At 38.3% G+C, this 53,160-nt stretch overlaps 1 protein-coding gene across 1 annotated transcript; it reads left to right on the forward strand.

The window, feature by feature from the left end:
• Positions 1 to 17,872: 17,872 nt before the first annotated feature.
• STK17B (serine/threonine kinase 17b) lies at positions 17,873 to 32,729 on the forward strand. The gene is made up of 7 exons (XM_006878927.1): positions 17,873 to 17,991; positions 23,848 to 24,060; positions 25,799 to 25,943; positions 27,614 to 27,740; positions 29,387 to 29,435; positions 30,038 to 30,217; positions 32,205 to 32,729. The coding sequence occupies exons 1-7, from the start codon at positions 17,873 to 17,875 to the stop codon at positions 32,485 to 32,487; spliced, it is 1,116 nt and encodes a 371-aa protein (XP_006878989.1). The 3' UTR covers positions 32,488 to 32,729.
• Positions 32,730 to 53,160: the final 20,431 nt, after the last annotated feature.

Genomic DNA, 53,160 nt, shown 5'->3' on the forward strand with positions numbered 1-53,160 from the left:
TATTCAAAATGGGTGACCCTGGAGGACTTTATGCTGAGTGAAATATCTAAGTCACAAAAGGACAAATACTATATGGTGCGACTGTTGTAGAATGAGGCTGACATCGGTAAGACTGAGAAAAACTGGATAAATTATGTCTACTGTATTGAAGCCGATGAGGGAGAGAATAGTTTAAAAGTAATATATTTTAGGGCATTATGATTATCATAAGAGTCCGGAATGAGTGTTGCAGAGTGGAGTGTATTTGGGGTGGGAGTGGGGGTATGTATGGGGGGGTTGTGTACCAACGAAGGAGTTTTTCTTTTGCTTTTCAAGGAGAGGAGTGAAGGGGGGGGGCGCGGGGAGAAAAGTGCAACAATGAATGAGTGGAATTCCAAAATCTCTGTAGATCTTCACTGAAATTAATTAAAAAAGTAAATTATATTAAAAAATTACTAGTTTTAGGCAAAAGCAGTTCGAGTTCTTAACTGTGTACAGTAAAACATCTTTCATTGATGGAATCTGAAAATGAGTATATTTAAAAAGTGTTGAAAAGCTCATAGAAAGGGGATGTAGATTGGAGAATCAGGATCAGGTCAAGACACCCCAGAGCAATGTCTAAGGCCATGTCTGAATTATTCCATTAAAGACAACACGACTGCCCAAATACGGAATTCTGTTCTGCTGCTCTTGCTGTTCAAACTGCTGGCCTCAGATGTGAGAAGTGCCACTGAAATGCCACTTCCAGGAAATGATCACCTTTCTCCTCCAACATTTGTCTCAGAGAATGGCTTATGGCTCCAGCCTTGCTGGCTTCAGATCCAAAGGCTCAAGTGAGGATATGTGGAAATTGTCCTCGCCCTAGCTGCCAGGGAGTCTGGAAACATAAATATATGGCACTTCTACCTGCTATAAACTCAAAAGGTAAAGAATAATCATTGGAGGTAGAAGCTTTAGCATTGTCCAAAGATGGAATGACATGTGGACTATCCCAATACTCAGAGCATGAACAGGACACTATAATTTGTGCAGCAATTTTTAATTATTTTGGCTCTTGTATTTATTTATAATCCATTCTGCTAAAACTAGTAGCAGATTAGTTAATAAAAGAGGAGTCCTGGTGGCCTAGTGGTAAGGAATTGTGTTTTCAACCCAAAGGCATTTTGTTTGAATCTTTCAGCTGCTCTGCTGGAGCAAGATAGGCAATCAATTCTCGTGTGAAAACCTACTGGAGGGTGAGCTATGGGTCCTAACTAAAAGGATATATAACAAAAACAGCAACACTTACTAAAAGGTGGAAGTCAACAATGTCCCAAATGTTTGATCTACTGTATTACTCCATGATTTCTGATGTCACTAGTTCCTTCTCTGTTCAGTTCCCCTACTCCTCTATGTCCCTTGGGTTGTGTGGTTCACAGGAAGGTCTTACAGAAACACAAACTTGTCTGGGAAATCACTCACACCAACTGTGAGTGATGCAGGCAAGTTGTGCAGAGATTGGAGAGCTATGGGCCAGGATCCTGTAGACTGTCAGTGGCAGTGCAGCTGGATACTGTCTCCCATGAGAGCTAGCATCCCAAAAGATTGGTAGTATGGAGTTTCCATGAGCTTATATAGACCTTTTGTAGGATAGGGTTTATATTCCTAGTCCTATTGCAATAAATACTTCATCACAAAATAAAAAGATAATCAGTGGCTAGGAAAACCATTTTGAATAAAGCTTTGACACCACAGTTCTCAAACTTTCTTCACTGATAAATAAAGGCCTAAAAGAGTTTGTTGGTTTTCTCTATCAATATTTATAGTGTTAAAAATTAAATCTGAAAAAAAAGAAAAAAATTAAATCTGAGAAATTGAGATTTCTAGGTCACAGTAATTCTATTTTCAGCTTAATAAGGAAGTACCAAATTGCTATCCACAATAGTTATACCATTTTACATTCCTATTAGCAGTAGGGATCTCTTCTACTCTTGACAATATTTATTGTTTACTGTTCTTTTTTGTTTTTTTACTTTGAAAATTTGTTTGTATGTAATTGTTCATATATATTATGTTCTCACATGTACTTGGTGTTTGATACAATCATCCATATACATTTTATTTTTATCATTAATGACCATTGCTCTATGCCTTTCACCATCCTGTGTTTTCAGGCCCCCATTGAACCTTTCCCATTACTTCAGCCCCTACACCCACTAACCTCTGCTATCCAGTGATTTCACTTCCCCTTTTTTTGCCACTTATCTACTTTTCCTTGTGAACAGTTAGACATATCTTACTGAGTTATACTCCTATTTTTTTGCAGTATGACTTTATGCAATATTTGGCCTTATCGGATGAAGAAATTTCACTCAACAAAATATTTTCTAGTCTGTTTCAAGCTATATAGTATTTTACAAAATTGCTGTTCCTGAGTGCTGCATAGTATTCCATTGTGTGCATGTATCACAATTTCTCAATCCATTCATTTATTGATAAGCATTTGGGCTGCTTCCATTTTCTTCTTGACAGAATGCTTCTATATTCTTGCTACTGTGAATAATGCTGCTAAGAACATATTGTTGTTATTGTTAAGTGCCATTGAGTTGAGTCCAACTCATAGTCATACTATGAACAACAGATTTGAACCCTGTTCTGTCTTGTGCCATCATCACAATCTTTGACACACTTGAATCCCTTGCTGCAGTCATTGTATCAATCCACCTGGTTGAGAGTCTTCTCTTTTTCACCATGCCTCCACCTTCCCAAGCATGATCTCCCTCTCCAGTGCCTCTCTTAGAAACATGACCCAAGTATCTGAGATGAAATTTTATTAATCTTTGTCTCCCAGGAATACTCTCACTGCATCTTCTCCATGACACATCTGGTTGTTCTTTTGGCAGTTCATGGACTATTCACAACTCTTTTCCAACACCACAGTTCAAAGGCATCAATTCTTATTCAATGAATCCCTATTCATTGTCCAGCTCTCAGCTGCAAAATAAATAAATGAAAAGACTACGGTGTGAATAGGCATACCTTAATCCTCAAACTTACAGCATTGTTTTTCAATAATTTGGAATGGTCTTTGACTGCAGACTTTCCCAGTACATCCCCTGATCTCATGACTGCTGATCCCAAGTGTATTGATTGTGAATCCAAGTAAGATGAAGTCATTGATAGTTTCAATCTTTTTTCCATGTATAATGATGTTGCTTATTGGTTCAGTGGTGAGGATTTTTGATTTCTTGTTGAGATGCAATCCATATTCAAGGCTGAATCTTTGATCTTCTGCAGCAAGTGAGTCACATCCTCTCATTGTGTCATCTGCATAATAAAGGTATTGACAAGTCTTCTTCCAAACATGATAATGCCTTCTTCTTCATAAAGTCCAGCTTCTAGAATTATTTTCTCACTGTACAGATTGAATAGGTGTAGAGAAAGGATACAATCCTGAGGCATACCTTTCCTAGCTTTATACCATGTAGTATTCCCTTATTCTGTTGACAAAACAGCCACTTGGTCTAAGTATAGATTTCACATAAGCACAATCAAATCTTCTAGGATTTCCATTCTTCTCAACGCTAGCCTCAGTTTGTCATAATCTACATAACTATTAAAAAGCCTTTGCATGTGGGGGAGGGGTGGGCAGGGAGGAAAGTGTGCAACAATGAATGAATGAAAATCCAAAGTCTGTAAACTTTCATTAAAATTAAAAAAAAAAAATGCCTTTGCTTAGCCAATAAAGCACAAATATAAATTTTTCTGATATTCTTTGTTTGCAAATGAAAAAAGCAGCATAATGATTTTTTTTAAACCTCAAGATCTCAAAGTGAGTAAACTATAGGATTGCTCTCTCATTGTGTACAGCCTCCAGAGAATTTCTAAACAGCTCCTGTACTTATTTCCTTTTCTGTAAAGACAAGGGTATGAGACTACACCAATAATTCAAAGATAAGACTAACAAGTCAAAATGTTGATGCATGGTTTGAATATTACAAATGTTAAGAAGACTGTGATAATCAGTAACATTATGATCTCCCCCATTATCAAGACTTTCATGTTTTGAAAAAAATCTCAACTAGAGTAGTTTAGCCTTGCTGTCACCTTAAACAAGTTGAAACAAAGATCTTTCATAAGGCCAGAGTTGATAGGGGTTAAAAGTTAGCTCACCTTATCTAGCTTTGTTACTGTACAGCCTGTTGTCAGAAGACTCACTAGATGAAGATTTCTGGGAGTTTTATTGTTTCTTACCTGCCATGTTCTGGGCGTGTGACATAAAGTCATGCTTCATGGTATATGCAGTTAGTTGATCAAGGAAGTTTCTTAGGAAAATGAAGGAGGGGATGTTTGTTAGAATAAACATTTATGTTCTCAAGTTAAATAAATGATCAAATAAATACATGTAAAAGAAAATAAGTAACTCATTGTCACTGAGTTGGAACTGACTCATCATAGCTGACCACTAGGGTAGGTTTTCAGAGGCTACAAATCAGGTGAGAGGAGATTGTCATCATTCTCACATGTAGTAGCTGGTGGAGTCCAAGAATGTGTTCTTGGGATTGCAGTGCAGCTTCTTACCACTAGGCCACCAAAGCTCCCTAAAGCGAATCAAAGCCTATATTTATTTATTCGGGAGTTCTGGTGGCCTAAAGGCAAGAAGCTGTACTGCAATCCTGAAGACACACAGTTAAACCATAGCAGTCCAGATTTCATCACTTGTCACTCTCAAAACTTTGACTTAAATTGGGATGACTCCACCTGGTGGGATTCTGCACAGAAAGTAGTCACCTTTCTCTCCATCTTTTTTTTTTACCAAATATGTATATGTACATGTATATGTATATAAAACTTTCTCTGTATACGTGTGTGTGTCTGTGTTATTCAAATGAACCCTTTTAGTATCAATTACAGTCAAGGTATTTTTCAATTACTGCCTAGACCTGTAAAAGTTGAATAATGAATAAAAAGCCCAAGGAAGAATAGATGACTTCAAATTGTGGTTTTGGCAAAGAGTTCTGAAGATACCAAGGATTGTCAAAAAGGACAAGCCAAATCTTTCTTAGAAGTGTGATGGAAAAAAAAAAAAAAGAAGTGTGATGAATTTCTTCGAGATAAACAAGGTAAGACTTAATCTCACATACCTGAAGCACATTATCAGGAGGACTAGCTCTTGGAAGGACACATATTGCTTGCAAAGGTGAAGACTCAGGTGATATGTAAAAACAACAACAACAACAACATCACTCAATGTTTGAAGGAACAACATAAGGATTTACTAGGCAAGTCTGTAGGGAGTCGGCCTTTTAATCCGAAAGTGGCACCACCCTGGCAGTTCAAATCCACTGGTGTCTGCAAGGGAGAGAGAACAATCTCCTCCGATGAGACTGTGGGTAAGCTATAAGTGGGTTCCAACTAGATAGCGATTAATTTCAATTGTTGTGTCAGAATGTATGTTACAAGCATTTATCAGTCAATTAGTAGCGTGGTGAGGAAGACAAATGAGTCTGTCTGTTTTCAGGATTCTGAAGGCCACTGGAAAATACTAATAGCTTGTACAAAGATCTCACTCTTGTATGGTCCTATGCTTTGTATCTATTATTTCTTTCTGAGACATTATTATCCCTATTTCATAGATGAGAAATTGAGGATCACCTAAAGAACATACAACTAGGAAGAGGCAGGACTGGAACTTGAATGCAGGTCTTTCTGACTCCACACAGATAATCACACACACTTCTCCCTGCTCTCTTCTCCCTTCATACCCTCCTAGGCTTATGCCCAGTGTGTTTGTAGTTGATGGAGAGCTGTTCTTGTACAAGTATTTCTTCAGTTTCTACCAAATGAAACTTTAAGTTTTTGATTTGCAAATAGAAAGAACTCTCTGAAGCACAACCTTAAACAAATTATGGTAGACAGCTGGGAGAAGACAGCTGTAGACAGAAAAAATGTGGCCGGATGCTATGGGGGCAGAATGACTGGAAGTGTAGTCAAGTGGCTCTAAACCAAAGCAACATGACAGACTGAGGTAAGAGGGACAAACAAACCACTTCACCCCAAAGCTCCCTGTAGTGGAAGGAGGGGCCTGAAATAATCTAGGAAGCACTGCCTTGCATCATGTATGCAAATTCAAAAGGATTGACTGAAATGAGCAAAGGTATACCATCCTCTTGCTCTTGGAGTTTTTCTTAAGTGTTCCTGTAATGTAATTAGGTGAAAGACTGAGAGATTAAGACTCTGAAAACTTTCATTCTTGCTCAAAACTGCCAGCTTCTAATTGGGTCATCTTCTGCAAGTCCCTTATGATATCTTCCACCCCCCCCCTTTTCTAAAAGCAGGGAATTGGGCTACAGAGCTTTGACACTAGAATTTATTTGTCACAATTTCATGGTTTCCAGATCCACATTGGACAATCTGAAGCTTAGAAGCAATTAGGAAGCACATTACTAGAACTTTAGACCTTGTGTTGTCCGCTGCACAAACCACCAGTCGCATGTGGTAACCGAACACTTGGAATATGTGAATGTGTCTGAATATTAAATTTTATTTCAATCTAATGACATAAAAACTTAAATTTAAAAATAATAATAGTCAAATACTGAAAAGAGTAATAAGCTTAAAATGATTTAGGTATGTGAAATTGCTTTCTTCAACAGAATTTTACGTAATGTAGTATCATGTGTCCTGTCTCCATACCTTTTCAACCTGTATGCAGAGCAGATTATCCGAGAGGCGGGGCTCTATGAGGAGAGGCGTGGCGTTAGGATTGGTGGACAATCTATCAACAATCTGCGTTATGCAGATGACACAACCTTGCTCGCTGAAACTGAGGAGGACCTCATGCACTTACTGCAGAGGGTCAAGGACTGCAGCCTTCAATATGGACTGAGGCTCAATGTCAAGAAGACAAAAATTCTCACCACTGGACCAATCGGTAGCATCCGAATGGATGGCGAAGAGATTGAGAGTGTCCACAGCTTCAGTTTGCTCGGCTCCACGGTCAACACTCTTGGCACCAGTAGCCAGGAAATAAAAAAACGTATTGGGATGGGAAAGTCTGCTGTTAGGGACCTCTCTAAAGTACTCAAGAGCAACGGTGTCTCTCAGGAGACTAAGGTGCACCTGATACAGGCCTTGGCTTTTGCAATTACTTGTTATGCATCAGAGAGTTGGACAATGACTAGGGAGGATAGAAGGAGAATTGATGCCTTTGAGCTGTGGTGCTGGAGAAGAGTATTGAATGTACCATGGACTGCCAAGAAAACAAACAGATTCATCGTAGAGAGGATTAAACCAGGCTGCTCCTTGGAGGCAAGGATTCTGGGGCTTCGCCTGACATACTTTGGACATGTTGTAAGGAGAGACAGGTCTTTAGAGAGGGACATCATGCTGGGTAGAGTGGAGGGACAGCGCAGGAGGGGAAGACCCTCTAAGAGGTGGATTGACTGGGGTACTCGGGATGGGTTTGTCAGAGGCAATGAGATTGGCACAGGATAGAGCACGGTTTAGGGCTGTTGTACATAGGGTCGCTATGAGTCACAAACAACTCGATGGCACATAACAACAAACAACAACAGTATCAAGTGTCAAGTATTTCCAGTTAAATTTAGCATTCAAGTTGAGATAGGCAATTGACAATAAGGGGATGGATTTTGCAAAACAAAATAGATATGAATGATTGGAAAACCAATGTGCTTTGTAAACTGTCACTCAAAACACAAAAATAATAAAAAATAAAGAATGCCATTAAAATTCATTTAATCTGTTTAATGTTTTTTAAAATGAATGATTGTTAGGTGCTGCTGAATTGGCTGACTTATGACGACCCTGTGTAACAGAACTAAACACTGCCTGGCCCTGTGCTATTCTTACAATCTCTGCTGCGCTCACTGCTGTAGCCATTGTGTCAATTCACATCCTGAAAGGATTTTTTTTCAATTTTCTCTTTCCGTTTGACTCTTTATTTCTGGGCATCATCTTCTCCAGAGACAGGCCTCCCTCTTGATAACATGTGCAAAGTATGTGAATAAATTAAAAGAGTAGGCCATATAAAATTATGTATGCAGTTTGCATTATTTTTGAGCGACTGTGAATTTATTTGCTCTAGAAAAATGGTGACTTGGTTAGCACTGTGTGCTAATTACAATACTATTGTTGTTGTGTATCATCACGTCAAGTCGGAACTGACTTATAGCTGACCCTCCCGTGGGTTTTCAGAGATAGAAATTCCAAAGGAGGAGATTGTCCATCCTTCTCCTACAGAGCAGCTGGTGGATTTGAACCTTGTGTCTTTGGGATTGTGGTGCAGTTTCTTATCACTGGGTCACCAGAGCTCCCCTAATCATCACATTGTTGTGTGCCATCTGTCAGAACTGGTCTATAGCTGACCATCAGGCAGGTTTTCAGAGACAGTTAATAGCACGAGAGGAGATTGCCCATCCTTCTCCTGTGGAGCAGCTGGTGACCTCAAACCACATGCCTTCGGGATTGCAGCACAGCTTCTTGCCACTAGGCCACCAAAGCTCCCTGAATATGCGTCTTCAAAGCATGAGTGCTTCAGAGAAAAGAGATGTGTCACCTTGTCAAAACGATATCTCTACTTGTGAGTCATTCTTGTTATCAGAAAAGATTTTGCACATTACCTTTGCCCATGAAGTCTGCTCTAAGAAAGCCAGGAATTATAAGGTCTCCTAGATTTTATTTTCCAAAATGAAGAGGTGCTACAAGTATAATGGATAAATGTGCTATGCATTGTACCTCCAAAGAGAGGACATGAAGTGGCAAGCCTGAGTGCCCCTGTTGGTGAGCGGTTGAGTCAAATCCCTTCAGAGGCCATTGTATTTAGGCTGGCTACAAATTACTAATTTATTCCATTGTGGGTAGTGTTGTAGTGCTTGTTTCCACATAGATTAAATAGTAAGATCCTCACATGAAAAAGAACTAGATTTTCTTCAGAAGCAGATGTGTCAAGGACCCTTGCACTTGAAAGTTCCTTCTCGGCATCTTAGAGTGATTCTAGTCTATCTAGCCTGAAGACTTCATTCAAAGATGAATTTTTTTTTAAAAAAAGAAAGATAAGTTATTTACTTTTTTAAATATTATTTTATTTTATTATTTTTTTGTGTGTATACCATCGTACTGAGGTAACCTGGGTTTGCTGTTATGCTGAGCCTTGTGCCTTTTGGGTATTAAATGCCATAACGGTTACCCAAAGTGGACAGTGTTTGGCGGAGCTCCCAGTTTAAGACAGGTTTGGAACAGGAGTGGCAGCCACGTCCTAAACCACATGTCTATGGAAATTATATGAACTTGGAGAAATGAAGATACTTACAGAAAAACTTCAGGTCTTTTGTTCACAGGATCGCTATGAGTTGTCATAGACTCTACAGTAATCAACAACAACAATAACTGCAGATCATAGAAGAGATTAGGCTGGGAGTAAAAAGGGGTGGCTGTTGTTATGTGCCATCGAATTGTTTGCGACTCATAGCGATCCTATGTACAAGAGCCCTAAAAAGGGGTAGCCAGCAAAAATTTCTGATTTGTAGAGAAAGCAACGCTATGAATGTCAGTTTGAAGACTAAAGTATGCCTGATTCAGCTCATGGACTTTTCACTCACTCTTACTTTTGTCGGGTCAGAACCGACTCATAGCTGATTTTCCATTGTGTTTCTAAGACTGTAAATAACACAGACGATTGCCTGTTTTTCTTTTGGAGTGTTGGCGAATTTGAGGTGTCAGAGCTTTGGGGTTAGAAGCACAGCTCTGGACTAGGCCGTCTCAGCTCCTTAAAACGAAAAGTAGCTAGGTGGAAACAATCTTTTTTACGGAGTGAATATACCAGGATTAGTAACAATGGGCTTTCTTAAATATGATATTTGAAACGTATTTTGAGGAAAAAAAATCATATGTAAGGGCAAAAAGGATGGCTTGATGGGAGTTTGGTTTTGTGTTAGAGAACCAAGAAACATTTTAAAAAGTTGATTGAATATGTTAAACATGTTCGAAAACACAGGATAATACCACTTTCCGTATATCTTTCCAATATTTAAAAATAATTATTGTAAATGTACTCTGCAGCCAATCGTAGATTATGAAACCTGTATGTCTTGTACAGAATGTTTAACTTTTCCATTCAATTCACGGAACAACAGATTCCCCAGTGGCTTGCTAGGATGGATATTCATCTTCATTTTACCGGACTCTTTCTCCACTGTCCGCCCACTCTGTCCGGAATACCCTCTCTTGGTTCTCGCGTTAGTAGTGGACTCCATTCAGTCCTAAGCGTTGATACCAAGTGGAATGTTTTCTAAGTCAGGTCCCAGGGAAGATGGCTGGAAGAAAGCAAATCTTTGGTAGGTACAAAAGTTTGCTAATGAGTTAGCAGCTGCTGAGAAAAACTTGTTTCCTCCTTCCTCTCCCCAGACTCTGGATATTCACACCTTGCGGCCCGAAAAATCGGAAGGCAGGTGTGGGTGCTCAAGCTCCAGCCCTGCGCGTAGCGTGCAGTACTCTCTCCACTCCGCCGCCGCAGAGTCCCCGGGGCGCCCCACCTGCTCGGCGGCTGAACCCTGGCTGCCGGCGCAGCGCTACCACGTTCCCGGGAGCTGAGGCTCCGCCCAGAAGCACGCTTCCCCGCCCCGCGCCCCGCCCGGCCCTCACGTGACGGCCTAGAACTTCTATTGCTTATGATTGGCTCTCCGGGACCTACTTAACAGCTCTTCACGCCGCCTTTGCAGTTTTCAAACCCCAACTGTGAACTAGGTCCGCATCGCTGCTGCCACCGCGGGGGAGCCAATTTACAGGGGACCGGGTCCCAACTCGTGGGTGCTGTCTGAGAAAGTAAAAGCGAGTTTTATCACTCTGGGAACCGCCCGGCGCCTCACACGGCCGGAGCTGGAGCATCGTCCAGGGGCAGCCACCGGCGTGGAGCGAGCCTGAATCCCCCTTGAAGGGGCAAATCCAGGAGAACCTGCCGCAACCGGAGGGGTGAGTGTACTTTTGGCATGTCTGCGGCCAGGCTGGGCTCGGCGGGTGGGCTTGGGGCTGCGAACTCGTGAACCAGCTGTTTTGACCCTCGATACAGGGATCCCAAAGGTAAGGAGTTGTAGAGGAGAATCCGAGCGAGGCGGGTAAGGTTGGAACCTCCAGGCGTCTGCTGCCGATCCCCTCTCTGACTTCTAGCCGCGGGTCTTGCCTGCTGGGTTCCCTGGGATCCTCCCCACCCTTCTTGTCTGGGAGCGCCGGAGCGCCTGTGTTCGAGCGTGTGCACGCCGTCCGGCTTCGCTGCAGCCGCGCTCCGCGGAGGCCCCTTGGCGGCCGACTCGCTCACAGACTTTCCACGTCGCCTACAGCTCACAGCTGTGGTGTCGCCCTAGTAGGCGCGCACATCTGGACTCAGGACGTGTCCTGCACACGCTTCCTCTCGCGTGGACAAAGTTTGCGCATCTTGCCTGTTTTTAGTTACTGCTAGGAGTAGTTTTTGTTTAATGCATGTATGGAGAACTCGACGGATTGGCAATCTTCCAGCGATTTTCAGAGATCAGATGTTAATTGGATGCATGACCTAACCTAAAACAGAACAGCTACCTACCTGGTGACTATGATTTTGACATTTACCTAATCTCTAAGTTTTATGTTAGGGAAAACTTTTTTAATTGTCCCGCGGGATAAGTTAAAACAAAGATTCAAAGAGACTTAATGGTAGCTGGGAAATGGGGTCACTTCTTCCTGTTTTCTTCTATGAAGGAACTTGAAACATGCTCCGACATAAATTTACAAATGAAAACTACATTTAGAAACTTGAATGTATTCCAATCAGAAGGCAACGATAATAAATGCATTAAGCTTATGTGCCACATTTGCTGATTGTTTTGCCTACGTAATGTTTATGTTTGTGGTATTAATGATATGCTGAACCTTGCAGTGATGTTTGAAAAGATGTGGTCCCCCAAAATTCGCTAATGTTTGTAAGCATGTGCACTAAAACGAGATTGTCCATAGAATGATCTAGGCAAGTGGCAGTAGATGCATTTATTTATAAATGCAAAGGCCTTGTGTGGCCAGGAGCACAACTTGATTAAAGGAAAGGATGCCAATCTCAGTGATTTTTTTATACTTTTACAGTGAACTGTCTAGAAGTAATTTTCAACAAGTTCTAAAATGTTTGCTTTAAATAGTAAACTGCAAACTCAGAACTGTGTCCTTTTGAATCTGGTCCACTGAAGCAGTGCCTAAGCTTCTAAACTCTCTGAGCAGATGTTCAAGACTTTTGCAAACTTTAAAAAATATTTTAACAGTTGGAACTGTTATTATTTGGTGCATTAATTTTGGGTTACGTATTTTGGATTATTTTGTTTGCTAGGGTCTGGATCTAGACTTGCATTATTTAAAGGCCTTTTGTGTGTGTGTGTGTGGACAGAATAGTTGCAGTTTCTTCTAAGATAATTGGATAGTGAATTACAGCTTGGTTATGGTCGAGTTAGCTTTTAGAAAAATGAAAAGGACTAATTGAACTAAGTGACTTCTCAGATATGTTACAGATCAGAAGATATACAAGCATTTATGGCAGATTTTTTTTTAATGGCAGATATTTTATGGGGTTTTAAGTGGAAACTTAAGCATATTTCAAAGCTTTATGTTGGAGGTATGTCATAATTATAAAGGAGAATTAGGATTCCTTTATCGGAATTTATCTTACAATGTTAAGGAATTAATTTAAAACTCAGGAAATCCTAACACTCACGATATCATTAAATTGTCTTGAAATTGCATACATATTTAAATATATGTTTCCTGTATGTGAAATTGGGGAGTTCTGCTGGCTTAGCATGTCAGAGATCATAAGGGTGGTGTGTAACAGGGCAAGGTTCATAGATTAGCAGTGAGTAGTAGCACTCAGTGGCACCTAGCAACAACAACAGTAAGCTTGCCTGATGGTTAAGGAGTTGTGTTAAAGCAGGTGGTTCAAATCCACCAGCTGCTTCAAGAAAGATGGGCAGTCTCCTCCTATGTGATTTATAGCCTCCGAACACTCCCTGAGGGTCATCAGCTATAAGCTGGTTGACTCTGGAGCAGTGAATGGACGTAGCTCTAAAACATTTGCCGCTTTTAACATGAGGGGTCTAGTGGCATAGTCCATAAACAGTTAGTTGTGCTACTGACCCAAAAATGGCCCCTCTGTGGCAATTTAAATCTCTCGGTGTCTCCATGGGAGAAAGTTGAGCAGTCTCCTTTCTTATGATTTATAGCCTCGGAAAAACCAGTGGAGGGTCAGCTATGAGTTGCCCGACTGACTCTACAGCAATGAGAGGAGAACAACTTGAATGTATTCCAGTCAGAACGCAGCGATAATAAATGCATTAGGCTTCTGTGCCACATTTGCTGATTGTTTTGCCTACGTAATGTTTATGTCAGTGGTATTAGTGATATGCTGAACCTTGCAGTGATGTTTGATAAGGTGTGAGCCCCTGAAATTTGCAAATGTTTGAAAGCATGCGCACTAAGAAGAGATTGTCTACAGAATGAACTAGGCAAGTGGCAGCAGATGCATTTATTTATAAATGCAAAGGCCTTGTGTGGCCAGGAGCACAACTTGATTAAAGGAAAGGATGATAATCTCAATGATACATGATTTTTCTAAATGTATTGTCATTTATTTTCATAGCAAATGTTTTTAATGCTTTTTTCATTTAAAATATCTATTTCTCTTTTTTCCTAAGTAAATTTAGCTTTGAATTTCAGTGCTATCTTAAAAATGTACAATAGTCAGGTTCTTTTAATATTTACATTTAATGTATTTTACTTCATACTTGGTCCTTCATAACTTCTCCAACAGAAAGCATGACTTGAAGCACTTAAAAACATAATTGTAATAGTGATATAGTAGTTTCCTCTTTACTCCTTAAAGGATCAAATTCCATTATGAATTGTAATTGTATTTAAAAATACAGTGCTTCAGCAATGCTCTTAAGAAAACAGTAATTTATTTTACAACAGAAAACTAATTTTCCACCTGATGAATGACAAGCTCTCTGGGTTTCTTGGCCTGCTATATTTCTGTTTTCAATGTCTTCCTATACTGGTTCACAATTATAGAGTTTGATTCTTGTTCTGAAGGTTATAGAGGACACTTGGTTTACTGCCTTAGCACAGACTCAAATCTGTGGTGGTTGCTTGGGACTTCAGCACTTGGATAGTAAAAATATTAAACTAGTTGGATGAGAGGGACCAACTCAAAGACATTTGATTCCAATAGACCAGCCGCTCAAAGGGAGAAAAATGAGTAGTATCTTTGTCTTCATTGAAACATTTAAACTCATCATTATCATCCTCTCCTTCCTGTACCAAAACCTTGCTTCAAATCAATGAGCCTTCCTTCCTTTTTTTTTTTTTATGGATGCTAGATAAATAAACCTCCAGTTCCTCTGTGTTTTTGTTTTTTTTTTTAAAGGATAGAGTAGTGAATGTTTGTTGTTTTTGAGTATTGTTGAATTGCTTTTCGATTCATAGCAGCCTCATAGAACAGAATAGAACATAAGAGGTTTTTAGAACATTAACCTTTATGGGAGCAGATCCTAGCTCTTTCTCATTCTGTGGCTCTGGGTGAGCCAGTGCTTAGCCAATGTGCTACCAGAGCTCCTATATACAGAATGAAGGAATTGTTTCCCTATAATAGTGTAGTTTTGCTTTCTGTTGCTTTTGAATTTACTCATTAAGATATAGGGTAATCTGTCCTTGTTAGGATAGGTTAATGCAGTTCTTGAAACATCAGTGTTACAGGTAAGCTAGGTGTTTAAAAATTGGTGGCCACCTAGTCTGGAAAGACAAATAAATACAAAAGATTTTTTGGCATTATAGTACAGTTCATGAGTATGATTTGCACATATTTCTGTTCTTTGTGATTACAGAAATAAAAAAATAAAACTCTTAATAAGATTTTTAAAAATTCCTTATATTGTTTAGGCAGAAACTGGCTGCAGTTTGATGCTCAATACTTTACCTGATGCATCGCTCAGATTCTGTCAGCCTCTTGAAGTCAGAACCCAAAGTAAAAACCAAACCCAGTGCTTATAAGTGAGTCTTCCATTAGTTTTCCAAGGCTGCAAATATTTACGGGAAGAAATGGTCCGTTTTTCTCCTCCAGTTTGTCTGGTGGATTTGAACCATCAACCTTTAACTTACTATCACTGTTGGTTATAATTCCATTAATAAAACATTCATTATGCTGGGAGCTGGGGCACAAAATTAACAATTGTAGATTATGTTAACTATAAGACATAATTGCCATTTCAAATATTACAGGTTGAGAGGTCTCCTATTTGAAGCCTAAGGGGAAGATTTTAAACCAATCTGTATTTTAGAAAAAGCTGCTGAGGAAGATAGCATTCTGCATCAAGATATGAAAGATGCCTGAGAAGAGTTGACTGTTTAAGGAAAAGTAGAACGAATGTTCCAAGCAGAGACTAGACAAAGATAGGAAAGCAAAAACCTATGTGTCAGTGCCATCACTTAAGGCTGGTGTCGCCCAGCGCAAGCATTTGCTCCTCCTTTCCCTGGGTGGAGCCAGCCCAGCCCGCCCCTGTGGGTCTGCAGCTCTCCACCCCCAACTCCAGGTCTCCTCGCAGTTCCTCCCCACTCCTACTGGCCAAAGTGGAAGCCCAGCCCAAGGCCTGGCATCAGGCCTTGACTGGCAGATGGGAGCGGTGGGGCAGTGATGAATTATGTCCTTAACGAACTATATAATGGGTAAGACTAACCCTAGTGATAGTGTTACTTTGAAGGCCCTTCCTTCTGTGGCTCCAGCCAGTCACAAACTGTGTCAGCCTTTTTGACTGTGTCAACCCCAGCACACATCCCAACCCCTCAGTCCCCAGGGGATGGCTCTGATGAATGTGGCAGCAAGAGAAGCCGATGTGTACTGACTGTGCCGTGAGTTTCATGCTAAGGACTTCAGCTATAGGTGCTCAGACAGTTGCTGGTTTTGAGTGGCCTCCCACTAATAGCGACCTTCTACGGGGGTGTTTCCAAGGCTGTAAATCTAATCCGAGAGAGACTGCCACTCTTTCTCCAGCAGAGCTGCAGGTAGATTGACCCGCCGGTGCTTGTAGGTCCTGGGAACCAGTGAAGAAATCACACACACTAGACATTATCTTTACTCTTATCTTGCCTATTCTGCTTTTAGAAAACGTTCATATTTGATAATTTTGAAATGAATATTTTTTTAGATCGAGCTTATTAGAGGGATCTAGGGACTGTTTGTCTTTGACATGATTTTGATCAATTGGATCACATTTGCTTTCTCCCTTCAAGTAAGGCAAGTCTCAGATCAAACCTAACTACACGCTCTCTTCTTTAATTTCCTGATGTGCATCCAAACTCTTTATGTAACTATTGTCATGAAAAAAAAAACACTTTTGAAGTAAGTTAGGGACATCATTATTCTTCATAGTATTGTGTGATTAAAATTTAATTGTCCTATACCTTCTATTGCCCACTCACTGTTCCAGATGTTTACTGTGTTTGTAATTGTATAAACCACCCCCTTACACACATAAATTTGCCTACTGGATTAACGTTTTAAAAACCAGTATAACCTGATGAAGTGTTGTAAAAGGGCTTTCAAATGGAACAAGACAGATTGGTAACTTAGTTACGAGCATATGAGTTATGGCGCTGTTGCTAGGTGCTGTCTAGCCATTTTGACTCATAATAACCCCATGTGACTTAGTAGAATCGCCCCATAGAGCTTTCTTTGCTGGAAGCTCATCTCCAGGTCTTGTTCTGGCGGGAATGTCTGGATAGGCAGAACTGCTGACTTTTTGACTAGCAGCCCAAACACTTACTACCTAAATATGCCACCAAGGTTCCTTACGAGTTATAGGAAAAGACAAGACAAAGTCCAGAGACTCTTTGTTGGAGTTGGAAAGACTATTGGTGGGGGAGACTAGGGGGATTGAAGGAGAGACGGATGATTGATTTAAAGTTTAATCCTTGGATGCTCTTCTCCAAGGTTGAACTGTTCCATCCTAATAACACCACCACGAGAAACAATCTCCTCGTACACACTTGTGTACTTCTTTCATGACAGAGTTTTTTGATCTTCTTGCAGTGCATATTACACTCAAGTATTCTTCACCACTGTAAGTCAGATTCATCAACTTTCCCTCTTTCTTATTCTTTATTCAGCTTTTGCATCCATTAGTGACATCTAAGTGGCATCTTTGCATTTTAAAACTTTAGAAAAGACTTTCACTTTTGTTTGGTCAGGTTACACTGAACTTAAAATCAGAGATTTGTGATTTCCTACGTTAAAGGTAAAACTTCAGATGATGAATTTTAAAATGAAATTGTATGATTGCTTGTATTATATAATTTCCGCATAACTAGCTTTTGAAGAATTGGGGAAGTTTTAGGGAGTCCTGAGGGTTCAGTCCACAGCGAGTTGCACTGCTCACCCACAGTCCGAGTGTCCCTGCTGGTTCGTGCCCACCAGTGACTCTGGGGGAAGATGGCCAGTCCCTTCCAGTGGGATTACCGCCTTGGAAACCTGGCGAGTGTGGGTGTGCCACAATGAGTTGGAACTGACTGGACAGCAGTGAATTTGAGTGATAAGAGTTTTGCAGAATTTTTATTCTGAAATGAAGTCAGGATGGCTACAGAGGGGTGATACTGGTTTGTGGGCATGCTTTTTGCCATTTTGCTAGTGAGTAGGATGGGTTTTCTCTTTCATGATGGGACGAAGAGGAGGAGCATTGTATCTTAGAGCTATATTTGGAGTTGTTTAATCTTAATGCATATCCTGTGTGAGATACCATCATTTTCTGAATTGTATTTAAGTTATATTTTCTGTCTTCTTTTCCCCCCAGAAGGTGGAATTGAGTGACTAAAGAAGGATATCTGAGAGCTACCGAATATGTTGAAGAAAAGAAGCAGTTCCTGTGCTGAAGGCTTACTCACGCCAACTGCTCAGATTCCACTGAAATTGGAAGATGTCAACAACTTTTATACACTTACATCTAAAGAGCTAGGAAGGTAAAGGCGCGTTATGCTTTATTTATATAGGCCTTAGATTTAGATGTTGAGTTTCTGTTTTTATAGTTTGTGTTGTTGAACTTTAGGTCATTTTTAAAGGGTGTTTGGAAAGAAAAGCCGTGTCCTCTGTTGTTAGTAGATAGCACCTAGTCTTAACGGGTGGTACAGTCCATAGGGAATTGTGCAGCTAACACAAAGTGGAGAGAGATGGGCCATCTCCTCCCGTCCGATTAACTGCCTCTCGAAAACCTGCTGGGAGGTTGGCTTTGAGTTGGTTCAGACTTAACTGCAATAAGCTGAATGAATCTCAACTCACCTGAAAAATCAAAGTTGTGCAAGTTTAGTGAGTTTATAGCATATATCCCACCTACCTTCTGAACCGCCGATGTGAAGTGATTTTATGAGGTTGTGCACGGGAGAGGGCCGCAGCATGCATGGGGGAGAGACTGCTAAGCCATTACCTAACTGGGTGACTTTGGTTAAATTATGGTATTGCTGTGTGAGGATTTAATTCATGATATTTTTAAAACTGAATTTTAATATAGTGCTGAGTAAGTTTTTATTAAGTAACAGTGTTTTAAAGGTCTTAGTGCACTGTGCTAGATTGATAAAAGGAAACCGGCAGCTTCTTTCTTAAATTAAGCAAAAATTTTATAGTATCATTTTCTATGTTAAATTCTGTATAAATACTAATCTGTTTTGGCTTAACCAAGATGTCACTTGCTTAAGATTAGGGACATATCTTAGTCTGATCTGTCTTACCAGTCTAAGAATTAAATATAAAAGATTACATAATTCCTGATGTATTTATTTATTTACTTTTTATGTATAAAACAGTCCGTTTTTACTATTATTTTAAAAGTGCAATTTAAAAGTAGACAGATAATGATTGTTTGCACAGTATGGACATGTGATACATGTCACTGAATCAGTTTTTTGTGATAGATATTTTTACCACGAAATAATTTTTTTTTTATTAATTCTAATGAAAGTTTACAGAGACTTAGAGTTTTCATTCAGTCATTGTTGCACTTTTCTCCCTGTCACACATGGAGGGATTGCTAGAAGAACAAATGATACATGTTGGGAAAAATGCAGCCAGTGTTCTCCTTGGAGACAGACAACAAAGCTTTGTCACACACACTTTGGAGATGTTGCTAGGAGAGGCTATTCCTTGGAAAGGGACACCATACTTGGGAAGGTGGAAGGGTCAGTAAAAAAAGAGGAAGACCCTCAATGAGATGGATTGGCACAGTGAGTGCAGCAAGGTGCTCAAGTGTGCCAATGATGATGTAGATGAGACAGGATTAATATGTTGTTTCTAGGTCCCATGAGTTATATTTGACTCATTGGTGCCTTACAACAACATATCCCACGTTGAAGTCATGAAATCTTTGCATCGGAATAACTTCAGTGGTCAACGATCTTGTAATTATTAAGGCAGTGAAACAGTCTTTGCTGTAATTTATTTGACATTCTTTATGCTTCAGTGATGGGGAACTTACAGCTAGTGTATCTGTTCCATTTTGTGGACATCTCATGGGTATAGAAGCTTCTGGTTTTTTTCTATTAACACCTACCCAGTTGACATGGTTAGTTCTCTTTTTGTAGCTCTAGCACATCCATCCATCCATGTGAAACTCTTATGATATTTAATGTTGCTTAACATTACCAGTTTGCTTCATTACGTATTAGATGGTCTGCCTTCCAGACCTCTTTGATCTATCTAGTCTCCTGAACCACTTTGTCTTTTTCATTTGCCCTTCTTAAATTGAGACCTTGGAATTGGACACAATTATTTTCAACATATTACCATTTCAGCAAGCCTATTTCCTCTGCTAAGGTAACCTAAGGTTCATTAACAATTGGTTTTTGTTTGGGTTTAGTTTGTGTTTTGTTTTCTTTCTTTTCCAGCAACCATGTCAAATTTGTGTCATGCTTCATTCAGTGTCAAGGCTTCATATAGTTTATTAGTAGATACAAGCCAAGCTGAAAGTCAATTTACCTGCCATTGTTCTGGGTCTAAAGTTGTATGATCTACTGGCAGCTACTCATAACTGACCCTCCAGTGGGTTTTCAGAGGCAGTAAATCACACAGGAGGAGATTGCCCATATTTTTCCCACAGAGCAGCTGGTGGATTAGAGCTACATGCCTTTAGGTTGGCAGCAGAGTTCCTTGCAAACTAAACTACAGTGGTCTAGTTGGCTGTGTGATTTTATATGGAATCTTTGGGTAGTAAGAATTGAGTGCAGACTGTGTGTGCTGTACTGCTAACAGAAAGGTTAGTGGTTTGATTACAGTCAGACTTAGGGGACGAAAATAATCCTGGTGATCTTAAAAATGAACCTTTGAAAACTCTCCAGAGCACTGTTCTGCTCAGTCACACACACTTTGGTTCAAAGAATCAGAGTTGACTCAACAGGAACCAGTTAACTGAGTAGGAAGGTATAGGTTTGTTTTATTCTCTGTGAGCATTTTGAAGAAATTGAACTTTGAAAGGATAGTATTAAAAGTTTTAAATTGTTTCATAGATGAGATGCCATTATAAGGAACCACCATAAATTTGAATCAAGTGTACTTTTTTTAAACATTTTAAGAAAAACAAAACAGAGGGTTATGCTGGTATGTGATTAAAACAAATTTAGATTTTTAATATCTCATCTATTAATATTTTCATGAAAGAAGACTAGCATTTTTTTTTCTTTTAAGTGCTTTGGATTAATGAATCACATGATAAATGTTGATGCATTTAATGAGTAAGCTTTGATAAATTAGAATTCATGCTCTTTTCATCTGTTAAGAGGATACTTAAATACCCTCCAAGACTATGACTAATTTTAATATCCTATAATTGTTTGAAATAGAAATTAGGACTATAATCTTGTATCTCCTGAGTCTTGCACATTTTGAAGTGTATAGGCATATAATTCTAGCATGTGGTCAACTACAAAGTTATCTTTCTAAATCAGCTTTTTAAATTATTAATTTTAAGACAGTGTTGAATTTTTTAACAGCAAACTAAATGAAAATATTCAAAAGTTAGAAGTTCATTTTTTACTGTTCTCAAACAGCTCACATTGTTCCTGTTTTTTTAGTATGTTGGGTAAGTTTTATCCACCCATCCCCCAAATGAGGCGAGGTTTCATGGGACTTCTTGTGGTTAGAAGGGTGAGGCAGATTCAGAAATAAACGTCAGCTTCCTTTGTGGGCTACCCTGCCCCCTCCTTTAACATTTTATTGTGCATTCTAGAATGCAGAACAGTAACTCCTAGAGCTTTTCATGGCTGGGAAAGCCAGCCAACCTTTTTAGGGCATGAATTAAGGATTACTGTAAAGGGTTTTACATCTCCTTGAATTTTTCTGTTCAGTTTGGCACAGGAACATCTGTGTTAGAGATTATGTATTTTTGATAGTTCTAAACCACAACTAGCATTTTAAGATAGAAAAAAAAAAACCCACAAAAGTTCTGTATTTTCCTAAGTCTTCTGATAATGATATTAAAAATACTTAAAATAAATGTGAAAGAGTGGGTAGAAGGATTGTGGAACAAAAACACTCCTTAAAGATCTCTCATTTAATGCCGTTTGTTAGAACCAGAGACCTTGAGCCTTACAATAACAAAGTTCTTGGACAGGCTTAGAAATCTGAAAATCCTGTAAAATGAGTATGTACATCTTCCTATTTAATGACATGTTCATTTTTCTGAGGCATGGTTATCAGTAACTTTTATTCATTTTTTCAAAATAGTCTAATAGGAAAGATCTTTATGTATTTAGCTGTTCAGATTTAGGGACATGGCAGAGATGAAATATAAAAATTTGCCATTAAAAATGATAATTTTAAGTATCTTTTAAAAAATTTGTTTACGGTCTTGAAGAGCCTGTTGAAGAGACCGGAAACTCAACAACCTCATCGCCCTCAAGTGGGGACTGGCTCATAGCTGGCATGCTACTGGCTTTTTGGAAGCTGTCCATTGCATGAGAGAAGATTGCCCATCTTTGTCCCACAGGGCCACTAGTGGATTCGAACATCTAGAGAGACCCCTGCCTTTGGGTTAGCAGCACAGCTCCCTACAGTTTACACCATCAGAGCTCCCAGTGAAGAGACTTCTAGACATTGTTGTTGTTTTGTTGTTATGTGCCGTCCAGTCGTTTGCGACTCATAGCGACCCTATGTACAACAGCCCTAAACCCTGCTCTATCCTGTGCCAATCTCATTGCCTCTGACACACCCATCCCAATTACCCCAGTCACTGAATCAATCCACCTCATAGAGGGTCTTCCCCTCCTGTGCTGTCCCTCCACTTTGCCCAGCATGATGTCCCTCTCCAAAGACCTGTCTCTCCTTACAACATGTCCAAAGTATGTCAGGCGAAGCCCCAGAATCCTTTCCTCCAAGGAGCAGCCTGGTTTAACCCTCTCTAGGATGAATCTGTTAGTTTTCTTGGCAGTCCTTGGAACATTCAGTACTCTTCTCCAGTACCACGGCTCAAAGGCGTCAATTCTCCTTCTATCCTTCCCTAGTCATTGTCCAACTCTCTGATGCATAACAAGTGATTGCAAAAACCACTTTTAGACATAAGTATTCTTAAAGTAGTAAACATAACCTTAGTGGGTGTGTTTACACATAACTGTTTTGATAAGCATTTATTTTCGTAGTTGATCATGAATTGTCTTTGACATACTTTTGATATCATGGGCTTCATAGATGCCTGAGCCATACTGAGAGGTATACTCACAAAATATGACTATAGAATTGAGATAGAAAGTTTCAAAGCATGCAAAAATGTTATTGAAAGCTAAAAGGGATTGCACCCCGATGTTCATTGCTGCTTTGTTCACAATAGTAAAGAGTTGGAAACAACACAAGTGCCCATCAACAAATGAATGGATAGAGAAGCTGTGGTATATTCACATGATGGAATATTAGCAGCACTGAAAAACAACTCATAAAATATTATATAAAATGAGTGACCATGGAGGACATTATGCTGAGTGAAATATCTCAGTCACAAAAAGATAAACACTGCATAATGCCACTGTTATAGAACAGGACTGATACGGGGGTTTGGAGGAAACTAAAAAAAAGGGGATAAATAATGTATATTGAAACAGACAAGGGAGAGAACTGCATAAAAGGAATATATTATTAGGTATTATTGGCATGACAAGAGTACAGAATAAGAGCTGCATAGTAAAGTGGTCTGGCAGCAGGTGGGGGTGCGGGGAGACTGAATAACAATGAAAGAACTTTTTTCCCAAAGAAAAAAGTGAACCTGGGGGAGGAGGGACAGGGAGGAAAATGTGCAATAATGAATAAATGGAAATCCAAGTTCTTTATAAACTTACATTAAAATCATAAAAGAAAGTTAAAGTGGTGATGCTAATAAAAATTAAATAGGTCAAATACCCATTTATACACTCTTATGTGTGTTATGTCTTTGAGGAAGGCTATTGTGACTAGGAAGTGGAAGTGTCATCTAAAGAAAAGTGTAATTTTTGGTAATAGGCCTGAGTTTAAATCTTTGGTTTAGCCAAGTTAGGTACCTATCCTCTATTCACTTGTAAAATGAAGAGAATAGTTATTTTATGTATAGGATTGCTTTGATTTTCAAATGCAATAGTTTATAGGAAAAGTTATGCTCTTGACATGCAAATAGATCCCCTCCTCCAATGGTAATAGCATTTAACCAATGAAAAATAAGTGAAAATCTGTGTCTTCAACCTTATTGTAGTTTGCCATTAATAGTTTTATGTGACCAGAGTATAGTTTTTGTAGAAACAGAATATAATACTTGATTCCATTGTTTCCTGCAGAAAAGTTTAAATTGATTTTCCTTATTTTTATCTCTCCAGAGGAAAATTTGCTGTGGTCAGACAGTGCATATCAAAATCTACTGGCCAAGAATATGCTGCGAAATTTCTAAAAAAGAGGAGAAGAGGAAAGGATTGTCGAGCAGAGATTTTACATGAGATTGCTGTACTTGAACTGATGAAGTCCTGTCCCCGAGTGATTAATCTTCATGAAGTCTACGAAAATACACATGAAATAATTTTGATATTGGAATAGTAAGTATACACTTTATAGTAAATATAAGTGGCTTTTTGGTACCTACTTTAATCATAGGAGAAGCTGGTGTTTGAATCATCAAAAAGAAGAATTATAAAGTTACGATAAGAATGTATTCAGATTCCTATTGATATAATATTAAAAAGACACCAGTTATCCTAATCTGTTGTCACAAGGCTGGATATATAGCTTCACGTACAAACAGAATTGTACCGTCAGAATTGAGCCGTCGACTCTCTTGTGATTTACAGTCTTTGAAAACCTCAGGAGAGTCAGCTATGAGTCCATTTAGACTACATGGCACAGAACAGCATAGTTTAGAGTCATTATTATCAATTTAAAAGTAACCAAATTTCCATGCTCGTTGTCTTTGACATTGTACTGTGAGACAAATTCAGAAGATAACTATTAGGAATAGAGTTGAGAGTTGAGGAAGGGGAGGACTTGGAAGTGAAGTGTATGTGATCAAAGCTTTCACTGTGCTCCTTTCCGGTGATAGGACAGAACTTTCTCTGGAATCCAAGTGTCAAGGAGCAAATCTTCTGTGTCCTGTAATGGGCACAGGGTAGATGACTAAGAATTGCATCTGTGAATTATCAGCCATTGTGACTTTCCATTGAGATTCAGGTTTGAGACACCATCGAGTAGTCTTTCTTCTTGTGGGTCCTAGTACAGATGGCATGCAGTCACCGGAACTGCTGAATCTGTCTCAGTCATTCTGAAGAGTAAGTGCTGTATCTACCACTCCTTTGATCAACACATTAATTGACTATCTAATATCTGCTAGAACATTGCTCTTAAGATTGGAGATGCAGCAGTGAATTACAGGGTTTTTGGAGTGAATTGAGTTTTTAATTTTTGCCACAAATATGCTTTATTCACATTCCCAGCCTTATCTTGTGATAAGTCACTATTTAGATTTTGTTTTCCATTTAAATTACTGAGCAATTTTATCTTAGTTCATCAGATTTAACCCCTCCTCTCAAAAACCCCACCCACAATACAAAACAAAAAACTCTTCAGTCATTATCCCCATTCCCTAGAGAAAGAGTGACTAACTGACCCCAAGAAATATTGCTAGTAAATAACACAGCTGGGATTTAGACTTAGATTATTTGTTTCAAATAGAAGAATTTTTCCCCCCTTTTTACTGTGCTTTAGCATTCTTTAGGTTTTCTGTTCTTTTTAAAGTCTTTTTTAAGAGTTGGGTTCTAACCTCAGGTATTTCCTATAAATAGAATATATTGAGAGTCAAAAGATACAGACTCTCATTATGTAGATTCATAGTCTGACATCATCACTCTCAATCCCACCCTGTTTATTCTGTGACTGTGCAAAGTACTTGTGTTTCTTATCAGCAGTGATAACTTTCTACCTCACATAGTTGATAATAAGATCAAAGTAGGGGCTATTCATAGTTGAATGTGTGTGTAAGAAGGCATAGAACTGAACTCATGGTATTGATTATTTATTATTTTTAATATAATGTTACTATAGATGAAAATATTACTGAATTTTAATATTTTCTTTGTTAATTATTAATTTGTTAGTATACAGAATTGAAAATAACTTTGTCATTTATTTTCCCCTTTAATAATCCCCCCCCACCTCCCTTAAGTATATATACTGATTAAAGTTTAGATGACTAAGTCTTTCACTTGACAGGTATACAGTATTTAAATGTTGTCACTTTTAGGTTACTGATCTTTCAACTTTCTGCTTTCATTTTGCTTCCAGTGCCGCAGGTGGGGAAATCTTCAACCTGTGTTTACCTGAGCTGGCAGAAATGATCTCTGAACATGATATTATCAGACTCATTAAGCAGATACTTGAAGGAATTTATCATCTGCATCAGCATAACATTGTGCACCTTGATTTAAAGGTAATGTAACAGACAGTTTTAAATAGCGTGACATCTGTGTTTGTCCTCTGTTCTCCGTGTGCACTCTTGCAGGCTGGCATTGATCAGAACAACGGTCTGCTCATGAACACCGGCACTTCACTGAGTGCACTCTTCGCTTACCTGTCAGCTACATGGCTTTCGTTTTCTATTCGCAGAGAAATAACTGCATGTATAAGCTGTTCAGATTAACCATTGAGCTTTTAAAAAGCATCCTTTCTATATGTTCTAATCATATAGTCATTCTGTTTTATCTTTTTATTATAGTCACATCCTGTACATTCTTATAAAACTGTCTACCTCTGAAATACTCACCATCTCCATTTCTGAAGATAATCCCCTGCTAGTCTTCAGTTTCATGATATTAATGCATCTTTTTCTTATTACTCCTTCTATTTACCTCCTTCACAGCCTCTTCAGGAAACTTTTTTTTTAAACTTTTTACTTTTTATTTTTTTAAATTTTTTTTTGTGTGTGAGTGTACCGTCAAATCAGATCTGACTGGTACAGGAGGAGATTGTCCCTCCTTCCCCGGCAGAGCATCTGGTGGATTCGAACCATGCGCCTCTGGGATTGTAGTTGCAGCTCCTTGCCACTAGGCCACCAGAGCTCCCCTAGGAAACTTCTTTTGTACAGTTTCCTTGCATGAGCCTCTGGCTTCCACTAATGTTTCATTATGATGACTTTCAAATGTCTACCTACATCCTAGACATTTCTCTTGAATTTTAGATTCTTTTTTCCAGTGAAAGCTAGAGAGTTAGATGTTCTGTAAAAGCTGTAAAATTTATCTTAAAAATTTGACTTAGCACATTGTTTTCCTCTTTTTTTTTAAAGGTGGGGGGGAAAGCCCCATTCTTTCTTCTGTGTAATATAGGAAGGAAGGGTATTTCCTATCAAGCATTACTGCAGTTTTTCTTACTGATAAAATATTGGTAAAGCAGCACCATGATAATAAATACCTGGATAATAATAAACCAAAAGCTAAATTCACTGTCATCAACTAAAACCACTCTCCCACTAGGACAAGTTTCTGGGGTTGTAACTCAGGAGGAGTTTGCTGGTATTTCTCCCTCAGAGCCACTGATTCAAGCCACCAGAAAGATTGGGCCTTTGGATCAGCAGCACAGCTCCCCGGGGTGCACCACAAGAACTCCCTATTGGATGCATAGTTCTTCCTAAACAACAGTTTGATGAATGTTTGAATGGCTCGGTGTACTATATAAGGAGACCTGCTGGTGTATTGAATTACGGGTTACACTTCTAACCTAAAGCGTAATGGTATGATTCCACCAGCTGCTATTCGGGAGAAAGGCTGTAAAGTTACAGCCTCAGAAACCCAGTGGTGCATCACTAGGAATTGAGTTGGAAAAGACTGGATGGCAGTGAATTTGGAGAGTTAGTTATTGAAATAATTCCACTTACATTTTTGCTAATCTGAGATTTGTTGTTGTGTACCATTGAGCTAGAACTGATGCTTAGTCCAGGAGGTTTCCAGAGGCAGTTAATCATACAGGAGGAGATTGCCTCCTTCTCCTGCAGAGCAGCTGGTTGACTTGAACCAGCCTTTGAGACTGCAGTGAAGTTTCTTAGCCCTAGGCCACCTTGCACTCTTTTATTGTGTGTTACATATCTTTTTATTGTGTTTTATTTAGCCACAGAATATACTGTTGAGCAGCATATACCCTCTTGGAGACATCAAAATTGTGGATTTTGGAATGTCTCGTAAAATAGGGAATTCACGTGAACTTCGAGAAATCATGGGTACGCCAGAATACTTAGGTGAGCATTTTCTTTTACTTTATACAACTTTTTTTTTAGAATTTATTAAGTAAATGATGTCTTTATAAAATGATACTTTAGACCATGTCATTGCAGGGTATATTTCATTCAGAAATTTGAATGTGTTGAAACTTGGTTTTGATAACTTAAAATAGAATTATTTGACTCTAAGGTTTTGAGACTTTTTAGCATCTCACAGTCTGTTGAATAGGTTCAGATGTTTAATCTTTGTGTGCAAAGGCTTTATGGATAAAGAGAAAAAAAAAATGGGTGAAAGGGAGAAGGGACATTGGAAAAGAGACAAAAATTAGAAAGAGAAAGTGAGAGAATCCAGTGTGAACCCTGAAGTCTGGCTGTTTGACAGGCCCACTTCTCTTTTTGTATACATCCCAGATCCAAATCAATATAGATACTTGGCATGTATTAGGAACTGCTTGCTGTCTGTGAGTCCTGCTTTAAAATGTGAGGATTTGTCCAGGGCTATGACAGGATTGCTTTAAAGAAGGGTGCTAGAAATAACTGATGATTAAATATTGTAGAAATAGTGTACTGAGTTAGTCAGGTATAAACTATTTTTAGTTGTATGAAGCAGCAGACAAATTTAAGGTCTTTTAATTAATAGTAGTAATCTTTTTACGTTTTTCTTGATTGTCAGGTGCTATCATTGTATTCACAGTGAAAAGATACAATTAAATAGTACAGATGTCATCCAACTAGACAGTTTCTTAAAAATTAAAAACTAACTTTCAACTGCCAATAGAAGCTATATCGAATAAGTTATTATAGATAACATTTCAGGAAAGTATGTGAAAAGTATAATGGGAGGCTGATTAACTGAACTCTTTGCTGGCACACCAGAACTGACTGATAGGTGGGTTTCTAAGGCGCAGATTGCACGAGCAGAGCTTGCCCGTCTTTCTGCAGCAGAGCTGCTGATGGATTTGAACCACCCAGAGAAGCAGCATAGCTCCCTACAGGCTACACCTCCACTTAGACAGAAAGTTATTATTCAGTCACAAATCTTAGTGCAGTCTACTAATTGCAAATGTTTGATAGCAATGTATTTCTTAGGAGATTAGGCTTTTCCTAGGTTAAGGGAGATATTTCTTTCTCTTGAAAGTCTATAAAGCATTTACAAGAAGTATAATGTTCTCAAAATGTCATTATAAATGGATATAATCCTATTGACATGGGGAAAAAAGACTCTAATAAAATAATCTAATTCGTAAAACATTTAGACTTTTAAAAATATTCTAACTGCTAACATTATATGCCTCCATAATTGTTTTTCCTGAGATTAATTTTAATGGATTTACTTTTTTAATGTAACTGCATATATACCTGTTACTCTAGAAATATTAGGGATGCTTTTGAACCATCCAGTCATATAATTTGTGTAACACTTTTTGCTTATAGGTGCTATAAGGTTGCTCTGACTCATAAAGGCCCTATAGACAACATAATAAAACACCCTGCAGTCCTACTTAATATGCTTAAATTTCAATCACAGGATAATTAATACTCTGGAAGTTTCTACTGACCTTATACTGCTATATTTTTCAAAATTGAATCTAGTTCTAATTTAATATAGTTTTCATGTTTTTTAATGTATCAGTATTGAGTTTGAATTTTATTTTCTTTTTCAGCTCCAGAAATCCTAAATTATGATCCCATTACCACCTCAGTGGATATGTGGTAAGATTTTGTTAGTTACCTTAATGCCTTGACTCAAAATTGAGTAATAAGTATCCTTTTTGTTTGTTTTGTAAGGTTTAGAAAAATTTATAAACAATATCCAGAAGTGATGAAATCCCATAATATTTAATTGTACACATGTAAAATGCATCCATAACCCAAGCAGCACCTTTCCAAATGTTCAAGAGAATATTACATGGTTTCAAAGAAAGATGTGTATCAGGATTATTTCCTGGCATTGTATTTATTTAGTCATATCCTGAGCAAATGAGTCAAGAATTGGAACAATATAAATGTTCCTCTTTTAGCCCCTTTGTGTCCTGACAGCTGGTGTAACGTTGCAGGCAAGCTGCAATGATAACTATTTAATACATTACATTTTTATGTAATTATGTTACACTCATGCATTCCTCTTGTTGTTTACTTATCCTGGAGGTACACTTTGAGGTAACACAGTTATTTTAATTTTAATAATATAGGGACTGTTAACATTTATATCTGTATTTGTAGAACTCTCAAAGCTAGGAATGTGTTGATTAACTTTTATATGAGTATTTTAAGATCAAAAAAATCTTTACCTCTTTATCTCAATTCTTTTTCAGGACTATTGGTGTGATAGCTTATATGTTGTTGACACATACATCCCCATTTGTGGGAGAAACTAATCAAGAAACATACCTCAATATTTCTCAAGTTAATATAGATTACTCAGAAGAAACATTTGCATCGGTTTCACAGCTGGCAACAGACTTTGTCCAGAGCCTTTTAGTTAAAAATCCACAGTAAGTACAATGTTAATGTAATATTATGAAAATAATCTGTTGGAAAGATGAATTCCAAAATTAAATTACTACGTTTTAGGTAGGATGGGAGAAATTATATGAAAGGCCATTAAATAGTAAATATATATTTATGTAAAACTTTAAATAAAATAGAAAAATAATAGGATATTTTTGACCTGAAAATTCATATTCTTTCTGTCGTATCTGTGTCAGCCTTATCACATGTGGCAGGTGATGATAATACTTTATTGTGAATAGTTGTAGTTAAATATCTATAGTTATATAGTAAAACTCTCACTCATTGGCGTTCAGTCAGAATCGACTCAAGCAGGCCCTCCAGGAAGTTTCCCAGGCTGTGAAGTACGCAGATTGCCTTTCTTTGTCCTGCAGAGCCGTTGGTTGATTCGACCTGGCAGAGGCACCATCTTTGAGTCTGCAGTGCAGTTCCCTGGGAACTGCACCAGATGATAGATTGTCAGATTGAAGTTCAGGTGCTCTTTGACTGTATACTAAAGAAGGGACATGAAGTCATTGTGTCGGATTCTTTCTCACTCATGCCTTCAAGGCAAGGACAGAAAGACAGCCTGCCTTTTCCCTAGGATCAGCCTTGTTTCTTTAATATGGCCAGGCTACATATAAAGTACAAGCTATAAAACAGTCTCTTCTATTTGACTTCCTAGTTTTGTTGTCAGGATCTCTGTCTCTTCTGCTTTTGAAATATTTTCTAATACAAACTTATGACTTTCATAAAGGAGTCCCACAACAGTTAAGTACTTGACTACTAGCCAAAAAGATAGCAGTTCAGAAAACAGAGCTGGCCATGTGCTTCCAAAAGGTCACAGTCTTATACACCCTTCAGAGCATGTAAGGGCTTGCCCTGAGGCAGAATCAACTTGATGATAATTAGCAACAGCAGCCCCAATGAATATTTTCTCAATGGTCATTGCAGTATTATTTAGGCTGTCAAAATTCTGGGAACCCCATAAATTATATATGAAAGAGTGCTAATACAGCTATTAGTTAATGTGTTCATTCTCTTTGTATTGATGTAGAAGGATACTTGAGCCATGCTATAGAGTGTGCTTTCATGGAATATTGTTAAATACTGTTAAGTTGGAACTGACTCCTAGCTGACCCTCCAGTGGATTTACAGAAGAAGTGAATTACATGGGAGGAGATTGTCCATCTTTCTTCTGTGTAGTAGCTGGTGGACTTGAACTCTTTGCCTTTGGGGTGGCAGTATAATTCCTTACCACTAAGCTACCAGAGCTTCCTTGTGAGGAATATGTAAGGTTTATAAGTCTTGTGAATGTGTGTATATGCATGTATACACATAACATGTAAATTTCTAGATGTGGAACTGGAGAATGAGAGTAGAGAAATTAACTTTACTTTTTACCTTCTTGGGAAATAACACGGTGGTTAAAAAACACAAACTCTGAAGTCAAGGTTCCATTGACCAACACCCTTTACAAGTTATGTCGAGTAAACCCTAATTCCTTGTTCTTACTCTTTTAACTGTAAGGTGAGAATACTAACACCTATTTTCTAGGTTTCTTGTGATTATTAGATGATATATTCAAGCATATATAACAGCATTATCAGTAAGCATGTAAAAACTGTTAGCTAGTATTAGAGTTGCCTTTAGTACTAGTAAAGGAATGTTGGTGACACAGTGGTTAAAGAGCTCTGCTGGTAACCAGAAGGTCAGGGCTTCAAACCCATCCACTGCTTCATGGTAGAAAATCTGCTAATGTAACTACTTCAGCCTTGAAATAAGACAATTACATAAGATTAGACAGTTTCACTCTGCCATATAGAGCCATTGGGAGTCAGACTTGATGATAGTGGGTTTGGTTTTTCATTTTTCAGTGCTATTAGGATTTATTTGTGATACATGTGCTATTTTAATATTAAATGAAAAATATACATCTTTCGTCATGTGATTTTCCATTGTCTCTTGATTTCTTTGTTTCTTCTCCCACAGGAAAAGACCAACAGCAGAAATCTGCCTTTCTCATTCTTGGCTGCAGCAATCGGACTTTGGAGACTTGTTTCACCCTGAGGAAACTTCCAGTACCTCTCAAGTTCAAGATCAGATGTTAAGGTCTTTTGAAGACAAAAGTTCTAAACCTTCTTGTAATGGAACCTGTGCTGATCACGAAGACAAGGAGAATATTCCAGAGGATAGCAGCATGGTCTCTAAAAGGTTTCGATTTGATGACTCGTTGCCTAATCCTCACGAACTGGTTTCGGATTTGCTCTGTTAGCACTTTCCCCTTTGATTTATTTAGACTGAATTTGGAATTTTAAATCCACTCCAGTGTGTGATTATGGTTTGTAGTTTCATTTCATATATGGTATGTTTATACTGTAAATGCATTTTTGCATAGAAGAATTTAAGGAAGTGCTTTTATGCTAAATTACATGTTCTAAGCATAATTTCATTTCCTATCTAGATATATTAACTCTGTAGAGAAAAAAAAGTATTTAAATATGTGACAGAAATGTACTTACGAGTTTACATGTTCATGCAATAAATTTGATATGTATGAAAAATGCCAGAAAAAGAAAGTTATATGGATTATGTCGTATTATGGTTGATATAAAAAAATAATGAAGACTTTAAGAGTTTCTTGTTTTGCTTTTGTTTTCCCCGATGGTGAGTCCTATACCATATTTCTTTTGACAGAATTTATTGAGGGAAACAGTGTCAAGTTTAAATTAGAAAGTTCTAGATGATCAGGATATAATTTAGAGTTGAAATAGTTTTTAATCTCAACTATTTTGAAACAATGTTGAATTTCCATTAATGAGGCCTGCTATATGAGGAAGCCCTGTAACTGAAGAAAGTGCTAGAAACTTGAAGGATAGCATGTTTTCTTTTTTAAACCCAAGTATATTTTGCCCTTTCTCAGCATAGTTTGTATTTAATAAGGCCTGGAAAATGGTGAATTGACAGTCTAAGTGTAAAGATCGTTCATCTTCAATAATTTTTCCTAGAGATGGAAAAATACATAAAACTCAAAGTGATCTAATTTTAGTGGACCATGAATGGTTATTAATGGAATATTAAAATTATAACTATTATCAGCTAATAGGCAGCTTACCAATTTATTTATGTTTTCTAAGTTTTACAGCCAATTTGTTTATGTTTTCTAAGTTTTACAAGTCATTTAAAGTTCTGAAAGTGTACGTGAAAGTATCATAGCACTGGTGGACGTGATCATAAAACATGACCACATCACACTGATGCAGAGTCCTGTATAAAATTTCTGTGAATGACGATCTGTTAGTATTTTACTTGGTTCGATGCAAAAAAACAGCATATTTATAAATTGACTAATGGTTCCATCCTAATAGGGAAATTTATTTGAATCTCCAGTTCCTACTTGGCGACTATCACAAAGTCAGCTGTGTTATGTTAGGATAATTTTGACCTCATAGCCACCTTACTGTATCAAAATGATATTTGACCAAAAAATGCCCAGTGTTCCCCTTTGAATCATAAATTATCTTAAAATCTTAACTTATTGAAATTTTGATAAAACGTGTTTAGAATAAAAAATTTATTAATTTTTAGGTCTGGTTAAATGTGGAATTCCTTGTAATATCTTGAGCAAATACCTTCTACTTATATGTATTGTATACATATGTGTGTATATGTGTATGTATAGGTGTATGTACATATGTATAGATAGATTAAATATAATTTTTAGACAAATTTCAAGAGTTTTTGATCTAGTATATTGTACTCAACTCAGGTGCCAAAGAACTCTCTTCTTATGACATGTAAATATGCATTTGAATTTTTTAAGCAGTTTTTTAGTCAAATGAACTAACCACTAAACAAGCAATTTAGGGTACTTGTATTTTAAACTGATGAATTGTTTCTAAGTTGTTGATTGTCCATTTATTTCCTTTAAATATTGGGTTCAAATAACGGAAGTGAAGTCAGTATAGAATGAGAAAAGATTACTTTTCTATAGGGGTATTACGCCATACCAAAAATTAAGAATCAGGAAATTAAAACCAAATTTAATTGTAACTTATTATCTAAAAAATATTTTTTACCAGCTTGCTGTTTGTCTGAAAATTTTTTAAAATGGTTTCCATGTTTTCCCTTAGTTAATTGAATGTATGTTCTAAATTTTCTTACCATTTTCCATTCTAATTTTTTTACCTTTTCCTAACAATACATTTTATAGTAGAAAATAACTAATATTTGCACAAATGTTCTGTAGACCCAGACTAAAATGTGAAAATAAATTTGATCTTTAAAGAGAATTTGTCAACAAATAATACTGTTATTCTTTTTATTTCTAGATTTAAAAATAATGTATATTAAGGTAGTCGTTACATGAACAGGTTTTTTTACACTTATATGAAGATTAATGTTAAATTGTGATATTTTTATAAAGTGTAAATTACTTTCAGGATTGGATCCCTAGGTATGTAGGATTAGAAAATAGATGATGCAGAGATGACAATTACAATTGACGTTTTAATTTTCCCACTCGCTAAAGTTAACCTGATTCAAAATCTAAAGGTAAAACTGTAATGGCACTTTAAAGAATAGGTAATACCTGTTCTCTAGTCTAAAAGGCTTGTGCCAGAAGGAAAATAAACATATTACTATATATTTCAGGAAAGCCTTGTGATGAAAATAACTGAGCCCATGTGATTAGTAACATAATTGATTTTCCTTCTGGTACAAGCTTCTTTTTTCACTTTGACTAGTCACAAATAGCTCATGAACCATATGTTTAGATAACCTAAGAAACGTTTTAAAATTTTAATGTTTTGTAACTGTTTACATTTCTCTATTTGCAGTTTGGTATTTGACTTGGAAACATGGACTTGTTAATTGTTATGTAGACAATTCTTTCATTTTCAAGCTGTATTAAGTTATCTGACTTCCATTTTGGGTAATAGTTATCAGCTTATAATTTTATGAAAGTATTTTCAAGAACTTGAATTCTCATTTTAAATGTTGCACAAATTTTAACTACTCTGCCGTTTTAACCTTCACTGAATAATTATATTGTTTAAGGCATATGGAGACATTATGGCTATATTAGTAAACAAACTGTTTATTATATCAATGTACTTATTATTATGGTGGAAAATTAAAAAGCACTTTTTCCATTGATGATTGTGTTTTGTTTTTGATTGGTCTTTAAAGCTCACCTGGAAAATAAAAGCCAAATAGAATAGAAGGAAATCTCATGACATTGGGGAAGAAGGAAAAAAAGCTTACCTGGAGGTTCTAGCCCTTGACCCAGATTATCTTTAAAATGCCTTTAAGATGTGGATAGATTTTATTAGATCTTGTTCATTAGAATCTAAAAGCAAAAGAGTATAATCTCTGACAACAGTAGATAATGATGAATGAAGGTGGTGTTTCATGTTGTATAATGAAGCATAAAGGATTCCTCAAGAAGTTTAAAATCTGGTTGTAGGGTAAGACGCATGATAAGATTAAAAAATGCACACACAGGAGAGCTAGAGTTCTACAAAAGAGGCATAATCTGCAGAACTAAACAATTGACTGAACATGCCATCTCAGCATCGTCTTTTACCATCCAGTCAGAACCCTCCCGCAGATTTCTGAGACTGGAAATTGCCTGGGAGGAAATTGCCCAAAGTTCGTCCATGGAGCTGCTGGTGGGTTTGAACTGCCAGAGAGGATGCGACCTTTGGTTAGCAGTGCAGCCCATGAGTTTACACCATCAGACCTTCCCAAGACATGTAAGAAGGACAGAACTTTTTCACTGCACAATTCCTTCTCGAGTGCATGTCTTCTGTTGCCATTTTGACAAATATATTCTTAATTCTCTCTTTAGCCCAGAGTTTAATACTGGGCAGTCAAGTCATATATGGATACCGGTGTCCTCAAAGGAAAAATTCCTTCAAGTAAAATCATGATTATACTTTATCTTTTAATATCACCTTCACACCCAAACTTCATTTCATGACACTGTTCCAGAGTTAACAGCCATATTCACCACATCATAATATGGAAATCTCGACCTGCATCATTTTAAAATGTTTCTTTCATTCACTCCTTACTTTACTGTTTCCAGTTAATTATCAGTTTCTATCATTTATGCATCTTCACTATCTCTCACAGCCATCTCCTTTTGGTTCTTACTGGTATAGATGTAGAATCACTGGTCCTCTGAGGGCTGGCACAGTTGAGGCCAGAATGTGAGACTGTGCAATGTTAAATCCTGAGGACAGAATGAGCCTCATCTGAATTAACTTTATTTCAGTAAGATGACTGAAAAATGGTCATTAGATAGGTATAATAGGTTCACTTCGATGATGAGTTTGTAAGGAGTTGAGAAAATAGAAGTTGAAGCTGTAGAAATAAATTGATTTTTTAAGAAACCTTAGGAGGATAGGAAATAAAAGTTCCAAGAGTGGTTCTTTTTTTTTTTTTTTTAAGGATTGGGGGCAGAACTTGACTGTAGGCAGAGGAGGAGGAGACCATACAGAGGTGGCAGTTGAAGGCTCCATAGTGCAATAGCTTGGACAATCCAATATGTCATTGTGATGAGATCCAAAGAATAGAGGAGTCAGCCTTGCCCACAGAAGGAAGAACCTTTCCCTTCACAAATAATGAACAAACAATGGCAAAGAGGTGGGAAGAACTGTTAGATGGTGCTAAGAACCTCACAAAGATGTCTTGTGGCCATTAGCTCCTATAGGCTCTGTGGTGACTGGGGGAGTGGTCTCCATTCAGGTGACATATCTGCTGACCCCTCATTAGGGAACCTTCTTCAGGTGTTCCTATCAGTCCAGCAGGTGACAGGAACTCCTTAGTGGGGGACTGTCACACTCCTAATTCACCCTCAGAGAGGTCTGTCTCATTTCCATCAGAGTTTGCTTAGTATGTTGGCTGTGAGTGTAGCCTGCACTCAACATGTCTGCCTCCTAGCCTCAATCAGCAGTCTGTAGTGCTGGCTTTAAGGGGGAGCAGACAGATTCAAGCTGATCTCCGGTGATGTCTGTCTAGTTTGTTCCAGATGATTGAATGTGGAGCACACAAGGGACCAGCAGAGTGTTTACTATGGAAGCCGACTCCCCTGCATGGGCCTTCTTTAACAACGTAGCTTGTAGCCAAGAGTGTCTGAGTGGGGGAGATGCTGGCACGCTCCAGACGAGCCCTTGTGAGGTCTGCCTTGTTGATTTTGTAAAAGCCTGAGGTCTTGTCACTTTGTATAGACTGGAGCTGTGGTGATTAGGCTCTTTCTTTAGAGCTACTTCCCCAGTTCATAGCAGCTGGCCCAGGCTTGTTGGGTGGAAGGGCAGAAATGATGAGAAGATTTCCTTTCCTACCATATTCTATTTGCTGCTTGTCTCTAATAATTCAAAGTTCTTCAGAGCTGTGCTCTGTTTCCTTGTTGTATTTGTGGAGGAGGGTAGGAATGAATTTCTGTTTACGTCACCATTTTCCCAGAGTCCTCCACTTTTCATTTAGTAAGATTACACCCAGTCAGCTGAGAGTGAAGGAGGTGGAGATTGGTGTGGCCCGAGGAATGGTTTTTTTGGCAGAAGGGGAGGGATTAGTGTTTGTCCAAATGAATAGAACTTAAATATATCATGATAAACATCTTAAATACCTAACTTTTAAATTTGTGATTAAATAGCTTATTAAGTATATGGCCAATTTTTTGTGTGTGATACTGACTTACAAATCTTACTTCTATTGTTTCCATTTATATAAAAAGATCCGTTGCACTCACAAACCGAAAACAAAACCCCTTTCATTAGAACTTTTATTTCCATGTATTTAAACTTACTGAGAAGAATACTATTTAAGAAGAAAAAGTTTGTAAGGAAGTAAGGACAGAAGGATATTTCTTAATCAGTGAAGCAGAACTCTATTAACCCATGTCCAGTCACTTGGCATGAACTGAGAACACTGCAGGACATTGTAGAGAACAGTCAAGCACGAGGAATACGGCTGTTAGAACTCAGGTAGAATAAAAGATTGTGTAAGGGAAACATTTGCCCCTGGAAAGAGTATTGCTGGAAAGAAAGTGAGCAGTGAGTGCTGAGATGAATTTGTTTTCATGTTGTTCTTATTAAAGCATATTGTTCTTACTATGAACAATGTCTTCATTGGTAGACTGCTCTTATTTTAAAAAACAACAGTAGATTTTGTACACTGGTTCTAGCAGTATCCTTTGGTTGATGCTGAAAACACAGTGTAAGTTGACAAAAGTAATTTCACCACTAGGGAAGACACTGTAAATGTCTTCCTCAATCCACCTCCTTATTTCTTATTGCCTGCTTTCACTATACAAGCTGTTCTGACTCACAACTAGGGCTGAATTCAGATTCAAAGCCGAGTGGTTTATTATAAAGACTTTTGATTTCTTGGTGGAAATCAGAAATACTGCCAATAGCTTAGCATCTCTCCCACTATCTTAGATGAAAGCTGTTGCTACTACCTGTGAACTAAAAAGGGATCTCAGGTGGCCTATTATGTAGGAAGTTATGCAGGTGGCTTTAACCTACCAGCTGCTCCTCAGGAGAAAAATGGGCAGTCTCCTCTTGTGTGATTACAACTTCTGGAAACCTTCAAGAGGACCAGCTCAGAGTCCATTCCCACCCGATGGTAAGGAGAGTGAGTAACCAGGAAAGAGGAGACAAGTGAATCCTGGGGAGGTTGGTTCTGGCATTACTGAGTCACTCAAGTAATGGAAACAGTCATCTCCCTTTGACCTTATCGTGATTGATAAAACACCATTTATTAAAGTCACTGGAATTTTTTCTTATTTCTGTCTATTCTGCAGCTGAAAACATCCTAAATGACTTGCGCATCAATGTTTCCCAACTCATTCCTTATAATAGAAGAAGAAAGAAACATTCTGTGCCTAATTATATTTTACTGGCACCCTTGGGACCAGGAGATCAGGAAATGTATTTGCATTGGGAAAGTCTGCAGTCAGGAACCTCTCCAAATTATTGGGGAGCAATGATGTTGGTTTGAGGACTAAGGTGCATCTGATTCAGGCCATGGTCTTTTCAGTTAATTGCTATGCATCAGAGAGCTGGACAATGAATAAGGGTGACAGATGAAGAATAGACACCTTTGAGTTGTGATGTTGGAGAAGAGCTCTGAACGTCCCATGGATTGCTAAAGGAACAAACAAATATATTTTGAAGAAAGTACAGCCCGAGTGCTCCTTTGGAGGCAAAGACGACAAAGCTTCACCTTACATACTTTGAACATGTTGCTAGGAGAAGCCATTCCTTTGAGAAAGGACATCATGCTTGGAAAGGTGGAGGATCAGAGAAGGATAGGAAGATCCTCAACCGAGCAGACTGGCACAGTGACTGCTGCAGTGGGTTCTAGTGTGTCGGGAAGTGTGAGGATGGCCCAGGATAGAAGTGGATTCTGATCTGTTGTTCATAAGGTTGCTATGGGTCATACTTGACTTGATGACACCTAACAAGTACAACTAATTATATTTTGGAAAAAGATATCTTAAACAATGTTAAATGCATTTTTACTGATGAATTCTTTGGAGACTGTACTAAGAATCTAGTGTATCGTGTATTTCATAGTTACTTTGCCCTGTTGCCATCTCTCTGGATATTATCCAACATCACTTCTTAAAATTCTGCATTCAATGCCAAAACAATGCGCTCCAAAGATCTCCTTTGAACACTGGAATAGGAGGGATTATGAGCTGATACAATGGATTGAGAGACAAAGACATAAATCCTTTTAAGAACCTGGTACTTGATATTGGATTATTGGCTTTATAGAAAGTAACACTTTCAGAATGGCACAGATAGCTGTCGTCTTTGAATTGGGCACCACTGTTTCAGATTCTGCTCCAAATTGCTTGTGAATCTGCTGAAAAATCTGATCAGTAAGAGATTGGTTGCTAAGTAATGTACACTGTTTTTTAAAAAAAAAACCCAAAAACTTTAAGTTTCTAGCAGGGCTTCAACCTGTACAATTTTCATTCTAGTTATTATTTTCTTGGTTCTGGTTTCACTTCATTGGCCATGACTGGAACACAGCCCTTGACCTGGCTTGCCCAAGATTAGGGATCAAGTTTATCATTTGAGAATCAGTTGTAGTCTGGAGCAGGGCATGCTTCTAATTCTTGCTCCAAGTCATATAATTTTCCACAGTACTGGTAGCACAACAAAGCTTTAGACCTTTATTAGAAATCACTAGTCAATTTGATCCAATAAACTTTGGTTCTCAATATAATGAAAGTAATTCTTTGATAGATGATCCTCGGTCATTGCAATCAGTAGGCTTCACTCTTGTATCTCCATCTATATCACTGTGACTGTTTTATGATATGACATAACACAGTATAGAAAACAATATGTTTTCATGATGGAGAGCAAAGGTCTATCTGTATTTTCTATCTTCTTCCTTATTTATAAAAGATTTCCAGAAAGACTGGAGATGTTTCATCTCCCAGACTCAGTGTCTTTGTAGTCAATTTACATATGTGTGCACACACTCCCCACACCCCCTATCTTTTTTTAATTATATGTAAAAGTAAAAAGTTTTACTTATAGTAAAAAGCCTGTTCTTCCAGCTACTGAACTAGACAAAGTCCTTCCCTTTAGATATGTTACCAAGGAAACCATTCAGGAATGTCTCCAATGGGCAGGGTTGGTGCTAGTGTGGTCAGAAGCGAGGGAATAATCTGTCACGTTTAGGGGCTATGCCAGCCCTATGCTGTGGTGAACTCTCAGAATAAGCAAAAAAGAGATTATTTTATAATTCGTTGGAAAGATTCTACCCTCTGTGGCTCACCACCGGAATTTAAATTTAGTAATTGTAATACCCCTTTGAAAGGCTGAAAGAAGAATATATGCTAATTATACCAATATTTCTAGCTAGATTGAAAAATGCAACTGGGTCACCACTTACAGACACAATTTCAAGTGTACAATCCCTCACTCTAACTACATTGAACAACAAATAGATACAAAACATATGTGGGGAAAACTGATAGGATATAATGACCAAATAAAGAAAACAACAGTCTCCCCATGTCACATAAGTCATACCATAGGCTTCTATAACCCCAAAATCAAAGATCGTTAATAACTCTTGTGAGGCTTCCTGGTCTTCCTTGACCATCTTGGAACTCGATTTTTATTTTTAAAATGGAATGAACTGCTTCTATAGCTAAACAAAAATCAAATTGTATGCGTGAAATATTTTGATTTGTTTCTTCTTATGAGAGGAGTTGTCAGCCCAATTTAATAAGAACGTGGTTAGTTTCTTAATTGAGATTTGCACAAAAAGCCCTCTGAAATAAATGAATATTTAAGTAATCACAGACTAAAGACTATTGAAAACAAGTTATAAAGAAAGGGGGAAAAGAAAGCTTGGCCATTTATTCAGAGGCCCTTTTGGCTGCTTTAATCCATGTGAACATCAATTATTTCTTTCTTTTGCAAAACAGTAGTAATCAGTTATTTGCTTCCTTGATTAGTTCTGGTCCTAATTCATTTAATACTAATGATTAAGCATAAAATACTGCAAATAAACCTGTCTTCTTTTCGTTCTAGAAATAGAATAATTACAATAGCCAATGGCTGAGGTCTTTCATGTAAATAAATGTGTAAGAGACTTAATTACTTTGGCTTTGCTCAGCACCCCTAAAGAATAAACACAAATAAGTCCACAATATTGCATCTGGATTATCAGTTTAAGATAAAAAATTGTTTACAACATGCAGTTTTATAAAATGGGTATCTGTGTGTCTATATAAAATTATTCCAAGATATGTAAATGGCAAATTAGAGAAGAAAAAAGAAAGTTTATCAAGGGTCTACTATGGATCAGAAATCTCTTTTATTTATGCTATTTTATTTAACCATCATAACAGCCCTGCAAATGAAATATTACCTTCATTTTGTACTAAGAAATTGAGTCTCAGTGGAGATGAACAACTTTTTTCAAGGTCACCTTGTCTTAAGCTGAGATTTGAAATCTAGTTTACTTGGTTTCAAATACCTTTGTCCTTTCTATTATACCAGATTAGATGTGAATGAAATACTGCAAGGTTAAATTTAAAAGCTAGGAGAAAATGGTTAGAATTTGTGTATTTTTAACTGTTTGGATTTAAAAATGAATTTGCATTTAACTCAAACCTATTGCCATAGCATAGCTAACTCAGAAGGACAGAGTAGAACTGTGGGAGATAGTTTTCCAGGCTGTAAACCTTTTCTGAATCACATGGCTATGTTTTCCTCTCATGGAGGAGATAAGTTTGATCCATCAAACTTTTGGATATCAGTCAAACACTTATCCACTGTACCATTAGGCATCTCTCTAAAACTGGAAAATATTTCATTAATTCAATTAAAGTTAATATAAAATAATGTAAATTACAATTTTTTTTATGACTGGCTAGTTGTTGTTGTTGTTGTTGTTATGTGCCGTCGAGTCGTTTGCGACTCATAGCGACCTATGTACAACAGCCCTAAACCGTGCTCTATCCTGTGCCAATCTCATTGCCCCTGACAAATCCATCCCGAGTACCCCAGTCACTGAATCATTCCACCTCATAGAGGGTCTTCCCCTCCTGCGCTGTCCCTCCACTCTACCCAGCATGATGTCCCTCTCTAAAGACCTGTCTCTCCTTACAACATGTCCAAAGTATGTCAGGCGAAGCCCCAGAATCCTTGTCTCCAAGGAGCAGCCTGGTTTAATCCTCTCTACGATGAATCTGTTTGTTTTCTTGGCAGTCCATGGTACATTCAATACTCTTCTCCAGCACCACAGCTCAAAGGCGTCAATTCTCCTTCTATCCTCCCTAGTCATTGTCCAACTCTCTGATGCATAACAAGTGATTGCAAAAACCATGGCCTGTATCAGGCGGACCTTAGTCTCCCGAGAGACACTGTTGCTCTTGAGTATTTTGGAGAGGTCCCTAACCACAGACTTTCCCATCCCAATACGTTTTTTTATTTCCTGGCTACTGGTGCCAAGAGTGTTGACCGTGTAGCCGAGCAAACTGAAGCTGTGAACAATTTCAATCTCTTCGCCATCCATTCGGATGCTACTGATTGGTCCAGTGGTGAGAATTTTTGTCTTCTTAACATTGAGCCTCAGTCCATATTGAAGGCTGCAGTCCTTGACCCTCTGCAGTAAGTGCATGAGGTCCTCCTCAGTTTCAGCGAGCAAGGTTGTGTCATCTGCATAACGCAGATTGTTGATAGATCGTCCACCAATCCTAACACCACGCCTCTCCTCATAGAGCCCCGCCTCTCGGATAATCTGCTCTGCATACAGATTGAAAAGGTATGGAGACAGGACACATCCCTGACGTACACCCTTCCCAATTTTGAACCATGCGGTGTTGCCCTGCTCTGTTCTGACGACTGCCTCTTGGTCCAAGTATAGGTTTCGCATTAGCACGATTAAATTTTCTGGGATTCCCATTCTTCTCAGAGTCAGCCACAGTTTGTTATGATCCACGCAGTCTGGCTAGTTAGTTACTTTATTATACATAGGGTCTTTGAAGGCCTGATATATTTCAGAAGTGAATGGCTAATCCTTCTTCCTAGTCTGTTTTAATTTGGATTCTTAGCTTTAGAAGAATGTCTGACAGACAAGCATTTTACTGAAAGAAGCAGATGAAAGACGCTTTCCCCTTACAGAAATTACCAATGCATTCAGTGTCGTGCCACGGCTCCCTCCTGCTGAGTAATGAGAAGCAATGGTGTCAGTCTAGAGACTAAGGTGCACCTGATCCAGGCCATGATCTTTGCATTTACTTGGTATGCATCAGAGAGCTGGACAATGACTAAGGATGACAGGAAAAGAATATATTCCTTTGAGTTGTGGTACTGGAGAAGAGTCTTGAACATATCGTGGTCTGTCAGGAGAACAAACAGGTCTGTCTTGGAGAGGGTGAAACAGGTCTCTCTTTGGAGACTAGGATTTTGAAGCTCTGTGTCACATACTTTTGTCACATGGCCAGGAGGGACCAATCCTTGAAGAAGGATATCATGCTTGGAAGGGTGGACAGACAGTGCAGGACAGGAAGACCCCAATGAGATGGAATGACACAGTATCTGGGGTAATGGGGGTAGGTGTGTCAAAGTCAGGGAGACTGGCTCAGGACAGAGCAAGCTTCACAGCTGCTAAACATATGGTCATTGTGAGTCACAGGCGACTTGACACATATAACAGCATATAACAGCAACAGTCAGCTGCATATTGTTGCTGTAGCGTATCATTGAGTTGGAATCCACCCATAGTTGACCCTCTTGTGGGTTTTCAGAGGCTTAAATCGCCCAGGAGGAGATTGCCCATCCTTTTCCCATTGAGCGGCTGGCACATTTGAACCACATGCCTTCGACATTGCAGCATGGATTCTTACCATCGACCACCAGCAGTAAATTACTTTTCCCCCTCCGTGTCTGGCTAGTCAGCTGCACTGGGACTATGTTTTAAAGCCAGGAAGCCTTTCAGTTGGTAAAAACATACCAAATAAAATCTTCATTTCTTTCTCCTTTAATTTCTTCAAGTTGAAGTCCTCCCTTTTCCTCTATCTACCCTTGTACATCTGAATATTCAAATCTGGTTCATAGAGGAAACCTCTACTGTTTGGAATATTCTTTGAGGATTCCAGGTTTATTAAGTAAATGTCAATAGCAATCTCTTGCAGAGTATCAGGCCAAGGCAACAGCCTTTGATTACACAGAAATACCAAGATTGTTGAGGGTAAACATGATGTATTCACAGCAGAACCAGGTGGACTCCAGAGTCAAATGCATGGGTGTGATTTCTAGTTTCACCACTGACCATCTGTATCTCCTTGACCAAATTCTTTTGTTTTGCTGTGCTTTGATTTTATTGTCTGAGAAATGGAAATAAGAATAGTAACCACAGAGTGGCTTGAGACTGAAATAGTATGTCAAACAATCTTAGAGAAAGGGGAGTAAAAATTAATAAATTCTATATTGGGTGAAGGGAAAGGCAATATGCAATTAGTATTTTATTAGTCTGCAATAAATTAATAACATTACTCAGTTGTAATTAATGTTATATAACCAAACATGCATCCCTCCAGGCCCAGCCCACCTTCCAGCTGGCTTCTGGGTGCCACCACCACCTCATGCCCCCAGGACCAGAGCAGAAGGATGTCTATTTGAGTCTTATTGACTATGCAAAGACATTTGTGGATAACAACAAATTGTGGCTAACATTGAGAAGAATATGAATCCTAGAACACTTGATTGTGCTCATTCGAAACCTATACCTGGACCAAGAGTCTGTCAAGAACAAGGGGGGAATACTGCATTGTTCAAAATCAAGAAGGGGGTGCAACAGGATTGCCTCCTATCTCCATACATTTTCAATCTAGATGCAATGAAAAGATCATTAGGGAGGTTGGGCTTTATGAAGAGGAACGTGACATCAGGATTTGAGGAAGACTCAACAATTTGCAATATGTAGATGACACAATCTTGCTAGCAGAAACTGAGGAGGACTTGAAGCTTATACTGCTGAAGGTCAAGAAATGCAGTCTTCAATGTGGATTGAGAGGAAAGACTCATCAAAAAAACAAAGATTCTTACCAGTGGGTCAATTGGCAAGTATCATGACAGATGAAAGATTGGGATTATTAACAATTTCATCTTTGCTGATCCACAATCAACACTCTTGGCACTAGCCGTCAGGAAATCAAAAGATGAGTTGCTTTTAGAAAGTCTGCCAACAGGGGCCTCTCTAGAGTGCTAAAGAGCAACGATGTCAGTATAGAGACTAAGGGATGCCTGTTCTAGGCCATGGTCATCTCAATTGCTTAATATTCATCTAAGAGTTGGACATTGACTAATGATGACAGAAGAAGAATTGATATCTTTGAGTTGTGGTGCTGGAGAAGAGTGTTGAAGATACCATGGACTGCCAAGAGAATAAATGGGTCTGTCCTGGAGTGAGTGAAACCAGATTGCTCCTTAAAGGCAAGGATTTTGAAATTCTGTCTCACATACTTTGGACATGTTGCCAGGAGGGACCAGTCCTTGGAGAAGGATATCATTCTGGAAGAATCAGAGTCAGTGCAGGAGAGGAAGACCCGGATGAGATGGATTGACACAATTACAATGGTAATGGAGACAGATGTATTAGAGATAGTGGTATTGCCTCAGGATCAGAGCTATTGTTTATAGGGTCACTATGAGTCACAGGTGACTCAACGGCAAATAACAACAATAACAACATGTGTAAATGGTTGAATTAAAAACCAATTTGATTTGCAAAGTTTATTCAAGTTAAAAAAATAACAAAACTTTTAAATTAGCAATTTTTAAAATTTATTACTAATTTCAATGAAAATTTACAGAGACTTTGGATTTCCATTCATTCATTGTTGCACAAAAAAATGGAAGAAGACAAACCAGCAAGTGGCAATCAATGAAGCTATTCTTATTCAGTCGTCCAAACATTATTTTATAAGTTAACACGGCCTCCTGGGTGGGGAAAAGGGTTGAACACTCAACTGTTGGCCAAAAGGCTGAATGCTTAAACTTACTCAGAAGTACCTGAAAGAAAGTCCTGGTAACCTCCTTCCTTGAAGAGTTAAGCCAAGGAAACCTAGTGGGTCTCAGTACTGCTCTCTACCATATGGGTCAGTCATGAGTCAGAGCGGACTCTATGGAAATATGCTTAGCTTGGGGTTTTGAACTTATTCATTGTCATTCACTCAATTCTGACTCATATCTACCTTCCATTGAGTTTTTGAGACTGTGAATCTTAACTGGAAGAGATTCTCCCAATCTTCCTCCCCTGGAGCCAAACTGCTAGAGACACCCAGTCTTTTGCTTAGCAGTCCAACATGCTGTCAACTACCTCACAGTCCTTGTTTCATAAATATTATAAACTAATGAGGAAAACAGATACTGAAAAACTAATCTCAGATGGGTGAAGCATGTAAAGCAGGTGAGCGCAGTTGGGTGGCGGAAGGCTGAACTCTGCCAGAAGACAGCAAGCATTCTCTAGCTAAAATGAGACTTTTGTAGCATTGCCTTTGAGGTAGGAAGCAACTGGCTGTTCATTGAATGTTGGACAATTTCAGTTAAATATTTGATGAACTGAAAAGTGTCCAAAGAAACATGCAATATTAGACTACAAAGGTGGGCAGGGACCGTATTAACAAGCTTTATTTTTATTTTTTGCCACCACCAGGAGCCATACAAGAGTTTAAATCAAAGGTTTAATGTAATCACAGAATTGTTCTTTGGGTACCACGTGGAGAATGGTTTCAAATAGGTTAGCTCTGAAGACAGAGATACCACACTGGAGGATATCACAGTTGACCTTAAAGCAATAATGGTGGCTGAAATGGAGTGAAATTGATTGATTCAACTGAAACCAACTAGGTGGTGCTGATAGTTTCCCGATTTGTTTGGATGTGTAACATGAGGGAGCAAATATTGAATGGTTGTTTATTTACTAGTATGGGGAGCACTGGCGAGGTATCAAGTTGATAGACAAATGAATTCATGATAGATTTGTTAACTTTGGTGCCTTGTTAGGACTGGGTGTCAAAACACTGGCCAGTCTTGCCTCATCCTCACAGCTGTTGCTGGCTAGGCTTAAGCCCATTTTTACAGTTACTGTGACCTTCTGCTTTTCCAAGCATGCTATCCTTCTCCAGGGACTAGACTTTCCCTAATGTTGTTGTTGTTAGGTGCTATTCGAGTACAACCCACACTAACCCCTGTGAACAGCCAACCTGAACCCTGTCCTATCCTATGCCATCTTCATCTTCTCTGACACAGTTGAGCCCAAAGCTGCAGTCACTGTGTCAATCCATCTTATTGAGTGTCTTCCTCTCTTTCACTGACCCTTCACCTTTCCAAGTATGAGCCTATCCTAGAAATACTTCCAAAGTATAAAAAACAAAGCATCTTTGCCTCCAAGAAGCATTCTGGCTGCAGTTTTCCAAAGACTTATCTGTTTGTTTTTTTGACAGCTCATGGGATATTCAGTATTCTTCTCCAACACTGTAACTCAAAGGAATCACTTCTTCTTGTATGCTCCTTAGTGATTATGCAGTTCTCTGATACATTTTAAGAAATTGTGAAGACAATGGACTGTATCAGGCACACCTTAGTCTCTAGACTAACATCATTGCTTCTTTGTGCTCTGGAATGGTCCCTGACAGCACATTTACCTAATGAAATCCACCTTTTTATTTCCTAACTGCTTGTGCCAAAAGTGTTGAATGTGGAGCCAGGAAAGCTGTAACTGTTACCAACCTCAATCTCTTCTCCATCTATCATGGTGCTGCCAATTGGTCCAGTGGTGAGAATCTTTGTTTTCTTGATGTTGATCTTCAATCCCTATTGAAGACTATAGTGCTTGACCTTCTGCTGCAAGCACTTCAGGTCCTCCTCAGTTTCAGCAAACAAGGTTGTGTCATCTGCATTTGGAACATTATCTGGTTTTAAAATAAGAAAGGTGTGTGTCAGGGTTGTATCCTTTCTCCATGCCTATTCAATTCAGTGATTTATTCATAGTAAATACCATATTTAGTAACACAAAGGCAATTTTACACAGGGACTTTCCTAATTGTATGTCCAAAATACATGAGACAAATTCACTCCATTCTGACTTCCAAAGAGCCTTCTGGTTGTGTAAGAAATACAAGACAGATTTGTTTCTTCTCCTGGAAGTCCATGATTGATTTGATATTCTTCATCAATGCCAATATCCAAAGGCATAAATTCTTCTTTTGTCTTATTCACTGTCTAGCTTCTTGAAAATACTTGGTCCTCAAAAAATGACATCTTTACTTAGTTTTTTAAAAAAGAGGTCTTTGTGTAACAGATTTACACAGCGAAATGTCAATTGATTTCTTGATATCTGTTTCTATTTTAGCATTGACTGAAAATCCAAGTAAAACAAAATCCTTAGCCACTTTTCTCCATTTAACATCATGTTCCTTAATGGTCCATTTATGAAGGAACCACCTATATCAACAGGTATAACCAGCCTTGAGGAAAGACAGTAAAGAAAGTAACTGTGTGCTCATAATAAGTCAGTGACATTCAACAATATGTTGGAGTGCTATCCACAGTCCAGATCTCCATAGGAGACAATTCCTATTGACTTGCTGTCCACTTGTTCATAGGTTATTGTTTGGGAAAGGAGGAACATGAGGTAGGAGGGAGGGAAATGATTAGCTAAAGAAGGGGAAGAATTTTCTTTTACTTTTTTTTTTTTGGTAGAACACATACCATTCCTATCAAGAAAGAGTAACAATTCTTGAGAGTTTTGAGGTGTGTGTTGTGGGGTGATTCTTATTGAGAAAGGCTAACGTGGCTGCAAGTAAAATATGCCTCCACTTCTGTAATAACTCCATTTTCTTCTCTTATCTATGCTCCTTTTCCTATTCTTTTAAGATTTTCTCTACTCACATTCTTTCCCTTTTATCAGAATCTCTTAAAACAGAATCTCAATTGCATTTGTGTAAAAGAAAAAGAACAACTAATAAAAGCTTTAAAGGTCACTTCACCAAAGACGACATTCAGATGGCTAACAAGCACATGAAGAAATGCTCAAAATCCCTAGCCCTAAGAGAGATGCAAATTAAAACAACTATGAGATAACATCTCACCCCAGTCAAAATAGCAAAATTTAACAGAACAGCAAGCAACAAATGCTGGCGAGGTTGTGGAGAAAATGGAACCCTTATTCACTGTTGGTGGGAGTGTAAAATGGTGCAACCCCTGTGGAAAGCAGTATGGCGCTTTCTCAAAAAGTTGCAAATAGAGATACCATTTGACCCAGCAATTCCACTACTGGGAATATACCCTGAAGAGACGATAGCTGACATCCAAGCAGATATATGCACACCCATGTTTATTGCAGCTTTGTTCACAATAGCAAGGAGTTGGAAACAACCTAAGTGCCCATCAGCAAACGAATGGATAGAGAAGCTGTGGTATATTCACACAATGGAATACTACGCTGCATTGAAAAACAAGGAACTCATGCAATATTATTCAAAATGGGTGACCCTGGAGGACATTACGCTGAGTGAAATATCCCAGTCACAAAAAGACAAATATTGCATGATGCCACTGTTGTAGAATGTGACTAACCCCGGGGTTGGGGAGAGACTGAGTAAGATGGGTTCAATAATGTATACTGCACTGAAACAGAGGAGGGAGAAAACTGTTTAAAAGAGATATGTGACTAGGTATTTCTGTCATCACAGGAGTCTAGAGCGATGGCTACATGGTGGAGGGGACCTGGGGGAGGGTTTGTAAAACAATGAAAGAATCTTTTCTCTTACTTTTCCATAACTTTTGACTCATGTACTTTTAACTTGTTAGTTAAATTTGTGTCTGATAGGTTGCAACATCCCCATGATACATCTTCAAGGATATGAACATGTATGGCTAAGCACAATTAATAACAGTGCATCTAAATCCCAAAATCAATCTCCATAATAGTCTATGTGTTTCCTATTGCCAAAGGGGCCCTTTAGAGTAGTGAGAGAAGATCTTCACCCTGAAACCCACAGCGTCCCTTTTCAGCAGGAAGTAGCTAAGAGAATACGCAGTCCCCTTTTCCTTATGACTCAGGGTGAAGTCTCTCTCAGGGAGGAGTGATAGGGAATGGCAAAGGACACACTGACAAAGGAGATTAAACAGAACTGGCTTTGACAAGCACTGTGGCAATTGGACAATTAAAACAGACATTCGGAGGGCGGGGGAAGAAGAACAAACTGGGGAAGAGGGTAGAGAGAATGGTACAGCAATGAAGGAATGAAAACCCAAAATCCCTGTAAATGTTCATTAATACTAATAAAATTTAATAAAAAAAAACCCAAAAAAACAAAACAAACAAACAAAAAAAGCTGTAAAGGCCATTTTCAGAAATGAACACCAAAATGGTTATGAACCAATTTTTAGTCCCCAATTATTGGTAATGCATCTTGAATACATGTTTCTTCAGTTTCAGGCTGGAAAGGTTGTTAGAATTATTCAATTTCCTCATCTTTGGTTTAGTTGTTGATTTGTTTGTATATTTGAGTAAGACTGTATTAACAAGTATTCTTTTATGCATTTGTATAGTACCCCATTACTCAGAGCATTGTGCTTCAGGATAGATTTTGACATGATATTTTTGATAGTGAATGAAACACTGTTCTTCCTCAGTTTTTCATTTCCAGCATAGTAGATCATACTCATATGAAATCTATACCTAGACCAAGAAGCTGTTGTCCAAACAAAGCAAGGGAACATTATATGGCTTACAATCAAGAAAGATGTGCATCAGGGCTGCATCATTTCTCCTTACCTATTCAATCTGTATGCTGAGCAAATTAGTAAAGCAGTTGAACTTTATAAAAAAAGAGTGTGGCATCAGGATTGGAAGAAGACTTATCAACAGCCTGCATTACAGAGGTAGTCCAACTTTGCTTGCTGAAAGTGAGAAGAAACTGAAATGCTTGCTGTAGAGGATCAAGGACTGCAACCTTCAATATTGATTACATCTCAACAGAAATAAAATGAATTTGTCACCTTTGAGTCAACTGGAAACATCATGATAGATGGAGGAAAGAGTGAAATTTTCAATGGTTTCATCTTTCTTGGACTCACAATCAACATCCTTGGTTCCAGAAGTCCGGATATAGGCAATGTATAGTATTGAGTAAGTCAGCTGTCAGGGATCTTTCCAATGTTTTGAAAGAGCCATGTCAGTTTAAAGACTAAAGTGCACCTGTCTGATCTAAGCCACAGTATTTCCAATCACTTGCTATGTATCTGACAGTTGGACAATGCATAAGGATGACAGAGGAATCAATGTCTCTGAGTTGTGTTGGATGAGAGTATTGAATATCATGGACTGCCAAAAGAGCAAGCAGATATTTCTTGGAGAAAATGTGACTAGAGTGCTCCTTGGAGACAAGGATGGTGAAGCTTCATTTCATGGACCTTAGATTCCTTTTTTGGAGAGGAATGTCCCTCAAGAAGGTACATTATGCTTGGAAAGGTGGAGGTTCTGCGAAGAAGAGGAAGACCCTCCATTAGACGGATTGATGTAGTGTCTGTGGCAATGTACTCAAATGTGTCAGGGATGATGAGGAAGGCAAAAGATAGAAAGGGATTCAGATCTCTTTTTCATAGATTCGCTATGAGTCGTACTCAACTTGATGACATTTAACAACTAATAGGTGTAACTCCTTAATTTTTGAAGTAGTGCTCGAACGAAAAGAAACATATCTGTGTCAGCACAAAAAAGTGAGGCATATGAACACACAGACACATAAACACACTTTAGATTTTAGGAAGACTAACTCTTCACCATTTACAAGACAAAACAATCCATGCTGTTGTTTTAAGTTGTTGTAAAGTGGATTCCAACTCGTAAGGAACCATCATAAGGATGGTAGAACAATCCCATAGGGTTTTTAAGACCATCATCTTTATGGAAAATGCTTGAGGGTTTTATACATTTCTTAGCAGTTTAGTGCTAACCACCTGTGATACCATGTGTACAAAATGGTTATTGGTAAGAAATTGAGCTGCCATCCTGAAGGCACACAGTTAGAGTCCACCAGCTGCTCCAAGGGAGAAGGATGAGTAATCTCCTCTTTTGCAATTAACTGCCTCTGAAAACCCACTGGAGGGTCAGTTATGAGTCAGTTCCAATTCAACAGTACTCAAAACCAACAACAAGGTAAGGGGAAAACACATATCAGATTCAAACATACTCTACACAGACTTCACTGGCAATAAAAGAGATGCAAATGAAAACCACAATGAGATACCATCTCACCCCAGTAGCAGTGGCAAAGTTTAAAAGCAAGTAATACTGGAGAACATTATGCTGAGTGAAATATCCCAGTCACAAAAGGACAAATATTACATGATGCCACTGTTGTAGAATGGGACTGTCCTTGGGGTTGGGG

This window comes from Elephantulus edwardii, unplaced genomic scaffold, assembly GCF_000299155.1.
Source record: "Elephantulus edwardii isolate Elephantulus edwardi_28Jun2011 unplaced genomic scaffold, EleEdw1.0 scaffold00001, whole genome shotgun sequence".
Taxonomy (NCBI): Eukaryota; Metazoa; Chordata; class Mammalia; order Macroscelidea; family Macroscelididae; genus Elephantulus; species Elephantulus edwardii.

Coding starts and splice junctions, on each gene's coding strand:
- STK17B (XM_006878927.1), top strand. CDS start 17,873: ATGTTGAAGAAAAGAAGCAGTTCCTGTGCTGAAGGCTTACTCACGCCA. Junction 17,992..23,847: donor ACATCTAAAGAGCTAGGAAG/GTAAAGGCGCGT, acceptor TTATCTCTCCAG/AGGAAAATTTGCTGTGGTCA. Junction 25,944..27,613: donor TTGTGCACCTTGATTTAAAG/GTAATGTAACAG, acceptor TGTTTTATTTAG/CCACAGAATATACTGTTGAG.